At 41.7% G+C, this 70,634-nt stretch overlaps 3 protein-coding genes and 1 long non-coding RNA gene across 9 annotated transcripts in view; 3 read left to right on the top strand and 1 right to left on the bottom strand.

Moving 5' to 3' along the window:
- The first annotated feature begins 2,200 nt into the window (after window positions 1-2,200).
- Window positions 2,201-29,097, top strand: ZNF471 (zinc finger protein 471). 4 transcript variants are annotated; one of them, XM_031004556.3, is made up of 5 exons: window positions 2,201-9,566; window positions 10,112-10,199; window positions 15,178-15,304; window positions 17,384-17,479; window positions 23,207-29,097. In XM_031004556.3, the coding sequence occupies exons 2-5, from the start codon at window positions 10,167-10,169 to the stop codon at window positions 24,829-24,831; spliced, it is 1,881 nt and encodes a 626-aa protein (XP_030860416.1). In that variant the 5' UTR covers window positions 2,201-9,566; window positions 10,112-10,166; the 3' UTR covers window positions 24,832-29,097. The 4 variants fall into 4 exon arrangements, with proteins under 4 accessions (XP_030860416.1, XP_055226688.1, XP_063557744.1 ...); XM_055370713.2 differs by having other exon boundaries at window positions 2,201-9,516; XM_063701674.1 differs by having other exon boundaries at window positions 2,201-9,493.
- A 7,330-nt stretch (window positions 29,098-36,427) lies between these two features.
- Window positions 36,428-37,677, bottom strand: LOC129528735 (uncharacterized). Its single transcript, XR_008674023.2, has 2 exons — window positions 37,338-37,677; window positions 36,428-36,650 (listed from the first exon to the last, which is right to left on the bottom strand). It is a non-coding gene; the product is annotated as an uncharacterized lncRNA (long non-coding RNA).
- Window positions 37,678-37,769: 92 nt separating this feature from the next.
- ZFP28 (ZFP28 zinc finger protein) lies at window positions 37,770-55,702 on the top strand. 2 transcript variants are annotated; one of them, XM_031004462.3, is made up of 8 exons: window positions 37,770-38,136; window positions 38,535-38,626; window positions 46,414-46,540; window positions 46,701-46,796; window positions 47,853-48,013; window positions 48,964-49,078; window positions 49,407-49,502; window positions 52,578-55,702. In XM_031004462.3, exons 1-8 carry the CDS (start codon window positions 37,821-37,823, stop codon window positions 54,284-54,286), a joined length of 2,712 nt encoding a protein of 903 aa, XP_030860322.2. In that variant the 5' UTR covers window positions 37,770-37,820; the 3' UTR covers window positions 54,287-55,702. The 2 variants fall into 2 exon arrangements, with proteins under 2 accessions (XP_030860322.2, XP_055226681.1); XM_055370706.2 differs by lacking the exon at window positions 37,770-38,136 and adding an exon at window positions 46,034-46,167.
- A 10,226-nt stretch (window positions 55,703-65,928) lies between these two features.
- ZNF470 (zinc finger protein 470) overlaps window positions 65,929-70,634 on the top strand; it is a 12,830-nt gene continuing 8,124 nt past the window's right edge. The window contains exons 1-4 of one of the 2 annotated variants that reach the window (XM_055370707.2): window positions 66,416-66,955; window positions 67,675-67,800; window positions 68,141-68,380; window positions 69,192-69,283. In XM_055370707.2, coding sequence (XP_055226682.1) covers window positions 69,224-69,283 — 60 coding nt within the window. In that variant the 5' untranslated portion in view covers window positions 66,416-66,955; window positions 67,675-67,800; window positions 68,141-68,380; window positions 69,192-69,223. Of the gene's footprint in view, window positions 66,956-67,674; window positions 67,801-68,140; window positions 68,381-69,191; window positions 69,284-70,634 lie in introns of both variants that reach the window. The other variant, XM_019015570.4, reaches the window with a different exon arrangement.

Below are 70,634 nucleotides of genomic sequence, written 5' to 3' on the forward strand. Positions count from 1 at the left end.
GCAGCTATTCCTGAAAAAGGTGGAGCTCAATTCCTACATTGGATTCATTGAAAAAGCAGTGTTTTCTGTTTCCCTTTTGCTTGAATTCCTTGTCATGTCTAATGTTGTCTGCAACTCAGGGTTTGGAATAATCCAATAGGAGCTCTGATTGTGGACATGATCTGACGTTCTAATAACCAAGTGATGTGTTCAACCTGATATAGATAATAAACTCCAAGATCTTCAAAAACCAAAATGAAGACTTTTTTTCATCTTACACTGAAGATACCACATTATTTTTATGCATGGAAGGGGTCTCAGCACTATTTCAATGAATACAGTCCCAATCCCCATTTGAAAAATAAGAAAACTGAGGCTCATAGAAGTTATGTCATCTTTCTGCTGAAAAACAGCTAGTAAAAACTTGGATAGTCACTGTTTGAATGCAGACACTTGGAGCTCTGAAAGGAGAGCATTTATGCAGGAACATGCAAGATCATGGACCTTGGGGCCATGCCATGCTGCTATACCAAAATTGAAGTAGTTAAAAATATGGATACTCCATGGGTTCATAGGAGAACCTCGCAAGATGCCGGAGACTTGGATAAGCTGACAAAACTAGAACACGTTTTAAATTTGGGGGCGGGGGCATTACAGCCTTTAAAATATCTTTTATAAAAATTCCACTGCCAAAATCTGAGAGTACTTGTCAGAAACAGTATTTTTTTAAACTCGGAATACAGGTTAAAATCCAAGCTCCTTAATTCTGTATTTAAGGCTGTCCATGATATCAACCATGCAGATGTTAGTAGCTTCATGTCTTGACCACACCTGACTCCCAACCCTGACTCCAAGCTGTGCCAGCTGTGCTCTCCGTGTGCAGTCTTCCGGGTTGTCCTCTGTCTTGGTTCATTGGTAGAATAGTCACAAACTTTGTTCCATACCTTAATCTTTTTAAGTTAACAGGGGATGCTAGAGGCCACTCTGCAGTGGTGTGGCAGTATTCCTTATTCTTGTTGTAAGTTGGGTGCTGTTCCAGGATATTGCCGGTGGGAATTTTGGTTCTTTTTTGCTATTACAAATAAGAAACATTTGAATAGTTTTGTAAATCTACCTTTTTCGTGGTTTTGCTTGTATACTTTTTTCATTGGAGAAGGGGGAATTCTGCATGAAAATGTAAATTTTAAGTGTTAGAATGTGAGGATTTGCAAGCTTATCCTACACAGACTTGTGTCATTTTCCTTCTAACTGCCAACATATGAGCATACCTGTCTACCCCGGGTCTCTCCACTAGAGTGATTTGAATAATTTGAATGCTAGCTGTGTGGTAGGAAGGAGCCTCCCCACTGCTCTCAACACCAATGATGTCCATGTCTTAATCTCAAAATCTGTGCATTTGTTACTTTTCATGGCAAAAATGACTTTGCCAATGTGATTAAAGGATCTTCAAACAGGGAGAGCACCATGGACTATTCAGGTGAAGGCACTGTAATCACATGGGTCATTATAAGAGGGAGGCTGAAGTGTAAGAAGCAAAGGAGACCTGATGACAAGAGAGATGCAGCCTTGTGACAAGAAATGAGGGCAGCCTGTAGAACAGGAGTCCCCAACCCCTGGGCCGCAGACCGGTACCAGTCTGTGACCTGTTAGAAACTAGGCCACACAGAAGGAGTTGAGCAGCGAGCGAACGTCACCGCGTGAGCTCTGCTTCCTGTGAGATGAGTGGCAGCATATTCTCACCGGAGCGTGAACCCTATTGTGAACTGCGCATGTGAGGGATCTAGGTTGAACGCTTCTTATGAGAATCTAACTAATGCTTGATGACCTGAAGTGGAACAGTTTCACCTTGAAACCATTGCCCCACCCATCTTCCAGAAAACCCATCCCTGCTGCCAAAATGGTTGAGGACCACTGCTCTTGAAGCCAGCAAAGGCAAGAAGTAGATTCTCTCCTGGAGCCTCAGGAATGGCAGGCAGCTAGGCCCAGACATTAATTTTAGCTCATAAAGTATATTTTGGAATTCTGAACTACACAACATAATTTTTTTGTTTTGTTTTGCTTTAACTGCTATGTTTGTGGTAATTTGTTACAGCGGAGATAAAAAAATGAATACACTTCTCAGTATGATAGGTAAGAAATGGTATCTCAGTGTAGTGTGAATTACACTCCTCTTATTTTGAATGTCATAAGTTATCTTTTTTAATGTTCATAGTACTTAGAATAATTTGTATGGACAAAGCACGTTGACTGAGCTTCTGTTGCTAACTGGAGGTATCGGATATTTAACAACACTTAGAAGTTTAGATGGCAACATTCATTTAAACTGTGAGATTGTAATACCTGTTGAGGTGCAGAAACTCCACTACCCCTTTCAAGAATCCTTTTTTTTTTTTGAGACAGAGTTTTGCTCTTGCTGCCCAGGCTGGAGTTCAGTGGCGTGATCTCAGCTCACCACAACCTCCGCCTCCCAGATTCAAGCGATTCTCCCGCCTCAGCCTCCCATAGCTGGGATTACAGGCATGAGCCACCACGCCTGGCTAATTTTGTATTTTTAGTAGAGACAGGGTTTCTCCATGTTGGTCAGGCTGGTCTTGAACTCCCGACCTCAGGTGATTCTCCTGCCTCAGCCTCCCAAAGTGCTGGGATTACAGGCGTGAGCCACTGCACCTGGAAGAATCCATTTTTTTTTGAGACAGGGTCTTGCTCTGTTGCCCGGGCTGGAGTGCAGTGGTGTGACTATGGCTCACTGCAACCTTGAATTCCTGGGCTCTAGCAATCCTCCCACTTCAGCCACCTGAGCAGCTGGGACTGCAGGCATGGGCCAGCATGTCCAGCTAATTTTTTTGATTTTTAGAAGAGACGAGGTCTTACCATTTTGCCCAGGCCAGTCTCAAACTCCTGAGCTGAAGCAGTCCTCCCAGCTCGACCTCCCAAAGTGCTAGGATTACAGGTGTGAGCCACTGCACCTGGCCAAGAACCCATATTTAGAGTCAGACTCACCATATCCTTGAAGAAACCATTCCAAATATTATTTAAATGACTCCGTATTTTTGACCATCCTCATTATTCTCCAGAAATAATAACCAAAAGTTACTACATCTCTGGGATTTCTCACTAGGTAAACAATCTTAAATGAAAAAGAGAGATAATAAGAATAAATGTATCCATTCTTCTTGCTTCAAGATTCTTGCAAAAGGCAAAAAACATCAAACTCCCATTAAAGTTTTGGCTATAGCTTGTCCTTTAATTCATTCATTTAACAAAATGTATTGATAACCCACTATGTGCTTGACATCTACTTAGACACTGTAGAAGGAACAGAGGACAAGACACGGGTCATTTCTGCCCTGAAGAACATTATAATATAAGGCAGGGAAGAGGCTAACTAATGTTTGGACAATCAAATGATGTTACTACACTTGGGCACCACTGTTTAAGAATCCCTGGGCTGTAAATCAGGAACTGTGAGTTTGTTGGGATTCTGCCAGGGACTCCGACTCAGTGCTACTCCAGGAATTTTATCTTTCAGACCTCTCTTTATTTTTGTAGGAATTCCTACTCTATCCCATATAAGCAAATCTCAGGGACTAAGCAAGTAGATGTTAGCAGTCAACCATAAGTAAGATTCTTTTATAAAATTCAACATGATGGCGTGAATAAACTCACTATGCTACCACTGGTTGTGAAACCTGAAGAGATTAAACAAACTTTGCATTTTCTCAAAACAAACAAAAAAGAGTTTGTTTGAATTAATAAAGCTGACCCCAAGCTAGGATAAGTTGGATCCAGTGTCATACAAGGCCATTTCCAATTCTAAACAAATAACGTTGACCACATGGAGCCTGTGGGGAAAACTGGTCAGCTCTCACCTGAAGTTCCAAAAGTTGAGAATATCATATTCTGTCCTAGAAATTATTTTGTAATCCAAATTCACCTGGTCACCAGCACTGTTGTTAAATTTGATATTCTTCAGAAAGGAATTAAGCTTAAAAATAGTGCACTGTTACAGGATGGAAAGAGTTCTGAATTTGGAAAGAAGAAACTTGAATTAGAGTAATACCTTTGAAACTTATTAGATGTGTGGCTTTGGAAAAAGTCCCTTATTGTTTAAATCTTCAACTGTAAAGTTAGTTATTCAATTTTATTTTTACAAGAATTACGTGAGATAATACCTTTGATGGCCCATGAACAAAAATGTGGTATATATAAAGTAAAAATTAGATAAAACATTATATATGTAATGTAATGATAATTTAATATATAGTATGATAATGGAAATACCCCTTACTTCCTTGGTGGGATGAATGAGGACAGAAGAATCAAAATAATCTCTTGTTACTGGTTGAATTTTGTCTGCCCCAAATTTTGTATGTTGAAGTCCTAACTCCCAGTACCTCAGAATGTGACTGTATTTGGAGATAGGATTTTTACAGAGTTAATTAAGTTGAAATGAGGTCGTTAGGGTGGGTCCTAATGCAATCTGACTAGTCTCACCATGTCTCCATGGGTTTTCTCTGGGTACTCCAGATTCCTCCCACATCCCAAAGATGTGCACAGTAAGTTAACTGGTATGTCTAAGTTGTCCCAGTCTGAGTGAGTGTGGGTGTGTAGTAGGCTACACTATCTAGGTTTGTGTAAGTACACTCTATGATGTTTGCACAACAAGGTTCTTAGGAAATTGCCTAAGAACCCATTTCTCAGAATGTATCTCCATCCTTTAGCGACGTAGACTGTATTTCCATACTGTAAATAGTCCCCTTCTGGTGGATTTCAGTCTACCAATATGACATCACTGAATGTGGAGTTAGAAAGAAAGGTACAGTTCATGGCTCTCAGTTCCTACAGCCCTTTTAATTTCCTAAGTGACTACAGCAATAAAGTATCTTTTGTTAAAATATCTGGCCTTTTGTTCCTGGTTCCTGAAAAAGCTCCAGAACAGCTCCAGAGCCATAAAGGTGAAAGACAGTATTTCAACCACACATGAGTTTATGTTAATGAGGTGATTTTTGGAAACTCTCAAGATAATCCCAATATTTGGGGGGAGTGGTGGCTAGTTGCCAGAGGAACCAGCCATGTGCTCAGAGGACTGGAACTCACAGCTCCACCCTCTACTTCTGGGAAAAGAGAGAGGCTGAAAATTAAGTTGATCACCAGTGGCCAATGATTTAATCTATCACATCTACATAATGAAACCTTGAAAACCGAAAAGGCCTGAGTTCAAGCGGCTTCCAAGAAGGTAGACAAAAACGCATCCTCGTGCTGGGAGGGTGGTGCACCCCAACTCCACGGGCACAGAAGTTCCTGCACTAGGGATTCTCTCGGACCTTGCCCTACATGTCTCTTCATCTGGCTGTTTGTATCCTTTAAAATATCTTTTATAATAAACCAGTAAACATAAATGTTTCCCCGAGTTCTGTGAGCTGCTCTAGCATAAACTAATGGAACCCAAGGAGCCGGCTGTGGGAGCCCCAATTTATAGCACATCTCTCAGAAACACAGGTACAACAGTCTGGAGTTTGGAATTGGCATGGGAAGTGGGGGACAGTCTTGTGGGACTGAGCCGTCTAACCTGTAGGATCTGATGTTTTCCAGCTAGCGTCAGAATTGAATTGGAGTAGCGGTCACCTGGCTGGTGTCTGCTGCAGACAGGTTTTTTTGACATGTTAAGACATTATAAGAGACAATAGAAAAAATGTATACGATACAACCTTCTCTGAGTTATATTTCTCCATAGCCCTTTTTACTGTTCACCAGACTGTTTATCTAACTCATGAATTTGTGGCTTGTCTCTCTCCGCTTCAAAGTGAATTACACAATAAGAGGGCAGGGATTTTTTTTTTCTCTGCTGTATCCCCCTGAATTGCTTTTCCTTATTTGTCTCACCTTCCAATACTATTCTACAGTTCTCCTAGTCAGGGCTAGTCCCTTAAAACGGGGACCATTTCCATTTTGTTAAGGGGCGGAACGCGGTTCAAGCCTAGCAGATTGGTTCCAAAAACGTCGTGTTATTCACTGCCTCTGATCAGTGACATTCCCATTTGCAGCTGAAAGAGGTATTAATTTGCCAGAGTCACAACACGGTCGGGGATCCTCGTCGCTGTCTTATTCCAAAATAAGCTTAACACAGAAAGATAATGACACTCCCACAGACTGGCACAGAAGGCCGCGCTCCGAATGACATCGCGATCACAGAGGCACAGACAGCGTCACAAAGCCCCACGCGTACTCACACCGAAGGCTCAGCCGTCGCGCGTTTCCCTCCCAGGCCCCAGGAACTAGTAACTAGGGAAGCTTCTGGTCTCTAGGCGAGGAGAGGGGGAGAGCGCGCAATCTTTGCGCCTGCGCACACTCCTGCTCTTACCCGCCGGAACCCTGGGCCACGCCCGGCTCGCACAATCACGCACTGCGCAGGCACCGCCCGCTCTGCTCTAAGGTCCCTCTCACTCCCTCAGCAGCCCGAGGACAAGCCCCTCAACACTAGGCCACGCCTTGTCTCCGCCCCTCTCGTCCGACCCCTGGAGAGAGGCTGGCGCCTGCGCGATGGGGGTTCCAGCGTCGACTCACGGAGTCCTTCGGATGAGAGCGTCTGGGTGCCAGACGAGGCCGGGGGTTTGTTTTGGGTGGTTTGGGAGTCCGAGCTCGAGGGCTGGGCCAGGAAGGGCAGGCGAGGCGGGCGGCTCCGACGCGGGTCGCGAAGGCCCAGCCGCGTCCTCTGTCCCCAGGACGACTACATTTCCCAGAGGCCAGCGCGGCGCGCGTACTCGAGTCTGCGGGGCGGAGGCCGCGGCTCGGGGCTGCTGGGCGTTCGGGGCGGCTTGGGGCGGCGGGACCACTGGAGTGAGCTGTGGGAGAGATGGGGGTGTGCCTGTGTGTAAAAGATCGGTCAGAGTGTGAGGCTCCGTGAGAGGGTGCGGTTTCTGTGTGTGTGTGTGTGTGACAGACCGAGAGTCCAGTGTGAGACCAGGGTATGTTCGTGTGTGACAGAGCGAGACGGGCCAGTGTGAGAGACCAGTGAGTGTGAGAGAGATAGGGATGTGCCTGCATTTGAAAGAGAGCGTGTGAAGCTCAGTGAGAGGTTGCGAGGTGTGTGGGTGTGTAAGTGTGTAACAGACCAGGTGTCCAGAGCGTGAGACCAGGATGTATTCGTGTGAGAGAGTGAGACGGGCTGGATGAAGTGTGAGAGACCAGTGAGTGTGAGAGATGGGCGTGTGCCTGTGTGTGAAAGGCCGGTCGGTCGGTGTGTGAGGCTCAATGAGAGGCCGGTGTGTGTTCGAGAGAGAGAAGAATCACCATGTATGCGAGACAGAGTGTGAGACTGTGGTGTGTTAATGTGTGAAAGGGAGACCAGTGAGTGTGAGAAATGGGTGTTTTGGGTGAAAGACCCGTCAGTGTGTGAGGCCGTGTTATGTGTGTCTGACAGACTGAGAGAGACCAGAGTGTGAGACCAGGGTGTGTTCCTGTGTGAGAGACAACATAGCGTGAGACCAGTGAGTGTGAGAGAGATGAGCATGTGGCTGTGTGTGAAAGACCAGTCATTATGTGAGGCTCCTTGAGAGGCTGGTGTGTGTGTATGAGAGAGAGAAAGAGACTAAACTGTGAGAGTCCAAAGAGTGAGACTAGGGTATGTTGTTATGAGTTTGTGAGAGAGAGGGAGGCGATCAAAGTATAGGACAAAGTTATGTTTCCTGGCTTACGACTTCTAAGATGCTTGGAATCTCCAAAGTATTAAGTGTCTTTTTGCATGCTAATGATTGGTGGGCTGGAAGCCTGTAGGTTGATCACGGTAAGGGCTGGTCACCGGAACAATCTAGGCAGGATTAGAGGGTTGGGATTACCTGCCCCATCCTCAATCTCCAGGGAAAGGAAAGGGAGCCACAGGTTAAACTGATCATCAGTGGTCAGTGATTTAACCAGTCATGCCTACATTATGAAGCTTCCATAAAAACCCAAAAGGACTGGGTTCATCAAACTTCCAGATAGCTGAACACTGGAGGTTCCTGTAGGATGAGCCCCTTCCTATATAACCTTGTCATATGCATTTCTTCACCTGCATCCTTTATAATATCCTTTATTATTACAAACGTGTTTCCCTAAGTTCTGTGAGCTGCCCTAGCAAATTAATTGAACGCAAGGAGGGGGTCATAGGAACCCCGATTTATAGCTAGTCAGAAGCACAAGTAAAACAACCTGGGGTTTGCAACTGGCATTGGAAGTGGGGAGCAATTTTGTAGGGCTGAGCCCTCAACCTGTGGGATCTTATGCTGTCTCCAGGTAGATAGTGTCAGAATTGGGTTGCCCTAGAGGTCACCCACCTGGTATTCACTGAAGAACTTATTGCTTGCCTGGTGTGTGTGTGTGTGTGTGTGTAGACCCCCACACATCTGGTCTTAGAACTGTTTTGTGTTGTGTGAGTAGAGTAGGAGAAACAGTTTGTTTTTCCTCTTTGTCACCTGAGTGTGTTATCAGGGACTGGATTGTGAGAATCCAGAGTGTGAGACCAGGGTATATCAATGTGTGAGAGAAATAGATGTGCCTGTGTGAAAGATGAACAAGTATGAGGCTCCCTGGAGTCTGAGAAAGATCATGTGTGTGTCTGAGTAAAAGCAAGAGACTAGACTGAGAGTTCAGTGATTGGGAGAGACTGGGGTATGTTGGTGTGAGTGTGTGAGAGACCAATGGGTATGTGAGAGACGAGAGTATGTCTCTGTCTGGACTAGTAGGTTGTGAGAGGGTGTATCACAGTATGAAAAAGATTGGAGTGAGAGCGACCAGTATGTATTTTGTGTGCATGAGATAAAGCAGTTGGAATATGAGAGATCAGAGTGTGTTTGTGTATCTGTGTGAGACACTGGAGCATTTGAGTAACTGAGGCCTCTTTGAAAGATACCATTGAATGTGTATGTATGAGAGACCATCATGTTTATATGTGTGAAAGAGAGAGAGAAAGACTAGTGATGTGGTTGTGTGAGAGACCAAAATGGGTGAGAAAGAAACTATGTGAACCATGGTGTGCTATCCAAAAGGCTTTACAAATATAACCTCTGTGAGGTTGTGAAGCATGCATGTGTGAGTGAGACAGAGATAAGGGACAGTGAGCTGTGTGTGTGAGAGAAGTAAGATTGGGGGTATGTGTGAAGGTGTTGGTGAATCACCACGTGTGCTTATATTCATGTCCTCAGACAATGGAAATGTGACTGTGTATATGTGCTTGTTTTGGGGTGCTTGTGATTGTGTCCTCCGTGTGACCACGAAACCTGTGTTAGTGTTTCTATGTCACCCTGTATACCCGTAATTGTGGCCCTGTATGACTGCTGTGTATGGAGAGACTACTTGGAAGATTGATAGGATTGGATTCTTTATGAGTGTGGCTGTTTGGAATTGTGTGTTGCCGGGATAGGAAATGTGGAATAGAATTCCTGTCCCCAGTCCAAGGGTTTCAGTAAGAAGCAAAAGCTGGGGTGACTGAAGCTCCTAACTGAAGCAGGAGACACCCTCACTTCTGTGTGACAGGAGGGTAATCAAGGGGCTGGGACAGAGGTGAGAGTGAAAGTGGCAGAATTGAGTGCTAAAGGTTCCATCGTTTCAGGGTGAGGAAAGTGAAACATTGCCCGGGGGTGGGTCAGGGATGCAGTGGTGGGGATTGAGTGAAGAAGGAGGATAACCCTGGCCTCTGGTGGCGTTTGGGAGTCAGATTTTCCTTTTTTCTTTTTTTTTTTTTTTCCCAAAAACCCCATCCATCTGGCCCAGAAAGGAGCCAGATTTTCAAACAGTAGACTTTCAAAGCATGAAGCAGAGACCCAAGAAGAGAATGACTCCACCTTTACCTGTAAAATGGAGGAAATGACTATTTTATAGGATTATTTGAAAAATAAAGCGAGATAATCTAATCTATGCAGAGTACCTAATGCATCTGAATGGGAAGGTAGCTCTTTGAAAAAGATTAAATTTAGGACCTCAAGCACGAAAAAAAAAAAAAACCCGTTACGAGTTATAGCCCTTCAGTGGCCATAGTTTGCTCATACCCAGTTATGGGATCAACCAAAGCTGGGAAGAAGAAGACAGTTTTAGGCTAGTGATTCTGGGAGTGCAGCATCTCTGGCCTCATCTCTCTCTAACCTTTCCCTTCTTTCAGCCTTGCCCTCCCAAGACACTGTTCTTCAAGAGAAAGACCAGAAGAGAAGGCAAAAATGAATGTTGAAGTAGTAAAAGTCATGCCCCAGGTTAGTGGATATTTTCTTTCTCTTCATGAAAGGCAGTCTTGCTGTTTAGGACTTTGTAATGCTTCTTTTCTTTTGAAAATTCCCTGATTAACAGTCCAGGAGCCTAGTTCCCACTTCTCTCAGGGGCCACTGTCTTTAACTCTAATTACCTAATGAGTGAGTAATAGCTTAGTATAAAAAGTCTTGGAGGTCCCTCTGAGATTCCTCTTCCCACCTTGTGTACATTTTAAATTTAGTGTTGACTCTTGTGAAAAGACTTGATTTATGTTGTGTGGAATATACATGTGGATATGTTAGTACTAGTGAGTTGGGCTCCAGGTTAAATGTGCATGCAGTGCATTTCCTATATATAGAATGCATCAGGAATTATTCCTCTACCTGAAGTTTTGTCCAAATCTCTAATTATGTCCTTAAGATAAATTCTTTAAAAGTTTTTCTTTACATTTTAAGTATGAATTACCAACCTCATTCGTTCACCTGAAAAATCTTATTCTACTTAATTTTTGCAAATTTTATAAATTTAAATAGGTGAGATGTTCACATGGTACAAAATTTACAAACAAATTTCACCCTTAACTCCCAGTTATTTTAAGAAGTTATTCTCACCATGTATCTCATTCAGAGCTATGTTATGCCTTTGTGTGTATACAAAAATACTTTCTTCCCTTCAAAGTTAATGATTTTTCGTGTCTTGTTGATGAAATTTTTGTCTACCTTTAGGTCCTATTTTTCTTCTAAGATTTGTTTTATCCTTCACAGTTAAGTTTCTGGTAAGCTTAGACTTGATTTTTGTGGTTTTCTATCATGGTAGGGCTGAAATTACATTAACTTTTTATGTTAAATTTAATTTACATTAGATTTTTACATTTAATTTACATTAAATTTTTACATTAAATGTATAATTTATAATAAGTGAGGCAGAGATTTATTTTTTCAAGTTGGCACAATGGCATTAATTGAATTATTCATCTCATTCTCACTAATTTGAAATGCCACCTATATCATGCACTAAATTCCTGTGTGTATTTGGTTCTGTTGCTGTACTACACTCAGTTTTACTTGAATTTCTGCTTTTAATCTTTTAATTTTTAAATATTATATTGCACATGTATAAGAAACAATGTATAAAAAGGAATCCTTAATTCTCCCACTGTGAAATTCCCCTCCTCACATTTTTTCTAAGTGGAAAATGTGTTTTCATGACATACATGAGTGTCAGATGTCCATAATTAATGCTTAATTAATTTATATGCTTCATATGGAAAGTTACATTAAATTAATTTTGAAACACTGCTTTTTTTTCTTGAGCTGTCAGAGTTCATGAGATATTAAAAAATACTTACATGGATACTGGGCATCTGTGTCTTCCTCAGCATTAAAACCATTTTGTGAGTTACCTAACATAATTTTCCAAAGATACAGACCTTTTAGAGTTTGTGTGCCTCATGTTGTCATTAAAATTCTGCCTGAGGTCACAAGCACCATACACAACAGAATTAGTCCCCTCCAATTTGCCCTATAGAAGTAAGTTGGGATCTCCACAATACAACTTACTGTCTTTAGTTTTGATATTTAACCTCATACTCCTGAATAATGTTCCATACACTATTTCTTGATTATTTTAGTTTTAGAAATGATCCAGTAACCTACTACTATAGATGATAAAGATGCAGTCCATTAACCCCACCACCTGAAATGCACACACACATGCTTATTTGATAGACTGTAAACATTATTCACTATTTTTGTTTTAAGTCAGTGTTCAGGGTAGGTTGGTGTCTTTCATCAATTTGGAAATTTTTCAACCACAAATATTCTGAAACTTTCCTCTTTTTCTAAGATTACAATTATATACATAATTGACGCTGTTTTATATGTCACTTATGCTTTAATTCTCTCTTTAATTCTCTAATCTCCTGTTAAGCCCATAATGGAATTCTTAACTTCTGTTATTGCATACTTAGTTCTAGAATTTCTATTTAATTGTTTTATGTAATTTTCTATTTTCTTCCTGAATTCACTACCTTTCCTTTTAGCTCCTTAAAAATATTATCATAGGCCGGGCGTGGTGGCTCACGCCTGTAATCCCAGCACTTTGGGAGGCCGAGGCGGGTGGATCACGAGGTCAGGAGATCGAGACCATCCTGGCTAACACGGTGAAACCCCGTCTCTACTAAAAATACTAAAAAAATTAGCCGGGCGTGGTGGCGGGCGCCTGTAGTCCCAGCTACTCGGGAGGCTGAGGCAGGAGAATGGCGTGAACCCAGGAGGCGGAGCTTGCAGTGAGCCGAGATCGCGCCACTGCACTCCAGCCTGGGCGACAGAGCGAGACTCCGTCTCAAAAAAAAAAAAAAAAAAATTATCATAATATTTTGGTATCCTTGTTGGATAATTCCATTATCTGGATCTCTTATGTGTTTCTATTTTCTGATGTTTTGAAAATTATCTTGTTTTTTGTCTTAAATGCCTCATTTTGGGTTTAGTGCTAGACTTTATATATTTTTAAAAGATAGTTTGAAGCTTTGATGTCCTCCTCTTGAGAAGGTCTACTTAAAAAATAAATTTTATTTTTTAGAATAGTTTTAGATTTGTAGAAAAATTGCAGAGATAGTATAGAGAAATCTTACACCACACCAAGCTTCCCCTAGTAATATTTTACATTAGTGTGGTACTTTTGTTAAAATTAATGAACCAATATTGATATGTTATTAGTAACTAAAGTCCGTGCTTAGTTTAGATTTTCTTTCATTGTTTTAACTTTTTAATTTTTTTTTTTTTTTTTTTTTTGAGACAGAGTTTCACTCTGTCACCCAGGCTGGAGTGCAGTGGCAGGATCATAGCACACTATAACCTGCCTCTCCAGTTCAAGCAATTCTCGTGCCTCGGCCACTCGAGTAGCTGGGATTATAGGCATGCACCACCATGCACAGCCAATTTTTGTATTTTTAGTAGAGGTGGGGTTTTGCCGTGTTGTCCTTGCCATGCTATGTAGGCTGGTCTTGAGCTCTTGGCCTCAAGTGATCCACCGGCCTTGGCCTCCCAAAGTGCTGGGATTATAAGTGTAAGACACTGCACCCGGCCAGGCTTTCTTAGGTTTTATCTAATGTTTTTTTTCTGTGCCAGGATTCTATCTAGGAAATTACATTACATTTAATAGTCATATTTCTTAAGACTCCTCTTAGCTGTGATAGTTTTTCATACTTTGCTTATTGATGACCTTGTCAGCTTTGAGGAATACTCAGTTATTTTGTAGAATGTCTCAAATCTGATGTTTTTTCATGATTAGACTAGGGTACTGTGTTTTGGGGAGGAAGACTGCAGAGGTAAAGTTCCTTTTTCATCACATCAAATCAGGGGTGCACACTGTAAACATGATTTATTACTGTTGATGTTAATAGATGTTAACTTAATTAACTTTCAGGTAGTGTTTGTCAGGTTTCTCTATAATAAGGTTACTCTTTTTTCCCTCACTTTTCCATACTGTACTGTTTATAAGGAAGTCACTATGCACAACCTACACTCCAGAAGTGGGAAATTATGTTCTACCTCCTTAAGGGCAAACACAAATCATTTGAAAGATCTTCTAAATGAGATATTTGCCTATTTTCCTCATTTATTTATTTAGTCTTAATTTAGTCACTTACTCAGTATTAATCCTCCTGGAAATTTCATAAATTATCTGATACCTTGCAATGAATGGTTTTTTCCTTAAAAAGAAAAAAGAATTACAAGCTCTTCAGATGCTATCCATTGGGATTTACTTCATTGGTTATAGCATTATCAGTTAAAAAAATCACTACATATACATGCAAACATATATGTAAAGTTATTCTATAGATATTGGTAAAATTCTGGTAGTATATATACTAGATTATTAACCATAAGTACCAGGATCAAAAGCAGTTTTTTCTGTGGGAACAGCCAAAGCTCCTCTGTCCTTAATAGTCAGCAAAATTATCCTAAATATCGGAAAGAATGTGAGCACCTTTTGCTTGCATTGAGGAATACATCTCATTTTATAATAATATGTGAAATGATGGTTCTTAGTTCTCAACTCACTAGAAGGTGAAAACTAGAATTCAGTAAAACTGTGAGTACACAGAGAAATGTAAACAATTTTGTAATTCTTTTATGTGAAAAATATATTAAACATTTTCCTAAAGGTATGTATATCTTCTAAAGTCCCATACATTGAATATCTGTTTAAAATTTGCTTTTAAACACTAATCTTTAGAACAAAGACACGATACAGAGATTACTGTTTAAAGCGAATTAAAATGTGCTCATAACCTTGTCTTTAGTTATATTTTTGATAACTTTGCAAATCAGGCACTAAGATTAAGAAGATATTCATTTTCAACAGAAGTAAATCTGAAGGTGAAAAATGCCCACAATAACTTTTAAAATTTCTTACAAGCTGCTGGTGATTATAACTGGTCATTAATTTTTCTCTAAGAATATTTAAAAGTTATAATTTCAATTTCATTTTGTTCTGCAACTGTGGGTTCTACCAACCGTGGGTGGAAAACACAGTATTCACTGATGCAGACCTAAGAAAATTGCATTCTTAAACATGTTTTTATTATTTAAGAAAAAAAATCAGCTACATTAGTTCAATGCCTTTCTCCAGCCCCTGCCAATAAAACTTGGATCCCATGGAGTATCATTTGAAAAATATCAATTTAGATATTCCTTTTATGCTTTTGAAGATTCAACACAGGTGTGTGTTCTCCCTTGAAGCCGTCTTCACTGCCTTGTAGTTATGCACCCATATTTCCCTATGTTCGGAATCGATTGGCCCCATTGTACCCAGTGCAGTTAAACACTTCCATAAGTACTGTTTTGGCTTGGATCTTCCTATTTATGTTTTTTCTCTTCTATGAAGTATTTCTCACCTAAAGTAGAGACACTTTGGATCAACTCAGAGTTATCTTTGGACATGAGCATTGGTTGGTTAAGAATATATTTGTCACTTCAGGACTTAGTGACATTCAAGGATGTGGCAATAGATTTTTCCCAGGAAGAATGGCAATGGATGAACCCTGCTCAGAAGCGTTTATACAGGAGTATGATGTTGGAGAACTATCAGAGCCTGGTATCACTTGGTGAGGATCTTTTCCCTCCTGCATAATCTACCTTTAAGGAACTTTTTTGTCTATATATTATTAAATTTGCTTTTATTATATGTAGGTCAGAATGGAATTTGGGGATGGAATCTGAGAAACAGAGGATATTGAGGGACTGAAGAAAACTTGAGATTTAGAGTTCGTGAATTTGGAGAATATCAAATATTCCATGCATACACCCTTAAGGCAATTGGGAACACAAGACACAATGTGAATCTCACCAGTCTCCTCAGTTTCCTTGTTCTCTCTCTCCTACAGAATTACTATCACCACTAGACAACAACAAGGTTCACAAAGAATATATAGCTAGATTACTATAAATTCAGAATATCACTTTTAAAATCTGTATCTTTGTATTAAGTAACAAACTGAAGACACAAACTGAAAATGGCTTCAGATCACTTACTGTTAGGGAAATTCCTATGGACCTTTCTTCTAAGCACTGGGGCCACCCCATTGGCTAGATTAGCTTTCTGTTCTCTAGAAGCCCTTTTGATTATGCTTGTGGTTCATTGAGCTTCTTGAAACTAAATTTATATCTTAAACCAAATTTGGGAAATTTTTAGCCATTATTTCTTCAAATCTTTTTTTCTGTTCTTTTCTGTTTTGGACTTCAGTTACACCTATGTTAGATTGTTTGATATTGTGCCCTAGGTAACTAAGGATTGTTTCACTTTTAAAAATCTTTGTTCTGTTTTAATTTTAATTTTTCTCTCGCTCTCTTTTTTTTTTTTTTTTTTTTTGAGACAGTCTTGCTCTGTTGCCCAAGCTGGAGGGCAGTGGTGCAATCTTGGCCCACCACCTCCCAGGTTCAAGCAATTCTCCTGCCTTAGCCTCCCAAGTAGCTGGATTACAGGCACCCACCACCACACCCAGCTAATTTTTTTTTTTTTTTTTTGAGACGTAGTCTCGCTCTGTCGCCCAGGCTGGAGGGCAGTGGCACCATCTCGGCTCACTACAAGCTCCGCCTGCTGGGTTCACGCCATTCTCCTGCCTCAGCCTCCTGAGTAGCTGGGACTACAGGTGCCCGCCACCACACCTGCCTAATTTTTTTGTATTTTTTTAGTAGAGATGGGGTTTCACCATGTTAGCCAGGATGGTCTTGATCTCCTGACCTCGTGATCTGCCCGCCTCAGCCTCCCAAAGTGCTGGGATTACAGGTGTGAGCTACTGCGCCCGACCTAATTTTTGTATTTTTAATAGAGACAGGGTTTCACTATGTTGCTCAGGTTGGTCTTGAACTCCTGACCTCAGGTGATCTGCCTACCTCAGCATCCCAAAGTGCTGGGATTACAGGCGTAAGCCACTGTGCCCAGCTCACATTGGATAATTTCTGTTGATTCCTAGTCAAATTCCCTGACTCTATCCTTACCCTCAATGTTTGGTTAGGTGCATCTAGTGAATTTTTAAGTTTCAGATGTTATATTTGTTAAATTATATAATATTTATTTGGTTCTTCTTGTAGTTTCGTTTCTGAGATATCCTGTGTGTACATTTATTTCAAGCATATTTGCCTTTATATTCTTAAGTATTGATATAATAATAGCTGTTTTAAAATCGTGCTATTTCTTTTTCGTTATTGCAATGTGAGTGTCTATCGCTTGCTTTTTCTAATGGGCATGATTCACTTTTTCCTTTTCTTATGTCAAGTAATTTTGAATTTTATCATGTATACTGTAAATAAAACATTGTAGAGCCTCTGGATTCTGTCATATTCCCCTAAAGAGTATTGATTTTTTTCTAAAGCAGGCAATTATCTCAAAACTTCAAACTGTTTCTAGGGACCTTTTAGAATACCTCATTTACTACTGTGTGATAATATTCAGAAAATGTTGGGCTAAATTTCTGCCCTCAAGCCCCTCATAAAATAGTTCACAGAGTTAACTGTTAGCAGTCTTACTAGGCTATTCCAGAGTTTTATGTAGTCTGTCCTTCAGATGTGCTTTATCTCTTATCTAGTATTCCTACTATATCATTCCACCAGAATTAAGGTACTGGCTTTTAGTTCTGAAATAACCCAAAACATGACCAATTTTCATGTCTTTTTTTTATATGTAGGTCTTTGCATTTCTAAGCCATATGTGATCTCCTTATTGGAGCAAGGGAGAGAGCCTTGGGAGATGACGAGTGAGATGACAAGAAGCCCATTCTCAGGTGAGTGTGGAAGAACCAGAGAGGGGAATCTTTTTGACATAATGGCTCAGCCATTTTTAGAGGTGATACCTTCTCACTTATGCATCTCAGAAACTCTTCATAGGCCTTACAGGCCTGGAGAGAAAACTGAAACTTTATGCTTCACATGGGCCCCTCAAATGTCTTCTCTTCCACTTGACTGTCTTCTCTCTAAGAACTAATATTCTGTAGAGATTAGAGAATCTTAAATCTCTAAGATTTTTGTTTTGCAAAAATCATTATCCAGCTCCTTACCATCCCGTCTTTTGCTTTGCCATACAGACTTATATAAACTTCTATGTTTCTTAAATCTTTTCTTAACTCTTGAATTAGGTACTGCTTACAAATTATAATGTACCCTGCTGCTCTTTCATCCCTTTCCTGTAGCAGATAGGAAAAATCTAAACCCTGTTAGCCTCTTCCTGATCAGCTCCTTCCTACTTCTATAACCTCATTCTTTATTACTTTTTAGCTTTTTCATTATACTTTAGTCCAGAGTTTGCTAAATTATGTGAGATACCCAGGGTATGTTTCAACCGAGTTACAGGTATACCAAGCTACTGAGTCTCTCAAGAGCCTTGGGAGACTAGATGGCTCCAGAGGTAATTCCAAATCTGATTGCCTCTGAGTCACAGGCAGTATCATTCTTTTGCCTGCTCCACCTGTGTTTTACAAATGTCATATTAGGGTCAACTTTTCTGAACTCACCAAGCTTTTTACTGACTCAGGCATATGCACTTCCTGTTTCCTCTACCCAGAATGTTCCTCTCCTGGGGTCTGTCTATCCTGAATATCAAATCAGAGCTAAAAAATCATCTCATCAGAGGCCTTCCCTAACCACCTTATGTGATGAACATTTCCCCATCCCAACCCAATAACTGTCCACCAAGCCACTGTTTATTTTCTTTCTAACACTCAGGAAAGCCTACAATTAACTTGCTTATGTTTAATGCTTATATTCTGCCTCTCCCACTGAAATTAAAGTTCCAAAAGAAAAGGGCATATCAATATATGCCCTTACAATTATGGCTTAAAGCATTCTCCTTTCCCTTCTGTAACAGTGTTTGATCTTTTGGAATAATTTGGATCCTAAATTTCCCGTGTCCTCCAAATACAATAGTCCCCCTATTCAAGGTTTTGCCTTCTGCAGTTTGTTACCCACAGTCCACCACTGTCCAAAAATATTAAATGGAAAATTCCAGAAGTAAACAATTTATATGTTTTAAATTGTGCACCATTCTGAGTTGTATGACGAAGTCTTGCACCTTTCTGTTCTGTCCTGCCCAGATCATGAATCATCCCTTTGTCTAGCACATCCATGCTGTATGCCCTACCTGCCTTTTAGTCTCTTAGTCTTGTCTAGCTTTTCAGATCTGTTGTGTGTAATGAATATAGGGTTCAGTATCATTCCAGGTTTCTGGCATCCACTGGGTCTTGAAATGTATCCACTGTGGATAAGGAGGGATGACTATACCCACACATCAGAAGGGAAATAGACCCTGCTTGGATGCACTTTATACTTTGGTTTTGTATGAAGATGCCATCTGCCTCAAATAGAGAAACAGAAAAGAACTTTCCTGATAATTGGCCCTGTGAAGAACAAGTGGAAGAAGGGAAAAGGAAGAAGCTATAAGTCTGGTGGGATGCTGAGTCAATGTGTAGATATAAGTATTATTGTATGCAGAAGATATCTTAGTGTCTGTTAAAAAAGGCCAGGAAATGAGGAACAACCATGGCTCTCTGTAGGAAATTGGAGTTGAAGACAATCTTCATGTGACAAAAAAGTAAAATGTGAGGAAACAGGAGATGATGGACTCAGCTTTCTGTGTCTTTTTCTAGTATTGTTCTCTTCAGTCTGTCTACGTAGGAAAAATTATAGGTGATTAGTTCATTAACCCCACATTGCCTCAATTCTTGAAGCATGGGTGCCCTGGTCTGAATGTTTGTGTGCCTCTGAAATTCATGTTGAAATCATCTTCTCTAGAGTGCTGGTGGTAGGTGGGGACCTTGGGAGGTGATTAGGTCATGAGGGCTCATGAGTGGGATTATTACCTTTATAAAAGGCCCAAAGGAGCTTCCTTGCCCCTTCCACTGTGTGAGGAAACAGGAAGAAGGCACCATCTGTGAGAAAGCCAGCCCATGCTGTGGGCCTTGATCTTGGATTTCCCAGTCTGCAGATCTGTGAGAAATAAATTAGCCATGGCCGGCTAATTTTTTATAAGTGTATTAGTCTGTTTAGTTATAAGTGTTGTTTGTAAGTGTATTAGTCTGTTCTCAAGCTGCTAATAAAGACATACCTGAGACTGGGTAGTTTATAAAGGAAAGAGGTTTAATTGACTTTTAGTGCCACATGGCTGGGGAGCCCTGACAGTCATGGCAGAAAGCAAAGGAGGAGCAAAGTCACTTCTTACATGGTGGCAGTCAGGAGAGAGCTTGTGCAGGGGGACTCCCATTTACAAAACCATCAGATCTCGTGAGACTTATTCACTGCCAGTGAACAGTATGGGGGAAACTGCCCCCATGATTGAATTATCTCCACCTGGCCCCACCCTTGACATGTGGGTATTACTACAATTCAAGATGAGATTTGTGTGGGGACACAGCCAAACCACATCAATAAGCTACCCACTATGTGGTACAGTCATGGGCCACATAAACAATATATCTATCCATTATGGACTGCATATAAGACAGTCACACAAGATTATGATGGAGCTGCCCTATACAGGTATAACTTTAAAAAAATCTCTTCTGGCTAGGCATGGTGGCTCATGCCCATAATCCCAGCACTTTGGGGGGCCGAGGCAGGCAGATCACGAGGTCAGGAGATTGAGACCATCCTGGCTAACATGGTGAAACCCCGTCTCTATTAAAAATACAAAAAAATTAGCTGGGCGTGGTGGCATGTGCCTGTAGTCCCAGCTACTCGAGAGGCTGAGGCAGGAGAATGGCATGAACCCGGGAGGCAGAACTTGCAGTGAGCCGAGATTGCGCCACTGCACTCCAGCCTGGGCAACAGAGCGAGACTCTCTCTCAAAAAAAAAAAAAAAACTCTTCTATTGCTCGGCATGGTAGCTCACACCTATAATCGCAGCACTTTGAGAGGCTGAGGTGGGAGGATTGCTTCAGGAGGAGTTCCAGACCAGCCTGGGCAACAGCAAGACCTCATCCCTACTAAAAATAAAAAATTAGCTGGGCATGGTGGCATGCACTTAGTACTCCCAGCTACTCAGGAAGCTAAGGCAGGAGGATCACTTGAGCCCAGGAGTTTGAGGATGCAGTGAGCCGTGATCATGCCATTGTACTCCAGCCTGATGACAGAGGGGACCCTGTCTCAAAAAATATATATAAAATGTCCTCATAGCATACTTTACTGTACCTTCTTTATGTTTGTATACGTTTAGATACAAAAATACCATTGTGCTTCAGTTGCCTATAGTATTCAGTGGTAACATGTCATACAGGCTTGTAGACCAGGAGCAGTAGGCCATATAGCCTAAGTGTGCAGTAGGCTACACCGTCGAGGTTTGTATAAGTACGCTCTGTAATTGCCCATCCGTAATGATGCATTTCTCAGAGCATTTCTCCATCATTAAGTGACACAAGACTATTTTGTTATAGCAACCCAAGTTATTCAAGACACTGGATATTCCTGATACCATGAAGACCTGGACTACAAAGCATGTTAATACCTCAAAACCTTTCTTGACTGCTCTAGTGGATTTGATCTCTCCCATCTCTGAACTTTTATAACAATTTAATCTTTATCTCACACTTGATTATGTTTTGTATTATCTTCTCAAAACTTTTTTTGTTGGTCTTGTCTTCCTAAATTACTCTCTAAACTTTTCAAGAACAATTCCTTCATTACTTTGATATCACAAATCTTAGTGCATAATGTATAATTGCTTAGGAAATATTGGATTAGTCGATGATTTGCTATGGATGACATAGAAAAGGAAAGCACTTCCTTTGCCTTTTCTTGAAACCACCTTTTCCCTCAGGTTTTCCCTCAGTATCATCTCTTCAATACAAATTTCTTTATATTTTACTGATAACTTTGTATATATGCCCAGATTTCTTCTATCTATGGTAAGTGATGTAGCAATATATTTTTTCTTTTTGTCTTTTTTTTTTTTTTGAGATGGAGTTTCATTCTTGTCACCCAGGCTGGAGTGCAATGGCACAGTCTTGGCTCACTGCAACCTATGCCTCCTGAGTTCAAGCAGTTCTCCTGCTTTAGCCTCCCAGGTAGCTGGGATTACAGGCAGGTGACACCATGCCCCGCTAATTTTGTGTTTTTAGTAGAGACAGGGTTACACCACATTGGCCAGGCTGGTCTCTAACTTCTGACCTCAGGTGACATACCCGCCTTGGCCTCCCAAAGTGCTGGGATTACAGGCATGAGCCATTGCACCTGGCTGATGTTGCAATAATTTTTAAAGCACATTTATTCCTTCTGTAAACTTATATTCTAGGTCAGGAGTTAAGAAAGTTACTCGTGGTAGTAAATAAGAATGTGATTAATAGTAGTTATATCAACCTACATATCATTATAAAATTCATTTCTTCAAAAGGGGAAATGGTAAAACCCTGTTAAGCAGTGGCTTAAGGTGCTGGGTGCAGTGGCTCACACCTGTAATCCTAGCTACTCAAGACAAGGTGGGAAGATTGCTTAAGCCCAGGAGTTAGTGAGCCATGATCATGCCACTGCACTCCAGCCCGGACAACTGAGTGAAACCCTCTTTTTTTTTTTTTTAATAAAAAGATGGTCTAAGAGGTGATAATTTTACCAGGCTGTTGAAAGTAAGATGAAAGGTAAAATCTCTTAATATGCAGATTAAAGTTCAGGGAACTCTGAGAATTGAAGAGTTTGCTGTATTGAAACATGTGGATGACTTCATAGGAACACCATTTTCACATTATGAAAAGATAACCGTAGGATTTCACCTAAATCCTAAGATAATCACAAGCCATAGGGTATATGGTTACTGGAGATCTCTAGAGACTTTTCAGCAGCAGTAGTGATACGATATTGGTATTTAAACAAAGTTAACATAACTGTATATGAAAACCAATTACAAGTGGAAGAGAGTAGATGAAGAGAGCTTAATTTATAGTCTGTTAGGTCAACACAGGCATGAAATATTACCATTGCAGACTACTTCTCTAGGATTTCATCCTACATTGAGGTTTTTGTTTTTGTTTTTTGTTTTTGTTTTTGTTTTGAGACAGGGTCTTGCTCTGTTGCCTAAGCTGGAGTGCAGTAGGGCAATCATGGCTCACTGCAGTCTCAACCTCCTGGGCTCAAGTGATCCTCTGACCTCAGCCTCCTGAGTAACTGGGACTATAGGCATGTACCACCATGCTTGACTAATTTTTGTGTTTTTTGCAGAGATGGTGTTTTGCCATGTTGCCCAGGCTGGTCTTGAACTCCTGGGCTCAAGCAATCCACCTCAGCCTCCTAAAGTGCTGGGATTATAGGCCTAAACCACTACACTTTGCCCATTTCGCTTTCTTAGTCACCTCTCCCATGTTCCTTCATGAGCTGTCTTTCTTGGGGTCTCCCTGCATGTTTTCCAGTTGACATGCCTGTACATAACAGGTTTTGTGAGATTTATTAAATATTTTTAAATTACCTTTTTCACAATGTCTCCTTTGTTGTAGCCCATGATAAAGGGAACATTCACTTTTTTTTATATCTTTCAGATTGGGAATCTATATATGTGACACAGGAATTACCTCTGAAGCAGTTCATGTATGATGATGCATGCATGGAGGGAATTACAGGCTATGGACTTGAGTGTTCCACTTTTGAAGAAAATTGGAAATGGGAAGACCTTTTTGAGAAGCAGATGGGAAGTCATGAGATGTTTAGCAAGAAAGAAATAATCACTCATAAAGAAACCATCACTAAGGAAACAGAATTCAAATATACTAAATTTGGGAAATGTATCCATCTGGAAAACATAGAAGAGAATATTTATAATCACACATCAGATAAAAAAAGCTTCTCCAAAAACTCTATGGTAATAAAACACAAGAAAGTCTATGTAGGAAAGAAGCTTTTTAAATGTAATGAATGTGACAAAACCTTCACCCATAGCTCATCCCTTACTGTTCATTTTAGAATTCATACTGGTGAAAAACCATATGCATGTGAGGAATGTGGAAAAGCCTTCAAGCAAAGGCAACACCTTGCTCAACATCACAGAACACATACTGGAGAGAAACTCTTTGAATGTAAAGAATGTAGGAAAGCCTTCAAACAAAGTGAACACCTTATTCAGCATCAAAGAATTCATACTGGAGAAAAACCATATAAATGTAAGGAATGCAGAAAAGCCTTCAGACAGCCTGCACACCTTGCTCAGCATCAGAGAATTCATACTGGAGAGAAACCCTATGAATGTAAAGAATGTGGCAAAGCCTTCAGTGATGGCTCGTCTTTTGCTCGACATCAGAGATGTCACACTGGCAAAAGACCCTATGAATGTATTGAGTGTGGGAAGGCTTTTAGGTATAACACATCTTTTATTCGTCACTGGAGGAGTTATCATACTGGAGAGAAGCCTTTTAATTGCATTGATTGTGGGAAAGCCTTCAGTGTTCACATAGGACTTATTCTGCATAGGAGAATTCATACAGGAGAGAAACCTTACAAATGTGATGTGTGTGGAAAAACCTTCAGCTCTGGTTCATCCCGTACTGTACATCAGAGAATTCATACAGGAGAGAAACCTTATGAATGTGATATATGTGGGAAAGATTTTAGCCATCATGCATCACTCACTCAGCATCAAAGAGTACATTCTGGAGAGAAACCGTATGAATGCAAGGAATGTGGGAAAGCCTTTAGGCAGAATGTACACCTTGTTAGTCATTTGAGAATTCATACTGGTGAAAAACCCTATGAATGTAAAGAATGTGGAAAAGCTTTTAGAATCAGTTCACAGCTGGCTACTCATCAGAGAATTCATACTGGAGAGAAGCCTTATGAATGTATTGAATGTGGAAATGCTTTCAAACAGAGATCACACCTTGCCCAACATCAGAAAACTCATACAGGAGAGAAACCTTATGAGTGTAATGAATGCGGGAAAGCCTTCAGCCAAACTTCCAATCTTACTCAACATCAAAGAATTCATACTGGAGAGAAACCCTATAAATGTACTGAATGTGGAAAGGCTTTTAGTGATAGCTCATCCTGTGCTCAGCATCAAAGACTCCACACTGGCCAAAGGCCCTATCAGTGTTTTGAATGTGGGAAGGCGTTCAGAAGAAAGTTATCCTTAATTTGTCATCAAAGAAGTCATACTGGAGAAGAACCTTAAGAATGTAGTGCATGTGGCCAAGCCTTTAGTTATCATCAATCCCCTACTGTTAATCAGAGATGTCCCACTGGATAAAAAACATAAATATAAGAAATGTAGAAAAACCTTCAGCCAGGAGGCTGGCAAGATAGCCGAATAGGAACAGCTCTGATCTGCAGTTCCCAGTGAGATCAACGCAGAAGGTGGGTGCTTTCTGTATTTCCAGCTGAGGTATCTGGCTCATCTCATTGGGACTGGTTAGACAGTGGGTGCAGCCCACGGAGGGTGAGCTAAAGCAGGGTGGGGCATAACCTCACCTGGGAAGTGCAAGGAGTCGGGGATCTCCCTCCCCTAGCCAAGGGAAGCCATGAGGGACTGTGCCATGAGGAATGGTGCACTCCGGTGCAGATACTACGCTTTTCCCATGGTCTTCGCAACCCACAGACCAGGAGATTCCCTTGGGTGCCTATGCCACCAAGGCCCTGGGTTTCAAGCACAAAACTGGGTGGCCATTCGGGCAGGCACCGAGCTAGCTGTAGGAGTTTTTTTGATAGCCCAGTGGCACCTGGAATGCCAGTGAAACAGAACCGCTTACTCCCTTGTTAAGGGGCTGAAGCCGGAGAGCCAAGTGGTTCCCATGCCCCCTGAGCCCAGCAAGCTAAGATCCACTGGCTTGGAATTCTCGCTGCCAGCACAGCAGTCTAAAGTCAACCTGGGATGATCAAGCTTGGTGGGGGGAAGGGCGCCAACCATTACCAAAGCTTGAATGGGTGGTTTTCCCCTCACAGCATAAACAAAGCCATGGGGAAGTTCCAGCTGAGCAGAGCCCTCCATAGCTCAGCAAAGCCTCTGTAGCCAGACTGCCTCTCTAGATTCCTCCTCTCTGGGCAGCGCATCTTTGAAAAAAGTGCAGATAAAACCCTCATCTCCCTGGGACAAAGCACGTGGGGGAAAGGGGTGGCTGTGGGCACAGCTTCAGCAGACTTAAACATTCCTGCCTGCCAGCTCTGAAGAGAGCAGCAGTTCTTCCAGCACAGCGCTTGAGCTCTGCTAAGGGACAGACTGCCTCCTCAAGTGGGTCCCTGACCCCCATGCCTCCTGACGGGGAGACACCTCCCAGCAGGGGTCCACAGACACCTCATACAAGAGAGCTCTGGCTGGCATCTGGTGGGTGCCCCTCTGGGACAAAGCTTCCAGAGGAAGGAACAGGCAGCAATCTTTGCTGTTCTGCAGCCTCCACTGGTGATACCCAGGCAGACAGGGTCTGGAGTGGACCTCCAGCAAACTCCAGCAGACCTGCAGCCGAGGGACCTCACTGTTAGAAGGAAAACTAACAGGAATATAATCAACATCAACAAAGGACATCCACACAGAAACCCCATCTGAAGGTCACCAGCATCAAAGACCAAAGGTAGATAAATTCACGAAGATGAGGAGAAACCAGTGCAAAAAGCCTGAAAATTCCAGAAACCAGAATGCCTCTTCTCCTCCAAAGGATCACAACTCCTTGCCGGCAAGGGAACAAAACTGGATAGAGAATGAGTTTGACAAATTGAGAGAAGTAGGCTTCAGAAGGTGGGAAATAACAAACTCCTCTGAGCTAAAGGAGCATGTTCTAACCCAATGCAAGGACGCTAAGAACCTTGAAAAAAGGTTAGAGGAATTGCTAACTAGAATAACCAGTTTAGAGAAGAACATAAATGACCTGATGGAGCTGAAAAACACAGCATGAGAACTTCGTGAAGCATACAGAAGAAAAACCTTCAGCCAGATTGAATGCTTTACATGGAAGAATTCATACTGCAGAGAGGTCTTAACAATGTAAAGAATGTGCAAATGTCCTCAGACAAGATGCACACCTTGCTCATCAGTGAGTTCATTTCAGGCAGCCAGCTCTTCCTCACCCACTACATCACCAAGTCCTGTGGATATATCTGCTAAATATTTTTGGAATTTATCCACTTCTTTTGGTTCCCCAGTCCAAAACACAGTCATTTCACCTGGACTATTTCAATCATTACACAGATGTCCAACCTTTTGTCTTCCCTGGGCCACATTGGAAGAAGAAAAATTGTCTTGTGCCACACATACAATACACTAACATTAACAATAGCTGATGAGCTAAGAAAAAAAAAGTCCGTGCATAGTTTTAGTGATACACCACCTCTGATAAGCAAAAAAGTCCTCACATTCAATGGGTTGCATACCTGTGAATTCTAAAACTTCATCCTCTTTTGTCCCTTTCGAGTTAACATTACAGCCACAGTGACCTTTCAAAAATGCAAATTAAGTTACTCTTAAAACTCTAGTTAAAATACTTGATGTACATAAAGTGCTTAGCAAAATGACCAACTCATACTAAGTGCTTAGTAAATGTTAGATAAGTATTCTTCAGAGTTGATGTAAATTATTTTTAAACAGTGTATTCTTGAAAGCAGTATGGCAGTCATAAAAATTTTGGAACCAAAACAGTATCTTTTTTTAAGCTAAAAAAAGTTTTAAATGGTGTCTTTCTATGTTGCCCAGGGTGGTCTCAAACTCCTGTGCTCAAGTGACCCTCCCATGTCATTCTCAAGTGGCTGCAATTACAGGCAACCAGCCTGACTTAAAACAGTATCTTAAGGTAGATGGTGATTAGCACATGTAGTATGCTTAACATTTAATATTATAATAAAACATCACAGCGGCTGTCTCATGATTAAGGCTGTGTTCCCTTGTTGGTGAGGAAATTAATTATGACTTGATACATAGAACATGTTTTAAGAAGTGGCTATATAGCTCTGGATAAAACGAACAAAAGAATTAGAATTCCTGTGGAGAATATATACAAAACTTTATTTAGTCAAGTAAAAAAAAATCACTAATGTTTAACTGAAGAAAGAGAAATTGAATAATATAGTTCTATTTCAACATGTGGGTTCACAGATTTATTCTAACCTTCCAAGTAAACTTGTTCCACCAGTAAAGTTGTTCTGGAGTATATTTTTAAATAAAACCACTTAAAATGTTCCACTTCTTTCATGAGGCTAAGTCAACTCTGATATCAAACCAAGGGGAAAGAAATGAAATTATAGGTGAGTTTACTTAGTTATATACAAAAGGAAATTATTAGCCTCTGCTGATGGAGAACAGAGGCTGTGAATAAATGGAGATCCATAACATGATCCTATATGAATGTTTCAATATTGTAATCCTGTAAGTTACTTTTACATTGACAGTTCTGAAATTCATGTTGAGTGTTAATTAGGCAGGAATCAGAAGGGAGGTTTTGTAGAAGGTCGTATCCATGGGTGTTTTGTATTTGAAAAGCATTTTCGATGTATCATTGGGGGAAATTAAATGTCTTTGACAGTTGTCCAACTAGAAGTAAAGTCAGCATCCCATTTGACTCCTTACACAGAAGTTCATTCTATACTCATTACAGACGTAAGAGGAAATACTGTTAAGATGGTAGAGGAGAATGTAGAGTATTTCTGTGCCTTAAGGTTCAGGAAGTCTTTGGTAAGCAGGACAGGGTCCAGAAGCCATGAAGAGAGAATGACAGGACTGTGTAGAAGATTTAAACCTTTTTCATGGTGTAAGATACTGTATGCAAAGTTAAAAGGCATATGACAGGCTGAGAGATATCTTAAACATACATTAGAAAGGATATAGCCCTTGAAAAAGGGCTGTTGGAAAGCAGCAAGGATAAGGTGCACAGTCTTGCAGAGCATGTCAACAAAATTTATTGGATGAAGAAATGAAAATGGTTAAATAGAAGAATTTCTCAACCTCACTAATAATCAGATAAGTGCAGATTGTAAAAGTCCTCATCCCCACCAACACAAACCAGCAGAAATTTTATGTGAATGTGAAGTTAGGATAATATCCAGTATTGTCGCAGATGTGAGAAACCGTATTTTCATATATTGAGAGGGTAAATTAGAGGAAAGCCATTTTAGAGGGCAATGTGGTGTTACCTGTCAGCATTTTGAATATAATTACCCTTTGCCACAATTCTACACCTAGTCAGTTATGTTCTTAAAAAGCACAAGTGCAGAAATATAGATGCATAAGCAAATGTGTTGCAGAATTGTGAAAAATTTGGAAAAAATGTTTAGTACTAGTAAAGTTATGGGTTACTTAAGTTACAGAAAATCAGTTTAGTAGATCACTGTGTAGTTATGGAAAATGAGATGGATCTCTACTCAAAGATGTCTTGCAGTTTATGAACTGAGATGTAATTTCATGACTAACATGATGACATCGTTATTGACTACATAAACTTTATAAAGTTTAAAAAATGCATTCATAGTATGTTATTTGTTGTTTTTGTTTACAATACAAATAGAAACCATGCACACAGATACAAGAACTCCTTCCCTGTTGTTTGTTTGTTTGTTTTTGTTTTGTTTTGTTTTTGGTAGCGGGTGGGGTGAGCTGCTCTCATGTTATTCCATGAGTTTTTTTGTGTGTTGCTTGTTGTGCATGGTTCATTTTTTGTTTTTATTTTTTGAGACGGAGTCTCGCTCTGTCACCAGGCTGGAGTGCAGTGGTGCGATCTCGGCTCACTGCAACCTCCACCTCCCGGGTTCAAGCGATTCTCCTGCCTCACCCTCCTGAGTAGCTGGGACTACAGGATAGTCTCGATCTCTTGACTCATGATCTGCCCACCTTGGCCTCCCAAAGTGCTGGGATTACAGGCATAAGCCACCGCTTCCAACCTGTATATGGTTCATTTAAATCAAATGAGATACTCCTTGAGACATGGGGGAAGTTGAATGTGAGTTATCCTTTGGCCAAGACTTAAAGATGGTATATGAGTTTGTCTGCTGTGCTCCCTAGACCTGACCCGATTCATGCTTCTGCCAGGTTGTAAACATGTTTTGTCCTGCTGAATTGGCAGAGTAGTCCCAAAAGAACTGTAACTAAGGTATGCACATACTGAAGAAAGGGATACAGTATTTCTGGGAGAGCTCTAAGGAAGGTAGACTTCTGTTGCAGTCATTCTGAAGAATTATGGGTGGTGATTCTTGCACAACCCCAGCTCATACATCTAGGCTAGATGATGCTTAGATATCTTTATCAGTGCCTGGGGATGTTTTAAGGCCTCTGGTTGGGTTTAAGCCTGCTGGGAAAAACCTCGGCTAAAAACAGCTGAAAAGCTTTTCCTGAACCTGTGCTTGAGAGCAGCATTTTACCTCTAGGGAGTGCTTTACTTGCCATCCATAGGATGCTAGGCACATTTCAAAGAAGGACTGTTTTAGGAAAGTGGTTTCTTATCTCTTAAATTTATTGAGGCTCGTTTTATGGCCTATCATATGGTCTATCTTGGAGAAAGTCCCATGCGCTGTTGAATAGAATGTGTATTCTGTGGTTGTTGGATGAAATGTTCTGTATATATCTGTTAAGTCTATTTGTTCCAAGGTATAGTTTAATTCCATTGTTTCTTTGTTGACTTTCTTTTTTTAAAAATTTGAGATGGAGTTTCACTCTTGTCACCCAAGCTGGAGTACAATGGCATGATCTCAGCTCACTGCAACCTCTGCCTCCCAGGTTCAAGTGATTCTTCTGCCTCACCCTCCCGAGTAGCTGGGATTACAGGTGCCTGCCACCACACCCAGCTAATTTTTGTACTTTTATTAGAGACAGGGTTTCGCCATGTTGGCCAGGCTGGTCTTGAACTCCTCACCTCAGGTGATCTGCCTGCCTCAGCCTACCGAAGTGCTGGGATTACAGGCATGAGCCACTGTGCCAGACCTCTTTGTTGGCTTTCTGTCTTGATGACCTATCTACTGCTGTCAATGGAGTATTGAAGTCCCCCACTATTATTGTGTTGATCTCTATCTCATTTCTTAGGTCTATTGGTAATTGTTTTGCAAATTTGGGAGCTCCAGTGTTAGGTGCATATATGTTTAGGGTTGTGATATTTTCCTGCTGGACAAGGCCTTTTACCATTATATAATATCCCTCTGTCTCTTTTAACTGCTGTTGCTTTAAAGTTTGGTTTGTCTGATATAAGAGTAGTTACCCCTGCTTCTTTTTGGTGTCCATTTGCATGAAATGCCTTTTTCTACCCTTTAAGTTTATGTGAAGTCCTTATGGGTTAGGTGAGTCTCATAAAGGCAGCAGATAGCTGGTTAGTGAGTTCTTATCCATTCTACAGTTCTGTGTCTTTTAAGTGGAGCATTTAAGCCATTTACATTCAATGTTAGTATTGAGATGTGAGGTACCAGTGCATTCATCATGCTCTTTGTTGCCTGTGTACCTTGGTTTTTTTTTTTTTTTTTTTTGCTTTTTAACTTTTTTTTTGTATTATAGGTCCTGTGTGATTTATGCTTTAAAGAGGTTCTGTTTTGATATGTTTCCAGGATTTGTTTCAAGATTTAGAGCTCCTTTTAGCAGTTCTTATAGTGGTGCCTTGGTAGTGGTAAATTCTCTCAGCATTTGTTTGTCTGCAAAAGACTGTATCTTTCCTTCATATATAATGCTTAGTTTCACTAGATACAAAATTCTTGGGTGATAATTGTTTTGTTTGAGGAGGCTGAAGATAGGGACTCAATCCCTTCTAGCTTGTAGGGTTTCTGCTGAGAAATCTGCTGTTAATCTGATAGGTTTTCCTTTATAGGTTGCTTGTTGGCTTCTGTATCACAGCTCTTAACATTATTTCCTTTGTCTTAACTTTAGATAACCTGATGACAATGTGCCTAGTGATGATCTTTTTGCAGTTAATTTCCCAGGTATTCTTTGTGCTTCTTGTATTTGGATGTCTAGATCTTTAGCAAGGCTGGGGATGTTTTCCTTGATTATTTCCCCAAATATATTTTCCAAACTTTTAGATTTCTTTTCTTCCTCAGGAACACTGATTATTCTTGGGTTTGGTCATGTAACATAATCCCTGACTGCTTGGAGGCTTTGTTCATATTTTCTTATTCCTTTTTCTTTGTCTTTGTTGGATTGGGTTAATTTAAGACCTTGTCTTCAAGCTCTGAATTTCTTTCTTCTACTTGTTCAATTCTACTGCTGAGACTTTCCAGAGCATTTTGCATTTCTGTAAGTGTCCAATGTTTCTTGCATTTTTTATTTTTTTTCTTTATGCTATCTATTTCCTTGAATATTTTCCCCCTCACTTCTTGTATCACTTTTTGGATTTCCTTGCACTGGGCTTCACCTTCTCTGGTGCCTCCCTGATTAGCTTAATAACTAACCTTTTTCAGGTAAATCAGGGATTTCTTCTTGGTTTGGATCCATTGCTGGTGAACTAGTGTGATTTTGGGGGGTGTTAAAGAGCCTTGTTTTGTCATATTACCAGAGTTGGTTTTCTGATTCCTTCTCATTTGGATATGCTTTGTCATAGGGAAGGTCTAGGGCTGAAGGCTGTTGTTCAGATTCTTTTCTACCATTCTTTTTCTATTCCCTTGATGTAGTACTCTCCCCACTTTTCCTATAGATGTGGCTTCATGTGAGCCAAACTGCAGTGACTGTTGTCTCTCTTCTGGGTCTGGCCACCCAGCAAGTCTGCCTGGCTCTGGGCTGGTACTGGCTATTGTCTGCACAGAGTCCTGTGATGTGAACCACCTATGGGTCGCTCAGCCGTCGATATCAACACCTGTTTTGGTGGAGGTGGCAGTGGTATAAAATGGACTCTGTGACAGTTCTTAGCTTTGGTGGTTTAATGCTCTATTTTTGTGCTGGTTTGCCTCCTGCTGGGAGGTGGCACTTTCCAAAGAGCATCAGCTGTGGCAGTTTGGAGAGGAACCATTGGTGGGTGGGGCCGTAGAACTCCCAAGATTATAAGCCCTTTGTCTTCAGCTACCAGGGTGGGCAGGGAAGGAACATCAGGTGGGGGCAGGTCTAGGTATGTCTGAGCTCAGTATGTCTGAGCTGACACTCTCCTTGGGCAGGTCTTGCTATGGCTGCTGTGGGGGATGTGGGTGAGGTTCCCAGATGAATGGAGTTGGGTACCTAAGAGCACTATGGCTGCCTCTGCTGAGTCATGCTGGTTGTCAGGGCAGTGGGGGAAAGCTGGCAGTGACAGGCCTCACCCAGCTCCCACACAAACGAAAGAACCGGTCTCACTCCCACTGTGACCCCCCAACAGAACTGAGTCTGTTTCCAGCCAGTGGATGAACCAGGCTTGAGCACTTGTCCCAGGCTACGAGCCTCCAAACTGCAAAAGAAAAGGGCTTCGTTCTTTCCCTGCCTGCAGAGTCTGCACACCTGATCTGTGCCCTGCCTCAAGTTCTGACCAGGAGGCTTCTCACCCAGTTCAAAGTGTCACAAAGTGCAGCTGGAGATTTCCTTCTCCCTTTGGTGTTTTCCCCCTCTCACCTGAGTGCCCTCCCAGTGGATCCCTGTGGTGCCAGGCAGGAATGGCCTGCCTGGGGTCCAGCAAGCTCCCAGGGTCTTTCCCGCTGCTTCCTCTACCCCTGTATTTTGCTCAGCTCTCTAAATTGACTCAGCTCCAGGAAATGTCAGAAACTTCTCCCACAAACAGACCTTCAGTTTCTCCAGTTGGGGTGGGGTATGTTTGGAAGGGGAGGATCTCTCTTTCCCATTTCTGAAGTTGGGGCACTCACAGTATTTGGGGTGTCTCCTGCCTCCTTCAGAGGGTCTGTGGGTACTCTTGGGATTTCTGGTTTGTTCTTGCAGCTGATCTGGAGCTAAAATTCATAATCGGAAATGGTATTGTATTTTGAATTTTAGTTACTGCCTGTTCGTTGTTCTGAAGCAGTGTTTTTTTCCCCCCAACTTTTTTTCCTCTGTGCTTCAGATTGGATAATTGCCATCAATCTCTCTTCAAGTTCACTTAATCTTACTTCTTTTGTTTCCATTCTGCTTTTAAGCCCAGTGAATTTTTTATTTCACATGCTGTGTATCTCAGTTTGATGAAGGCCAATTTATCACTCTACTGCTTTTAAAGTAGGCTCACAATATCTAACCTAAGTGAGGTTTCACCTCTTGGTCTGAGGCTTTTTTTTTTCCATTTTCCAATTAATAATAAGTTATGAGTAAATATTATTTACAATAAAAGACAAAGTCTATGCCACTGCTTTCCATTTTCAGGACTACCTATGGAAACCTTTGCTTTCCAGTCTGATGTTGACAGACCATTTTAACCAAAGCTGAATGAAAGTATTTGGGGTTTATAATAATTTTATTCCATCTTCTCATCCAAGTAAGGAAGCTCTCCACCATTCCTAGTTTGCTAAGGCTTTTTCTTTTTAAAATCACAGGTGTGAGCTGCATTTTATCTCAATCAGCTATTGAGATGATTCCAGGAACTGTTTCATCCTTATGTATGAATAGTGGTGAATGATATTAACAGGCTCCCCACCGTGGCACTCCTGTGATAAATTCTTGGCAGTAGGTACTGTTGGTTACCTGCTTGGCATTCAGTCTCCTTTTTGTCTTTTCTAACAAAACTCAACTCATGCTCAGGTGTCTCTTCCACCCTCAGATGATTCATCGAAAGCTGACCGAATTCCCAGTGACAGGATTAGACTGCCCTTCATCTTAGCCAGATATCACAAGGCTTTTCCTGAGTGACTAAGGAAAGACTTATGTCCCATGATGTGGTAAGGCCCTATGGACGTAAAACATAAAATACCTCTCCAGAGAAAAATATAGAATCAGAAATTATGATTTTATACAAAATTCATATTTTTAATCAGCAGATTCCTTGGATAACTAAATTCATTGGACTAAGTATTATTTCCCAAATCAAGTGTCATTATGTTGTACATTCTGTTTGTTAAACATCTGACACCTAAGCATATGACATCCTTTCTTTGTGCTATAAATTTTATTTTTGCCTATTGTGAGTATATATTATTCTTTATACTGAATTTTTAAGAAATTAATAAAACAATTTATAAATATGGCAAATGTGAAGATTGGCAGTAGTTCATAAGTTGTATCAGCTTAATCTAAATGATTCAGCCGGGAGATTATTCATCTTTCTTGTTGGTTTTTGTTTTTCAAAAAGCTATAGTTTTAGGTTTATAAAAAAAGCACACAGTGTAACTCCTGGTGGTTAAGGTGAGATATTTTGTCATCTTCCTGCTGCAGGAGAACTTAATAATGAAATTATTCTTGTAGCTCTCTAAAAATTTGGATATATTGAAATATTTTTCTTCATAATTCTTTAGTGTGCTTCTGTTGCTTCTCTGCTAAATATGAACAAGGACGCATATAGCCCCATATAATAGGAAAATAGGATATAGCAGTCATTTGAGGATAAGTGACTGCTACAATAAGATAAAAAAGGTTTTGTCAACTCTGTCAATAAAGAAGATAGATTTTATTGCCTTCTCAAGTAACAGCTTCCCATGTAGGTAGGTAGCAGGTCAAGGCAAGAAGACAGCTTTGCTCCATGATGTCATCAAAGGACCTGGTTCCTTCTATGCCATTTCTCCATCAACTCAGGATGCTGTCTTTATCCACATAGGTGATGCCTCTACATTCCAGAACATGAAAGTATTCTGACATATCTTCCTTGGACATGACATATTTTTCTAGGTATTGCTGGACTTTGTTTATTGTCACTTTAGGTAGGATTTTAATGTGTATGTTGTCACTGAAGATTGGAATTCTTTCCCTACTTAAATTCTTTCCCTACTGTCCTTGTCCAGTTTTGGTATCAAGGGTGTCTAGTTTTAAATTCTCCAGTATAGTTTTATAGGATAGGGATTATTTATTGCTTTGGTATTCATGGAAAAGCCTGAGAACTTATTTAATGATTTTCCATTTCTTCTTGAGTCAGTTTTGGTACTTATAATTTTCTCTACGGTAAGCCCCTGCATATGTTTTAAATATATTGAGATAAGGTGATCATAGTATTTGCAAAATTCTAAAAATTTCTGTGATTATGTCCACTTTTTCATTTCTAATACCATTTCTTTGATTGTTTATTTCTCTTTTTTTCTGCTAAGCCATCTTTAGCATAACTTTCATCCTCATGATGCCAAGGTGGCTGTTTGCAGCGGACCCTATCCCTGTTGGACTGAACAAAGGATGACAAACATGGGAATAAAGACAAAGACAAAAGAGTATATTTGGAAGAAGAGGTCTGGGGGCTCCTTGCTTCCAGTGAACACGGGCCCTGAGCCTTCACAGTCCTTCTTATTTATTAGAGTGAATAGGGAGAAGGGGGGGTGGTTGTCGGTCAGTAGCTTGATTTACAGCAGGCTTGCAAGACTGCATTCGTCAACCAATAGGCTCTAGATGTCCCATTAGATAACCTCAAGGAGCATGGCACCAGGGAGTGATTGCCTTCAGCAAACCTTCTGGTGGCTGGAGCAGAAGCGACTTTGCCCACATTCTGCATTCATGATAAACAGTTTGCTGTTTGATCATATAGCCTCCAGTGGAATGTTGAGTTGGTCACGATCCCTTTGCCAGCTCTCTACAGCTGTTCTACCTGTTGACGTCCTGTGTCATACCCAAGCAGGAAGAAGGTTGTGTGAGATGACAAAAGGCCAGAGTTACATGCCAGCTGTGTCTCTTTCCACACATCCACCAAACCCCCACCAAATCTGTACTTAAAATTCATTGGTTACAGAGCCACTACTCCTTACAAGGAGACTGGGGAGGTATTATAAGCTGGGTAGATGGCCACTTGAAGAGCATCAATGTTCTGCTGTGGAAGGAGTGCAAAATAGACACCAGAGAGACCATTAGCAGTGTCTGCCACAGCTATTACATGGCTAGGTCCACCTGACTGAAACTAAGCCTTTTCTATGAGACTGAAGTGCTTTGAGAGAAATGCTAACCTTGTCTTTTCTGCAGCTTGCGGCTTTCAGTCACCCTTGGATTCAGAGATAGAAGTCATCTTAATTCCATCACTGAGGCCAGGAGACCTGACAGAAATCAATTCAAGAGTAAGGAGACCAGGCGTGCAGTGTGACTGGGCGTGCAGAGGTCAGTGCATCTGTGATGACTGGTGTAACAGCATCACTGCCTGTGAGCCAGCAAGGCCCTTGGCTCCCAGGATGAAGCTCTCCAGTTCTGATAAGGCCCCTGGGGGAGAGACCGGTCCTAAACATGTTCAAGAATAAATCCATCAGCTAACTTCAGACCGTGATTCACACAGGAAGGGAACTTTAAGAGGTCGCCAGGGCTGGTATTTTTGAGACGTTAGGCAGCCCTCTCTGAGGCGATGACAAGTGAATGGCATAAAGGAGCCAGCCCAGACGAAAATTTGGGGTTAGACTATTTCGACCTAGGACGTGCAAATACATAGGTTACAAAATGGAAAATGGTATTTTGGAGGATGGGAGGCCCGTGTAGCCAGAGAGAATGGGAGAAGGTGAGGGGGCACCCAAAACAATCCCACAAGCTCTCTACATCCCCCTTCCTAGCCCACACACATCACCCATCAGAGTGATCCTCCGGACTCCGGAGGCCCCCAAGATTGCCTTTCCCTTCCCGGTCGGCAGTGACGCTCCCGCAAGGAGCTGACGCCCAGGCCCTTAGCACCTGTCACAGCCAAGCACCCTTTTACTCCGGCCCTGCGGTCCCACCCCTCGCCGCAAGCCCCGCCTCACCCGGCCTGCCGCTGCGCCTGCGCGACTCCCAGAAGCCTTTGGGGGGGGTGGGTGTGTAGTCAGAGAGGCCTCTGCTTCCGGCCACACCCAGGCCCAGCGTTGGCCACCACTTATGCGGCGGCTGCGGTCCAGGGACAAGTGAGAGCGACCCGCAGAGGGCAGGACGGGCGGGCGTTGCATAGGCCCGGGGCCAAACCGTATCTTGCAACCTGAGCTCCGAGGGCCGCCGCATCCGTCCCTGCTTGGGACTACGCTTCCCAGCGGGCATTGCGCGGAGGCCACGCCCGGTTCCGGCGGCGCTGCCTGCGCACTGGAAGTGGGAAGCGCCGGGCTTCTCTTGGCTGCGGGGAGGGGCGGGGAGGGGCGGGGCGGGGCGGGGCGGGGAGGGGCGGGGCGGGGCGGGGCAGCGGGGAGGGGTGGGGAGGGGCGGGGCGCGGCCGGGGGCGGGGCGGCTCCGCGGCGCGGCCCAGTGGATGCCGGGCCATGGGGGAGCGCGCGCGGGGCTGTTCGCTGGGCGTGGCGGGCGGGTGTGGCCAGGGGTGTGGGTCTGTGAGGGACCGGTCGGCAGGGCGTCGCGCGGCCTGGGGTGACATGCGGGGGGCGTCGAGTGCGAGTGCCCGCGAGCCGACGCCGCTCCCTGGTAGAGGCGCCCCCCGCACAAAGCCCCGGGCGGGCCGAGGCCCGACTGTAGGGACCCCAGCCACCTTGGCCCTCCCTGCCCGGGGAAGGCCGCGCTCAAGGAATGGCCTCGCATCCAAAGGCCAGCGAGGAGCGGCCACTACGGGGCCTGGGCACAGAGGTGAGAGTGACAGGTGTTTGGGGCCGGGCGGACCGGGACGAATTCATCTCGGGATGAGATCTGGGAGGGGGTTGGGCTCTCGGGGACCAATTGCTGGAGAACTGTGCCCCTGGTCTTTGAAGCTGGTGGAGTGGGAGAATCTGAAGATCTGGAAGCTCAACTGATTCAGAGCACCAAGCCGCGGTAAAAGGGTGTTGACTTTCCCAGGGTGACTCTAACTAGACACTTTTCCTGTTTTCGTGCTCCCAGGGAGGAAAAAAACCTATCTCCACGTTGTGGCAGTCCCTAGGCAGGGTAATGATCTTATCCCACCTGCTCATGCAGGAAGGGACGTTTCTAGGCTGGTGATTTGGGACTGTGGTGTAGACCTGGTCTCTAGCTACTCCTTTCTCTTCCAGCTCTGCCTTCCAGGGACACTGCTCTTCCCCAGGAGAGAAACAAGAAGCTGGAGGCTGTGGGGACAGGAATTGGACCTAAAACCATGTCCCAGGTGAGTTGGCATTTCATCTCTTGTCTCTGAAATGCAGTCTTGCTTTTCGGGACTTAATGTTGCTTATTTTCTTGAAAGTTTTCAGTTTAAGAGACCTGTTTGGGCGCGGGTTTCTATTTCTTCACGTTCTAGTGAAGTGATGGGCTACGGGGAAAAGTTTAAACTGCCCGGGGCCTCGATGCCTGCTTCTTCTTCATCCCAGTCAGCCTTCATTCTTGATTGATGAAACGATTCAGCCTCTCCCTTGTACCACTTTTCTCAGAGGGACTCTGATGGAGGAATTGTGCCCCTTGAGGAACACGGCAGACCCTTCTGCTATACATGGTTTGTTTGGTGACCACTTTGTGCCAGCCACTGAACAAACCAATAGCTAAGCCCTATTCCCTGCTCTGGAGCTCACAGCCTGTTGACCCAATGTCAAGGAAACAAGCAAGATTCTAGAATGTGATCATCCTTGGGCCAAGTATTATGAGCGAGGACTACAAGGTGCTCCTGGCTTCCAGCCTCCTGTAGCGGAAGGGTAGGCCTATTTACCAAGGTGATTTTTGAGCCTTGCCTTGAAGGGAGAGAAGATGTTTGGGAGGCACAGTAAAGAAAGACAACATTTTAGGGAGAGGAGGCGCAATATGAAAGGCTTTCCCACTTGATTTTGTGGCTTTAAATAAAAAATGCCAGTAAATAGTTGTGTTTGTTTCTGTTGGCTGTGTCCTATAAATATCATAGCTAGCTCATTAATAGATGAACCATTTCGCTTCCACTGAGGCCTCAAAAAATATATGTACAGATGAACCAGCTTCCAGTTGTCCTACCCAAACTGCTCTTGAGTGGGTTACTGTGATCTTCACACTACCAGATGCAGTGCTCAATTCTTAGTCTTTTTTGACTATCATTGGTATTTGAAATAGCTCAGAGGCTGGCAAACTTGTGCTGGGATGAGGCCACAGCAGAAAATATGTTAGGCTTTGAAAGTCCTGCTGCATCTACTCCTTTCTGCTCTTATAGAGCTAAAGTAGCCAAAGACAATATGTAAATGAATGGATGGGCTGTGTTCCAGTAAAACTTTATTTACAAAACAGGTGGCTACCTATCCCTCAAATAGCTCATCCCTGTCCTTCAATAGGCCCCCTTTTTTCCCTTGGCTACTGGGACCTCACACTCATCTGACTTTCATCTTCCTGACTGCTCAGTTTTTGCCACAGTTCTTACTCACCTCCCTGACTTGAACAGAGTGTGCCTCAGCACTCTGCTCATGGCCCTTCTTTTTTTGTCTGCATGCTGTCTCCTGGGGATAGTAGCCTGTTCCTTGTCTGTAAAACCTACCCACATGGTGGCTCCTCCCAGATTCACATTGTGAGCCCACACCTCTCCTCTGAGCCGCCGGCCTGTGTATCCTGCTCCACTCCTCTGCCTGAGTGTCTGATAGGTAACTCAAGACAGCCTGTCCAGACCCGAAGTCCTGAGAGTCTCCCATAAACCGGCTCCTCCCACAGTTTGAGTCTTAGTCAGTGGCCGTTTCATCCTCTCAGTTACTCAGTCCGAAAGCCTTGTCATTATTGTCTCATTTCTTTCCTTCTCCTTCCATATTTGGTCCTGATGCAAATCCTGTCAGTTCTATTTGCAAATTATGTGCAGAATCTGGCAGTTTTCATCACATCTATCACCAGCAGCAGGTCCAAGTCCTCCTTTTACTGTTGGCTTCTTGACTGTGCTTCTGTGACCTCCTGCTTCTGCTCACGCTCCCCACAGCCCCTTCTCGATGAGCAGCCAGAGGGGTCTATTCAAACATGTCACCTTGTGTCACGCTGTGCTCAGGACCCTCCAGTGGTTTCTCTGAATAAAAGCCAAAACTCTTCCTGTTACTGACCAGGCCCTACATGACCTGGCTCCTTGTTACCCCTGACATCTACATCACTCTCTTCTTTCTGAAAAATCGCCTTCTCATTTTCCTGCTCACCCTGTCTAGAATTTCAGAGCCTCCTACCTGTTCTTCACATCCCTCTTCCCTGCTTTGCTTTTTTCTTTTAGTACTTTTCTTTTGAGACAGAGTTTTGCTCTGTCACTCAGGCTGGAGTACAGTGGCGTGATCTCGGCTCACTGCAACCTCCGCCTCCTGAGTTCAAGTGATTCTCCTTCCTCAGCCTTCCGAGTAGCCACCACACCCGGCTAATTTTTTTTTTTTTTTTTTTTTTAGAGACAGGGTTTCACCATGTTGGCCAGGCTGGTCTCGATTTCCTGACCTCAAGTGATCCGCCCGCCTCAGCCTCCCAAAGTGCTGGGATTACAGCCATGAGCCACTGTGCCTGGCCCTTGTAGTACTTTTCAACATACTATATATAGAAATCCCACGTATACCAAAATTTGCACTTATTCATCAGCCATGTGGAGCCTGCAGATATGAGAAGTCAGCCCTCGGTGGACACAGGTTTTCCATACCACAAATAATCTTTTTTGAGACAAGGTCTCACTCTGTCACCCAGGCTGGAGTGCAGTGGTGCCATCACGGCTCACTGCAGCCTTGACCTCCCCAGGCTCAAGCAGTGCTCCCACCTCAGCCTCCGAAGTAGCTGGAATTACAGGCATGTGCCACCATGCCCAGCTAATTTTTGTATTTTTTGTAGAGATGGTGTTTTGCCATGTTTCCCAGGCTGGTCTCGAACTCCTGGCCTCAGGCAACCGCCTGCCTTGGGCTACCAAATTGCTGCAATTAGAGGTGTGATTCCCCGCGCCCAGACAATAATTGTATTTTCAGTCTGCATTTGGTTGAAAAAATTTGCATATAGGTGGACCCTTGCAGCCCAGATCCATGTTGTTTGAAGGTCAAATGTATTTTACTTAATTTATCTCGGTTTCTCTTGTCTCATTTCCTTACTTCATAGGCAAGGATTTGGGGCAGTTTTGCCTAATGTCTGATACAGAAAATATTTGGTGGATGAATGTTTGAATATACTCTTAAAGTTCTCTTGTGGCCAGTGTTTTGATATTTAGTATAGTGTTAGAATAGTCATTTTTATACCTGAAAATGTGCCTCATCCCTAATTTTTTTGTTTTGTTTTGTTTTTTTGCTTTTAGAGACAGGGTCTCACTCTGTCACCTGGGCTGGAGTACAGTGGCACAGTCATAGCTAATTGCAGCCTCAAACTCCGGGCCTCAAGCAATCCTCCCACCTTGGCTTCCCAAGGAGCTGGAATTGTAGGTGTGAGCCACCATGCCCAGCCCCTGATTATTTTGTATGAATACATTCCTAGAAGTTTTTCTTTCCTCATGGATTAAGGTTTCCTAAGCTTATATGAAATCGGAATACTTCTAAAATTATTTTTGGATAGAACAGCAGTAGTGCCTCAAAAGCTAGAATTCATGTTTTGAAAAAAATGTACACTTCATCAGGAATAATAGTTATTACCAAATAAATGTTTATTTGTATGCTTTAAAAATTAACTGAATTGAATTTAAACAAATCTTGTTAGTGTATTTTTTCTATAAAGTACTTCATATTCATTCTTTTCTATGAAATTTCAACAGAAAGATTTTTCTGTAAGTATAAAGTTGCTTTTATTTTTTGTTGGTGTTCTTTTAATGTCTCTATCTTTGTGTGTGTGCGTGTGTTTATATATTATATAGAATATATTATATATGTATATGTATGTTTTATATATATTAATATATGTATATTATATATATATGTATATATAATTTTTTTTAAGAGATGGGAGTCTCACTGGTTTGCCCAGACTGGAGTATATTGGCTATTTTCAGGTACAGTTATGGTGTACTACAGCCTCAAACTCCTGGGCTTAAGGAATTCTCCTGCCTCAGCTTTCTGAGTAGCTGGGCCTATAGGCGTGTGCCACCATACCCAGTTCATATGTATATTAAGATGAGTTAACTTACATCAGATGCCTATATCAGGAGTAGATTCTGTGCCTGTATAATGTTTTCTCTGTGGTATAGTGTAAAAATGTGAAACCCATTTTGAAGTCTGCATATTTATGTTGCAGCAACAGGAATAAGAACAGGACCTGCACATTTGACAATGTTTTGTCTCCACCTAAATTAAGTAGGTTGATCCAGACATCAGTTAGGGAAAGTTCATTTTATTTTTATCTGAAAACATGTTTTCTACTGGAACTTGTTTCACTGTCAGGGTGAATGGATACTAAGTATTACTACTATTATCAAAGTAGAACCTTTTAATAGAAGTAGAATGGCAAAGTGGTCAAAGGTCATGGACTAGGTTCACATGCTAGCCCTAGCATCTAAGCACTGCGTAACCTTCAGGCAACTCAAGTGACCACATTTTCTTCATCTGTAAAATGAGGAAAATAATTGGACCTGCCTCAAGCAGTTCTTGTAAGGATTAAGTTAAGATGTGTATAGTGCCTGGATTGAGGTACCTGGCACATAGTAAGGACTTACTAGTGTTAGCTGGCAGCATCCTCATGTCATCATGACGGTTTTAGAAATTTACAGGCAAGACACTTAGATGGCGTACTTCCTAAAAAGTGTTTAATATAGGACAGAACTGGGCAAATTATGGCCTATAGGCAAAATCCAGCCCACCACCACCTCCTTTTGTGTGGCCCACCAGCTACAAATGAGTTCTACATTTTTCAGTGGTTGAAAAAAATCAAAAGAAGAAGAATACGTGAAAATTAAATGAAAGTCACATTTTGGTGTCCATAAAAAAAATTTCATTGTAGCACAACATACTTGTTTGTTTATGTATTATCTATGTGCTACAGTGGCAAAATTGAAGAGGTGTGGCCAAGGCTATTTGGCCCACAAAGCCTAAAATATTACTTTCTGGCTCTTTACAGAAAAACTTTGCTGACACCTGAAGTGGAGGTTAAGAGCATGGACTGTGGAGTCAGACTCCTGGGTTCAAAACCCAGCTCTACAGCTGACTGTCTGTGATCCTGGGCACATTACAGCTCAGTATTTTCTCATCTGTAAAATGGGAATAGTAATAGTACTGACTATTAGGATCGTTGTGAAGATTAAATAAGCTAATATATAAGTATATAGAATTGTGTCTGAAGTGTTGTAAGTGCTTTCAGCTATTGTTATTGCTGTTATTTACAGTAAAAGACATTTTTAAAACAAGTCATTGATTCTATACATAAAGAGCTGTCCGAATAAACAGAAAATGTCTTAGGAGGATATATGTATATTGCTAACGTTGGGTCCCTCTACATGATTACATTGAAGGCATTTAACAAACCACTGGTACAAAAGCAGATCACTAATGCATAAGCATGATCAACCTGGGAAACTAGGGTTGATTCTTCTTGGCAAGCAAATAAGTTCCTCTTCTTTTATGCCAAGATGCTTCAACTTGCAAAATTATTGCTGAGAGGTGACCAGCATTTGTTTTAGACTAGCTTGCTCAGGTAGCCATATTAGTGTGTCTTTTGCTCAAGGACATTAAGCAGTTCTTGGCTGTTTCCTGCAAGTATTACCTCATGGTTTACACTGCAGGGGGCCTTTCAGTCCCCAGCTTAGGAGACTTCTCCATGATGAGTTTACCATCAAGAGTGTAGCTCTGCAGTTGACTGATTCAACTCCCTCTGCAGTTGATATTCACTCAAATTGGGATATCACTTACAAAACCCTTTTGACCTATCTTTACACAATTCAGTTACAAATGTCCTTAAAGTTTGGTAGCAGGTTAAAGAACAAGTGATTGTATATTATTCAGCAGATATCAAACCTCAAAGGGACTTTTGTTTCTAGTAGAATAATGTGAATCTTTAAAAGGTTCAGCTCTTGGTTGGTGTTGTGGTTTGTTAAGTGAGGTATTTAAATTAGGTTTTGTGTAGTCAGATGCAGCACGGTGAGGGACACTCAGAGCAGAATGGCAAAAAGATTGTTTATTACTCACAGATTCCAGAGAACAGTGGCCAGCACACCTTGCAGGGCTTACTGGAAGGGCTTGGGAGACATTGAGGACACACATGCCCAGCCAAAGGGTGGGGACCAAGAGAGAGGGAGGGACCTGTGGGCTGGAGCCTTTATTGGGGTTCAGGGCATTATCTAGGTGAGTTTCCCAAGACAGGGTTGGCTTGGATACTTTGAAGGGAGCTCAAGGCTCAGTAAGGGAACTTGAAGGTTACATTATCAGGTTCACCAGGCTTCATGCAGAAGGACAGTGGTCATTTCATAGTATGGGGACTTTTCTATCTAGAACACACAAATGGGGACTGGGTGAGGACTGCCTGAAAATATATAGGTCAAGGGTGACAAGCAGAGGCAGCATCCCTATGAATGAGAGTTATGACAGTCAGCATCATTACAAGTCATGTTCACTGCATGCTTCCATTGTGCCTTGCACGTTCTAAGTGCTGTGTATGTGTTGCCTCATTTAATCCAAAACATAATCTACAAGGTTGGTATTGTTGCCTTTTCCATTTTATAGCTGGGGAACTGAGGCACAGAGGCGTTAGGTAACCAAGTGAGGTTTCAGAGCTGGTGAGTGCTGGAATTGTAATTCAGCTTTTGGGGTAGTCCAACTGTTTCGCATGTTCATTTTAGTTTAGACTTTGAAAATCCCACAGCTGCTAGTCAGTTAAATCTGCCTTCTGTTAGCCACAGGTTCCTGGGATTAGAGTTGCAACTGAATAGATGTTTAAAATACATTGGAACGTATCAGAGTTGTAGGCTGAATTTGTAAAACTATGCTCCATAAAAATCTGCCAGCAGGAGCTGAGCAGCCCCATCTTGCCAGTTGGTCAAGAAAATCCTGCTCATGCCAAGCTGTTAGCAAATGTGCTCCTGATAGCTCCTCATAATGCCTAGCTTCTCCAAGATGGCACCTTGGTTCGTAAAGGCATTTCATTAATTAAAAACATTATAGTGCTTTTTGTTTTTCATTCTTATTACATATTCATTTTAGAAAAAAAAATTGCTAGGTTTTTTTTTAATGACCTCTACTGAACACTGAGAGTAAAAATAGAAATTCTTAGAACCCAGTTTAGTCATGAATAATACTGATGGCTTTGAGGTTCATCTCAAGTTTATTGCCCCGTTCTTGTGCTGCTTCAGGCCACTCAAATGTCCCCATGTTGGACAGTGCTGTAGTACCTGTTGTGCATAGAACAAGTTAGTCTTTGTTATTTATAGTTTTGAATTGATGTCAGGGGTTTTTCTTGTGGCTGCCTCCTTTCACCTCCACAAAACTGCAAGTTCTCCAAAGTCAGGGGCTGTCTCCATATTTTTCTCTTTTACCTGGAGTTTAAGACAGAATGAGGCTAGCTGTACAATACCTAACTAGATCTCCACAGTTCTGAGTTTATAGTCTCTTACTCAAAATGAAGACAAGGAATCTTTAGATCCCTATATTAGTTTGTTAGGGCTGCCAGAACAAATACCACAGAATGGGTGTCTTAAACAACAGAAATTTCTTTTCTCAAGGTTCTGGAGGCTGGAAGTCCAAGATCAAGGTGCCTGCAGGTTTGGTTTCTCCTGAGGCCTCTCTCCTTGGCTTGCAGACGGCCGTCTTCTCTCTGTGTCCTCACGTGGCCTTTTCCCTGTGCCTGCACACCGTGGTATCTCTTCCTCTTTTAATAAGGACACCAGACAGACTGGGTTAGGGCCCCACCCATATGACCTCATTTAACCCTAATTACCTCTTTGTAGGCCCTGTCTCTAAATACAGTCACATTCAAAAGTACTGGGGATTAGGACTTTAATGTAGGAGTTTTGTCAGGGGACACATTTCTTTCTATAACAAACCCCCAGTCATGTGGGGGCATGAGCACTGGTTGAGCAAGAACATGGTTATATCATTTCAGGGCTTGGTGACATTTGGGGATGTGGCTGTAGATTTCTCCCAAGAGGAGTGGGAGTGGCTGAACCCCATTCAGAGGAACTTGTACAGGAAGGTGATGTTGGAGAACTACAGGAACCTGGCATCGCTGGGTAAGGGCTCCCACCCCTCACCCTACCCACGTCCTGGACTAAGAAGCCTTTCATGCCTTTATCACCAAGACCTGCACTGCCCTCTTGCGTCAAGCCAAGGGGACTGCATCTCAGTCTGGACAGCCACACAGTATGACCAGGTTGTTTTTTATGTGTCTAGGACTTTGTGTTTCTAAGCCCGATGTGATCTCCTCGTTGGAACAAGGAAAAGAGCCTTGGACAGTGAAGCGAAAGATGACAAGAGCCTGGTGCCCAGGTGAGTTGTGGGAGAACCAGGTAGGGTGAGGCCACTGCTGGTCATAGTTCAGCTGACTCAGACACGGAACATCTTCAGCAGACTCTTCCTAAGCCTCTTGCTTAGGAATATCTGTTATTTTTACTATTTGGGAATACAGAAATTTCAACTACAGTATTATTTCCAGAACAGCAAATTATTAAGACAAGGAATTAGAATTATAGATTTCTTTCAGAGGTTTTATCCTAACAGGAAATGGTTACAGTTTCTAAAGCATTGAGAATCTTACAAGGTTTCTTTGTTCAATTCACACTTCAAAGGAAACGCTTGCATTGACAACAGGACAAGTTACTGACAGTTATAAATTAAAGTGACTCACATGGGTCATCATATAGCATAAGAGAACAAGAATGTGTGAAAGTTTCCAATTTAACATCATATGAAATCACATACTTTGAGCTAGTTTAATGAGATAGAACTGTTTTTTCTTCCTGCAGATCATTCATCTCTTGTTGAGACTAGTTAATTGTGAAGACTTACATTTTTAAGGCCAGGATCTGGACTTTTATTAGTTAGCATCGTAATAAAAAAAAAGGAGGTATGTAGAGATAGAGATGAAATTTTTTCTAGATGAAATGGACAAGGAGTGAAAAAGAGTTGACTTAAAGCTGAAATAAGGATCATATGGCAGTTTTCTTCTATAGCCTCCACTTTCTCTTTATATTAGACATTTTATTTTACATTTAAGTCTTTGTGAGCTCCCTTATCTCTTGATTTTTAATTGCTTTTTCCAGTCTTCTGCTAAAAACAAAATGTGAACTCTTGTTCAACTTTTAGGTGGGAAAGGTCTTATTGTGGCCTTTAGGACTATGGCTACACAAATTTAGGAATGTAGGGTTGGTTGAATATTGCTAGTAATATAAGAAAGCTTTCAAAATGATATGCTTTTCATTTTCTTCCATAAAAATAAATGACTATATGCTTTTTTGTGGCTTTTAATTTAACGGTTGCATTTTGGAATTTTTCTTCATACTAACACATGATAAAAGATACATTTGCCTTCTTTACGTCTTTCAGACTTGAAGGCTGTGTGGAAGATCAAGGAGTTACCTCTCAAGGACTTCTGCGAAGGAAAGCTATCCCAGGCAGTGATAACACAGAGACTCACAAGCTATAATCTGGAGTACTCTCTGTTAGGGGAACACTGGGATTATGATGCTCTGTTTGAGACACAGCCGGTAAGTCACAAGACAAATTTCAGGCAAGAAGAAGGATTCTTCATGAGGAAACTCTTCTTGAGGGAAGAGACCATGACTACAATAACTATAGAAGTTTTCATTTGAATACAATACTTCTTGTAGACAGATTATCCCCTCAGAACAGAGAGTGCCTAATCTCGATACACATAACAACAGTGGAGGGGGAAATTGAGTTGTAATGAATTACAAACAAATCTGTCAAGGTCAGAAATGTTTGACTTGTGATGAATGTAAGAAAGCTTTGAGCAGAGGCCAGGCGCGGTGGCTCACGCCTGTAATCCCAGCACTTTGGGAGGCCGAGGCGGGTGGATCACAAGGTCAGGAGATCGAGACCATCCTAGCTAACATTGTGAAACCCTGTCTCTACTAAAAATACAAAAAATTAGCCGGGCGTGGTGGCGGGCACCTGTAGTCCCAGCTACTCAGGAGGCTGAGGCAGGAGAATGGCATGAACCTGGGAGGCGGAGCTTGCAGTGAGCCGAGATCGCGCCACTGCACTCCAGCCTGGGTGACAGAGCAAGACTCCGTCTCAAAAAAAAAAAAAGAAAGCTTTGAGCAGAATGTCAACCCCTCCTTTTCATCAAAGATTTCATATAAGAGAAAAACTCTGTGGACTTGTTGAATAATTTGTATGAATATGGGAAAGCCTTCCATCTGTGTTAAAAGGTTCATACTGTGTGTAAGTTCATACTGTGTGTAAGTATGACAAACTCTCCATAGCAGAAAGTTTCTCCTATTTTTCTATGTTTTTCCCCAAACATATATGCTATAACTAAGCCCTGTCATTATTTGACCTGGTGTACCAGAACTTAAGTTGCAGTTCTTGGTACGGAGTGCCTTTTTTGCAGTGTGGACACAGTCCATCCCACTGAGACCAGGTGAGTTCACGAACATGGTTTGATTTAAAAAACGTGCTTTTACCATTGCAGGGCTTGGTGACTATCAAAAACCTGGCTGTTGACTTCCCCCAGCAGCTACACCCAGCTCAGAAGAATTTCTGTAAGAATCGGATATGGGAGAACAACAGTGACCTGGGATCAGCAGGTAAGGATGTCCCTCTCCCATATTTGAATCTATCGTCGGGTACCTCCATTTTGAAACTTCAGTTTTGAATTATGGAGGAGGGAGGGGGTGTCTTCTGACATGCTGGCCTGAATTTTGTGGATTCCTAAGATAAGAATTTGGCATTTGTAGAGGTGAAAGTTGGTGTCTTTGTTAGGCTTGAAGCGTTATCTTCTTGTGTCTTTCAGATCCTACTCACCTGTTTTTCTGTTTCTTTCAGCAGTAACACTTTTCTATCAACAAGGAAGTGGTTCTCAATTTTAGGATGCCAAGACTGTTGGCCAAACCTCATCTCTTTTCACTTTTTCAGGACATTGTGTGGCTAAGCCAGATTTAGTCTCTTTACTAGAGCAAGAGAAGGAGCCCTGGATGGTGAAGCGAGAGCTGACAGGAAGCCTGTTCTCAGGTGAGTGCAGGAGAGCCTGGTGTGGAAAATCTACTGCAAGAGAGAGCGGAGCTTTTACCAAAAAGGCTGCATCCTCACTAATATACAGTAGGAAACTTCACCCAGGCTCTCTGGGTCTGGAAAGAAAATTGAACTCTGGGAGTTCCAAATAATTCTTTTCTCCTCCTTTGCCCCCTTCTCTCCAGTAACTCCCATTTCCCTGAAGTTCCTTCTTTTCTTGGCCACTGGGATGTGTATCATCCACTCACTTCCTTAAATGATCTTTTCCGGACCCTGATGCACTTTTGAGCTGACTTCCAAAGGTTTTCTCTTCTATGGTTAAATGGCCTATTGTTTTCATCATGCATCCATTCCTGTGAGAACCACAAATTGAAAGTTATGGGATTGAGCCACTCTGCTGAGTATTGGCAGGCGATTGGAAAAAGGGAGAATTACACATAAATGTAAGCCATCAGTGAATTACTCTAATGGAAAGGATAAGACATGTTTATGGATAGCTTGCATGAAGTAGAGTTTGCAGAATTTCAAATAGGGCATTATAGAGACAAAGGAGATGTTGTTCCCAGTGGTGTCTATGTTTTAGTAGGACAGGTGGGTAGAAGTTGAATTGCAAGAAGGTGGAAGTAAAGGATCTTTTCCTCTTGATACACAAGGGAAAGAAAGGAAATTTCCATAGAAAATAATGGTTTGTAGAAAATGTAATTGTTTACTGTTTGGCAAAAGAATAGAAAACCGTGATGTTATCACAACATACACCTTAGACCCATTTAAGTTAGGATAAACACACATTTTTTCACATAGTAGAAATTACAGTGTATATTCAGTTACGCATACACGTTTTTCATGTGGATTCCACGCTGTATATACCATTGCTCACTTAGGTTGCTTTACATTTCTTAGTATTAAAGATACAATTATAATAGATTTTTTTCAAGTTAAGTGAAAACTACACATTTTGGGGATTGCTGTATTCCTGGATATGAGCACCTGCTAGGCTCTGAAAGTTTTTTTGTTTTTGGTGACTAGCAACAATTAGATGTATGAGTTTAATTGCATCTTGAAAGTATTGGTTATTTACATGAAAACTTTTGCTCATTATTTGTTGAAAGATTATACACTACAATTATTCTTTTTTTATGAAAGAAGTTGAACATTTTTTCGTAAATTTGGTTTTTCTCTTATCTTCTTGTAAAATGTCTGTCATTTGTACCCAGTTCTCTCATGTGTTAAATATTTTCTTAACAGTCTCAGTGATTGCTATGTATATAAGCATACTAATTCTGTGATATATTGTCTCAAACTATTTTCACATATGGCAATAAGAGTTTTAATTTTAATTAGGTCTTTTAAAATTATGACATGTAAAAATTTTCAATTTTTATATAGTCCAGTATATTATTTCTAATGTGATTTCTCCTATTTGTGTGGCTAACAACTTGACACATATAGTTCTATTTCATTTTTAATGACTATTTAGTATTATATGAATATACATAATTTATTTAAATTATTTACTGTTGAGTATATTTAAACATTTAGGAGGTCTTCTCCAGTTTTCACCTATAATCAACAGTGGTCCAGTTTGTACATATCTTCTTGCTTACATGTCAGAATATTTCTTGAAGATATATGCTTGGAAATGAATTTGCATGGTCGAAGTATACGTATTTTTAAAGTGTCATGGATATTTTGCTGTACCATTGGTAGAGAATATATGAGAATACTGTTTCTAGACATCATCACCAATATGGGTATTTTGTAGTTTAAAAAAAATTTTGCCAAGCTGCTAGACGAAAAATGTTTTATTTAATTTGCATTTCCCCAACTACTTACGATGTTGAGAATATGTGCTCTTAAATCTGTTTAGAGTTTGTATTCTATTCATAGTGTGTTTATACTCATTAGTCACATTTCTATTGGGTTGTATATTTTCCTGTATTTATGCAACATTGATATGAATGCTATTTTTTAATAAGTTTGATAAAATTTTTCCCTAATTTTGTGTGGTCTAGAAGTTTGCATATGGTATTTCTTACTATATAGTAGCTTAACTTGGGAATTATCTTCATTTATAGAAGCATGTACTTTGTTGATTTTTTCATTTGTTTCACTCCTATCTTTTAAAAAATGAATAGATGTATAGTCCCATTTGAATCATATAATACATTTGTTTGACCTTCTGTAACTTAATTATTTCTCTCTCCTTTATCCCCTTCCTTCCTTTTCTTTCTTTCCTTCTCATTTTTCCCTTCTTTCCTTACCTTTCTCTTCTGTATTTTGCTGTGTGGTCTGTTTTTTGTTTGTTTTATTTACATATTTTTATTATAGAAAAGTACACATAAAATTTAACCATTTTGAAGTGTACAATTCAGTGACAGTATATTATGTGAGGTGATATGGTAATTAGCTTGATTGTGGCAAACATTTCACCATGTGTAAGCATATCAAAACACTTTATACCTTAAATATATACAATTTTTATTTGTCAACTATGCCTCAATAAAGCTGGAAAAATATTGCCAAAAAGAGAGAAATTGCAAGGCTTCATTATGGAATGGCCAGAGAATTGAGGATGTTTTCAGGCTTGTGGAAGTAACCAGGAAAATGTGAAAATAATTGTTTTTTTTTGAGTCAGAGTCTGGCTCTGTTCCCCAGGCTGGAGTGCAATGGCTTGATCATAGTTTACTGCCACATCAACCTCCTAGGCTCAAGCAATCCCCCTGCCTTTGCCTCCTGAGTAGCTGGAACTACAGGCACATACTACCATGCCTGGCTAATTTTAAAAAAAGTTTTTTAGAGATAGGATCTTGCTATGTTGTGCAGGCTATGTTGTCCTGGCCTCAAGTGATCCGCCTCAAGTGATCTGCCTCAAGTGATCCACCTCAGCCTCCCAAAGCACTCGGATTACAGGTGTAAGCCACTGTGCCTAGCCCTAAATGTAATAGTTTTTAGAGCTGTAAAATGTATGTTGATGAATTCACCAATTAGTGAATTAATTCACTAGTTTTCCTTTTGGCAGATTCCTTTTTCCTAGCACACGAAAAAGGAAATATGTGTTTTCTTGGTATCTTTCAGGCCAGCGATCTGTACATGAGACCCAGGAATTATTTCCAAAGCAAGATTCATATGCTGAAGGGGTAACAGACAGAACCTCAAACACTAAACTTGAGTGTTCCAGTTTCAGAGAAAATTGGGATTCTGACTATGTGTTTGGAAGGAAGCTTGCAGTAGGTCAAGAGACACAATTCAGGCAAGAGCCAATTACTCATAACAAAACCCTCTCTAAGGAAAGAGAACGTACATATAACAAATCTGGAAGATGGTTCTGTTTGGACGATTCAGAAGAGAAAGTTCATAATCGTGATTCAATTAAAAATTTTCAAAAAAGTTCAGTGGTAATAAAACAAACAGGCATCTATGCAGGAAAAAAGCTTTTCAAGTGTAATGAATGTAAGAAAACTTTTACCCAGAGCTCATCTCTTACTGTTCATCAGAGAATTCACACTGGAGAGAAACCTTATAAATGTAATGAATGTGGGAAGGCCTTTAGTGACGGCTCATCCTTTGCCCGACACCAGAGATGTCACACTGGCAAGAAGCCCTATGAGTGCATTGAGTGTGGGAAAGCTTTCATACAGAACACATCCCTTATCCGTCACTGGAGATACTATCATACTGGGGAGAAACCCTTTGATTGCATCGATTGTGGGAAAGCCTTCAGTGACCACATAGGGCTTAATCAACACAGGAGAATTCATACTGGAGAGAAACCTTACAAATGTGATGTATGTCACAAATCCTTCAGGTATGGTTCCTCCCTTACTGTACATCAAAGGATTCATACCGGAGAAAAACCATATGAATGTGATGTTTGCAGAAAAGCCTTCAGCCATCATGCATCACTCACTCAACATCAAAGAGTACATTCTGGAGAAAAGCCTTTTAAGTGTAAAGAGTGCGGAAAAGCTTTTAGGCAGAATATACACCTTGCCAGTCATTTAAGGATTCATACTGGGGAGAAGCCTTTTGAATGTGCGGAGTGTGGAAAATCTTTCAGCATCAGTTCTCAGCTTGCCACTCATCAGAGAATCCATACTGGAGAGAAGCCCTATGAATGTAAGGTTTGTAGTAAAGCGTTCACCCAGAAGGCTCACCTTGCACAGCATCAGAAAACCCATACAGGAGAGAAACCATATGAGTGCAAGGAATGCGGTAAAGCCTTCAGCCAGACCACACACCTCATTCAACATCAGAGAGTTCACACTGGTGAGAAACCCTATAAATGTATGGAATGTGGGAAGGCCTTTGGTGATAACTCATCCTGTACTCAACATCAAAGACTGCACACTGGCCAAAGACCTTATGAATGTATTGAGTGTGGAAAGGCATTCAAGACAAAATCCTCCCTTATTTGTCATCGCAGAAGTCATACTGGAGAAAAACCTTATGAATGTAGTGTGTGTGGCAAAGCCTTTAGTCATCGTCAATCCCTTAGTGTACATCAGAGAATCCATTCTGGAAAGAAACCATATGAATGTAAGGAATGTAGGAAAACCTTCATCCAAATTGGACACCTTAATCAACATAAGAGAGTTCATACTGGAGAGAGATCTTATAACTATAAGAAAAGCAGAAAAGTCTTCAGGCAAACTGCTCACTTAGCTCATCATCAGCGAATTCATACTGGAGAGTCGTCAACATGCCCCTCTTTACCTTCCACGTCAAATCCTGTGGATCTGTTTCCCAAATTTCTCTGGAATCCATCCTCCCTCCCATCACCATAGCCTCGAGACGTCATTTCTGTTTGACTACTCCAGCAGTTTAAAACCCCATCTCCCTGCCCTTTTGTTTTCTTTTTGTCCCTTATTCGTTTGTTCTTCACATAAGTGTAAATGTAACTTATTCACTCCTCTTGTAAAACTTATAGTTTCTTTAAATTGGTTAATGTGTGAGATGTGCTCAGCACAGTGCCTGGTCCATAGTAAGTGCTCAGTAAACTTAGTTGTTTTAAAAACTTCGTATTTGAACATTGAAAAGTTACAGTAGTCAGCTCTGATAAAAAAATGATGCAGTAGGATGAGGGTAGGAAAAAGCACATTTTCGATCAGGAACAGCATTCTCCAGTAGTGGGTGAGGTTTTGCCTTTGTTGGTTTTAAAACTTGATTCTATAATGCCAAGTTAGTTTTGTGGCTTTCCATCTGACCCTATGTGAATGTAAGGTGATGTGACCTTGTTGGTGAGAAAATTAAACTTTACATTTGACTTGATTTGTTTTAGAAAGTCTAGGGACCATGAATGAATAGGTCACCTGGGACAAATGAATTTAAAAAATCAGAAAAATGCAAGATTTATATGCATGAAGTTAAAACAACTGACGTTACTCAAGAATTAGAAAACTTTGCAAGATTTGACCTGTTTAAAAATCACATTTATAAATGAACCGTATTAAAACTTTTAAGGAACCATTCATTGTGAGGTAAACTGATCCAGAATAGGGGTCAGCAAACTATGACTCATGGCCACAGTCTCACTGACTGTTTTTGTATGGTCCATGATCTAGAATTTAAAAAAATTTTAAAGGGTTGAAAAAAGTGAAAAGAATATTTTCAACATGAAAATTATATGAAATTTAAGTTTTGGTGTCTGTAAATAAAGTTTTGTTGGCTTCAGCCACACAGTGATTTACACCTTGATTGTGCTGCTTCCAGGCTGTAGCAGCAGAGTTGAGCAGTTGTGAAGGGAGACCATGTGGCCTGCAGAGCCCAAATATCTACTGTCTGATCCTACACAGAAAATGTGTGTGTTCCCTGCTGTGGAGCAGAGGTTATCAAACTAAAGCCCATGGACCAAATCCTATCTGCTGCTTGTTTTTGTAAATAGAGTTTTATCAAACCACAGCCATGCTTACTTGTTTAGCTATTGACTATGGCTGCTTTAGACAACTGTGACAGACTATATGGCTCGCAAAACTGCAAATATTTCCTATCCTTTAACAGAAAGTTTGCCAACCTCTGCTCTAGAGTAGAGAAAAATGTATAAAAGATTCTAATTTTATGAGGGCAATACAACTGTCACATCAGAAACAAGAAAACAAATGATAAAGGAACTCATTTATCAATAGAGGTGAAAGGAAATTATTAAACTATATTGAAAAATAAAGATGTCAATAAAAGGAGAAATGATATTTTTCTAGATGAAATACTCAATATTGTTCAAATGTTTGTAAATTATAATTCAGTCCCAGTAAGATATATTTATTTTGACGGTAACAGGGAAGCATAATTAGGCAAAAATTGCAAGAAGTTTTTTGTTTTTTTTTTTGAGATGGAGTCTCACTCTGTTGCCCAGGCTGAAGTGCAGTGGTGTGATCCCGGCTCACTGCAACCTCCGCCTCCCAGGTTCAAGCAATTCTCTGCCTCAGCCTCCCGAGTAGCTGGAATTACAGGCACCTGCCACCACGCCTGGCTAATTTTTGTATTTTTAGTAGAGTTGGGGTTTCACCATCTTGGCCAGGCTGGTCTTGAACTCCTGACCTCGTGATCCACCCACCTTGGCCTCCCAAAGTGCTGGGATTACAGGCATGAGCCACCACGCCCGGCCAATAATTTTTTTTTTTTTTAAGAGATGGAGGCCTCACTCTATCATCCAGGCTGGAGTGCAGTGCTAAGATCCTAGCTCACTGTAACCTTAAAATATTTTTTTTGTAGAGACTGTGTTTCGCTTTGTTGCCCAGGCTGGTCTTGGGCTCCTTGCCTCAAGTGATTCTCCTGCCTCACCCTTCCCCAAAATTTTTGAAATAGATTTCTTTGCCTATGAGATTTTAGTATATAATGGCACTATTATTTCAATATCTGGGAAATTATGTTTTGACAATTGGTTATCCAGCCTCTCCAAGAAAAAAGTTAGAAGCACATTTACACCTTACAGAGAAATATGACTATCATATTTGACATATCTAATCATAAAATAACATGTTAGAGGCAAATGTAGAAAAAAGGAACCTATTATCAAGTAGGACATGGAGTCCTAGAAGCCATAAAGAAATCAAGAACAAGTTGGGCTATGCAACGATCTAAAACTTCAGCATGGTGAAAGGCACCAAAAACTTGTAAAAGACAGTTGAAGAGAAATGTATACAACTTATAGAAAATAACAGAATGCTGTTACATATACAGAGCAGTGGGGAACAACTGGCCAAGCAGACTGATAGGCAAATCACCCTGAAGAATCCAAATGGATAAAGAAAATTCTTTAAATTCTTAACCTCATTAATCAGAAGAATATGAATGAAACCACATTTTCCTGGCTCTTAGGTAGATTACAATATAAAATTTGGATAATATCCAGTAATGGTATTAGTGTGGGAAAACAGGTACTTGATCATTATTAGCAGTGTAACTTCGTCCCCTATCTCCTTGGATGGCATGACCTATCAACATTATAAACGTGAATTTTTTTCAAACAGTAATTCCAGATCTAGGAATTTTATCCCATTGGAATAAATAGGTAGATATAAATATTGTTTTCCTGTAGAATTGTTTCAGTTATGACAAATAAGAATTCAGCGCCCTGCCAAGTGGATTGATTAAATTGTAGTTATTCAGTACTGTGTTGTACGATTAGTAGAAAGCAGTTAAGCTCTGCATATACTTCTATGGAGTGGCGTCTACAACATATTTAATGAAATATGTGGTTTACAGAACCTTACAGGTAAAATGACCTAGTCATAGAGTCAAAATTAATACTGAATATATATGTGTGTATGTACATACAAACACATGCAGCCTCAGTATATATGTTGAAATCTGGTTTTGTCTTTAACACAGACTTTTCCTAGCATTTTGCAGGCACTTTCCCTTTCTTCATTCTGTATTGTTCTGATGAACTGTCAGTGACACATGCTCCAATTAAGCCAACCAGATTCATTCTCTGTATTTTGATTAGAGACACAGGGATAGGAACAGGGCCAATATTCAGCTTTATGAACCAGTATGGCCAGAATGGATGTTTTGTTTTAGTCAATATTCATTTTGATTGGTGGGACCTTTATTATACCTGCTGTGAAGTATGTGGCATATGACTCCTAGGCTGGAATTCGTTTGAATTAAGTCATCCTTTGGCAGCAACCTAAGGATTCCTCCACCTGTCACTGAGATCCATTGAGATGATTCCTGCTTTCTCACATCTTGGTTTTGAGTTAAATTCTTTGAATCCGTGAACTACCTGGTATTCTAATATTTCTCATTTTAAGACAGAGTCAAGTTCTTTGGTTCTCAAGCAAAGAGAGCTAGCCAATACAGAAATTTATACTACAGAACGATTACTAGACTGTAGAGAAGCAGAGTATTCAAAATGGATGTCCAGTGAGACAGATCAAAGCACAGATGAATTCCTAATCCTATTTTGTGCTGTGAAAGGATATTCATGATATAGCAGGATCCTAAGCCCATTGTGCACTAGGGGCTGGATAGCTCCTACCAAAAACAAAGGTATTGAGGAATACTACTCCCAAAAGTATATATGATACCTGTTTATAATGAAATTGGGTAATTAAAATTTCAAGGCTACTTGAAATTCTGGCCTTAAGGAATTGAATCAGTACCTGTATGTCTGTGTTGGGAAGAATCTCATACTCCTTTTAAGCATGGGGCTGTATTTTTTAAGCATGGGGCTGTATTTGCTAAAAATCAAAGGCAGCAGTAGATGCAGTTATTTGCTCAACAATGATGCTTACTGAATGAAGGGGTGGCCTGCCCCTCCACACCTGTGGGCGTTTTTCCTTGGGTGGGACGAGAGACTGAGAAAAGAAAGAGACACAGAGACAAAGTATAGAGAAAGAAAAGTGGGCCCAGGGGACCAGCGCTCAGCATACGGAGGACCCATGCCTGCACCGGTCTCTGAGTTCCCTCAGTATTTATTGATCATTATCTCTACCATCTCAGAGAGGGGGATGTGGCAGGACAATAGGGTAATAGTGGGGAGAGGGTCAGCAGGAAAACGTGAACAAATGTCTCTGTGTCATAAACAAGGTTAGAAAATGTGCTGTGCTTTGATATGCACATACACAAACATATCTGGTGCATTAAACAGCAGTATTGCCGCCAGCATGTCTCACCCCCAGCCTTAAGGCTGTTTTCTCCTATCTCAGTAGATGGAACATACAATTGGGTTTTACACGGAGACATTCCATTCCCCAGGGAGGAGCAGGAGACAGATGCCTTCCTCTTATCTCAACTACAAAGAGGTCTTCCTCTTTTACTAATCCTCCTCAGCACAGACCCTTTACCGGTGTCGGGCTCGGGGACGGTCAGGTCTTTCCCTTCCCACAAGGCCATATTTCAGACTATCACATGGGGAGAAACCTTGGACAATACCTGGCTTTCCTAGGCAGAGGTCCCTGCAGCCTTCTGCAGTGTTTTGTGTCCCTGGGCACTTGAGATTAGGGAGTGGTGATGACTTTTAACAAGCATGCTGCCTTCAAGCACTTGTTTAACAAAGCATATCCTGCATAGCCCTAAATCCATTAAACCTTGAGTCGACACAGCACGTGTATCTGGCAGCACAGGGTTGGGGGTAGAGTTACAGATTAACAGCATCTCAAGGCAGAATTTTTCTTAGTACAGAACAAAATGGAGTCTCTTATGTCTACTTCTTTCTACATAGACACAGTAACAGTCTGATCTCTCTTTTCCCCACACTGAATTCACAACCTTGTCACTTCTGTTAAGCAATTAGGGAAATACTGGAATTTGGATTATTGGAATGAGACTAACAAGAAGGATTCAAGGATCTTAGAAAACTTTGACTCTCCCTATCAACCCTTAAGCAACCTCCCCACTGATTCTACTCTCCATGCTTCCCCTGTGACTGGAAACAAACCTTCCTTCCTTCCTTCTTCTTTCCCTTTCCTTTCCCCTGCCTTTCTTCTTTTCTTTTCTTTTCTTTCTCAGAGTCTTGCTATCCCCCAAGCTGGAGAGCAGTGATGTAATCATGGCTTGCTGCCGCCTTGATCTCCTGGCCTCCAGCGTTCCTCCCACCTCAGCCTCTTCGAGTAGCTGGGACTACAGGCGTGTGCCACCACACCCAGAATTTTTAAATTTTTTGTGGATAGTTGTGCCATGTTGCCCAGGCTGGTCTTGAACTCCTGGACTCAAGTGATCTGCCTGCCTCGGCCTTCTGAAGTGCTGGGATTACAGGTGTGAGACACCATACCCAGCCTGTGACTGAAAACTTGATTGTCCCTTTTCTCACATGGTCACCATTATTGCTTGGCTGGTAACCAAAATCAGAGCTTAGTATGACCTGTAGTTTGAAATACAGAAAGTTAGGAAAGAGATTAATCTCACCCAGAAATATTTAATTTCCTTCATTAATTGTAACATCAAAAATCTAGGGAACATTGTTGCAAATGTATTTTCAGGGTTAGAAATTACTTTGCGTAATATATATGGACTGAAAGAATTCAGAAGTTTATAATGCTGGATTGGATCATTTATGTCCATGCCCTTCACTCATCTGCAAGTTCCCATCAGGGCCCAATAGCCTTTCCATATTCCTTTGACATGAAAGAAGCACTGAAAAATGTCCCTATATCTCCACCTTTAGGTGCAGAGACTTTTCATGAGTGATTACATTTGAAAAGGGTATCCGATTTGTGTAGAACTGTGGCATGTGTAGTGGCTGGATTATAAGGCAATCATTAACTATGAGAAGAAAGTAAAAAGGTTCTAACAAACCTCAGAACTCTAAGAGTGTTCTGATTTCTGATATTTCCACTGTAATTAATAATTGATCCCCAGCATTGAAACTGCACTAAGGTTTTATTTTAATTAAAAACACTCCATGGCATGGCATCCAAATCTCACATTGACTTAAATCAGTGGCACAGGACTGGGTCATTCAGGAGTCTGAATGACTGTGTACTCCTGAATGACTGTAATTAAAATTTCTATGAACAATTCCATGGGAATTCGAAAAAGACTTGCATTTATGCAGAGTGAGGGCTTATGGAAGAATTCTTATACAAGCGTAGCTTAGAACAAGGTCTATTGAGACCACAAATGCATACTGTGGCTATTTTTCCAGGTCCTGGGTGTGCATTTATTAATGATATCTATGATATGAGATGTGACTAGATGACCACCAAAAGTTTGTGTTCTTTTCTATTGTCTGGAATTGATCCTGGGATGTGTCTGCCCAGGCACCTTTGCTTCCAGTTTTGTCTATCAGATGAATTTTCTTCAGTGTGGTGTGAACAGAAGCAATATGCCACTCAGGGCTTGGTTTTTAAGAAAAGGATGTTCTGTCCAGACGGAAGTAGAATCTTAATCATATGGAATGGCAAAGCTGAAAGATAGAACTCTGTGTCCCTAAACCACTATTTGGAGGAAAGCTCCCCAGTCATCAAGGAACACCAGCAATGGATTATTATATGAGTGAGAAATAAACTTATATTGTGTTAAGGTAATGATATTTGGATTTCAATTGTAATAGCAGCTACTATAATTGTAATCAATATAATACTTTTGACTAATGATAGAATTCCTATTTTCCCTGAGTCATAGAGTAGGAACTGTGATGGCCTGTTAGTTGCCTGTTGTTGTAACAAATTATCCCCAAACCTTAGTGGCTGAAAACAGATAGACGCTCATTACCTCAATTTCTTTGGGGAAGGAATCTAGGCACAGCTTAGTTGGGTGCCTCTGGCTCAAGGTCTCTCAGATGGCTACAGTCTTAGCTGTTGGCCAGTGCTGCAGTCATCTGAAGATTTTGTTAGAGGATAATCAGCTTTCAAGCTCAAGTAAGTGGGCAGGACTCAGTTCCCTACAGGCTGTGGCTGGACATGTTGGTTCCTTTCCATGTGGGCCTCTCTGTAGGGCAGCTTACAGTATGGCAAGTGGCTTCCTTGAAAAGTGAGTGAGCAGGAGAGGATGTCCAAGATAGAAGATGAAGTCCTTTTGTAACCTAATATTAGAAGTGATATCCCCTCATCTTTGTATTTGGTTAATTAGGAGTCACTAGGTTTAGCCTACCTTCAAGGGGAGGGGATTACAAAATAGTTTGAGTAAGAGGAGGTGGGGAACTTTGAGAGACATCGTAATGGCTGTCCACTACAGTCTTCCTCCGTCCCCACCTCCCAGTGATTCATGTACCTTCCAGATGCAGAATACACTCACCCCTTCCAAGGCCCCTCTCAGAGTCTCACCTCATTACAGGATCACCTCAAAGTCAATAATCTTGTCATCTAACACAGGTACAGGTGCTAATGAAGCCCATAAGATATGCTTTCTTAAGTATGGGTATTGATCTGCAGACCTTTAGACTTAAAGAAAATAAAGAACAAGTTATCTGTCTCCCCTCCTCCACCACCCCTAACCAATACAGTGGAATCACTGCTCCATAGCAATTCTGAAATCTAACCAGACAAATGTTTGGAAATTCCTTTATTAGGTCACATGGCCTGGGATAATTATCCACCATCTGAACTCTTGGTTCTGCCCTCTGAATACTTTTTTCCTGCAATGCATTTGCAGTTCAATAGCTTTTTTTTTTTTTTATTACACTTTAAGTTTTAGGGTATATGTGCACAACGTGCAGGTTAGTTACATATGTATACATGTGCCATATTGGTGTGCTGCACCCAGTAACTCGTCATTTAACATTAGGTATCTCTCCAAATGCTATCAATAGCTTTCTTAGCTTGCTTACTAGAGTTTTAGGAATCTAGTGGTGTCTCTTCATTTTGTGCTGTCTCTGTCCCTCTCACTCCAGTTGGCAGAGTTTCTGCTGAATCTTCTGAAAATGTTGTGGGCTTCATGAGAACCTCATTGGGGTTCACTGCACAAGACAAAAGCCACAGCCACAAATCTCTTTGAGATAAGCTTCTTAGAGGCCTAATTATTTGAATAAGAGTGTCTGTCAGGTCGCCTTAATCTCTTTATAGAGCTTTTGGGTGGTTAAATAGTACTCTGAGATACCAGCTTTGGTCTTTCTGAGGTTCTGGATTTTACAGCCATGCCCTTAGTTTTTATCTAGACCAGTTTTCCTAGCAGTAACTTGGATTTCATTTTTGCTTGGAAGCCCTTTCTTGTTTTTGGCATTGTTTGCCACCTACAGAGGCTAAGAATTTTCAAAATCCTCATGTCCTCTTTGTTAACAGTTATTCCCTCAATTTATATCTCTTCTTTTGTATGTTTCTGTAAGCAGCAAGAAAACAACAGCAACAGGACATTCAGCACATTCCTTGAAAATCTTAGCTACGTCACCCAGTTCTTCTTCCTGCATTAGCTGCAAATAACAGGCTGCTAAACTTTCTGCCATTACATAACAAGGACCCTCTTTCCTCCAGTTTTTAATGGAGTATTTCTCACTATCCTTTTAGCCTTCACCAGCACTTAAGACCCAAAATTTCTGGACAGTCCCTTTTCTATACAAGTATTGGACAAACTCCAAGCATCCCAACAAAGGCTTTAGCATTACCTGTCTCAGTGAGACAAGAGTTGGAGATTGAGTTCAACACAGTGAACTGCCTACTAAAAACAAAATTCAGACAGACTTTTTGTCTGTAGAGACAACAGTCTCTACAGTGTGTTACTCATAGAGTAAGAATTATTAGATATGTGAAAACATAAGCCACATTCAAGAGAAGAAAGCAATACAAATCCTTAAACACTGGAATTAGCAAACAAGAATGATAAAGCCCCTATTATAATTATTCTGAATGACATAAAGGAAAATGCTATTAATGGCTGAGCAGATGGGAATTTCAGCAAATGAGTAAATCAATTTGAAAATGGGAATTCTAAAACTAAGAAATACAATGTTTGAAAGTAAAAATCCACTGGATAGGTTTAACAGGAAATTTGAGGTGGCAGAATAGTTAATGAAGTTGAATATAGATAGAAATTATTTAATCTGAAACAAAAAGGATTGAAAGAAATTAAAAGGACTGAATAGTGCTGGTGATAATGTCAAAAGGTGACTTGTGATAATGCTTTGTGTTCTCTGATCTTTCTAGATCTGTGGTTTGGTGTTTGTTTTCTTGCTTTTAGAGACAAGGTCTTGCTTTGTTGCCCAGGAGGGAGTGCAGTGGCAGGATAATGGCTTGCTCAAGCGATCCTCCCACCTCAGCTTCTCGAGTAGCTGGGACTACAATTACACAGCACCACACCCCGCTAATTTTTGTATTTTTTTAAAGATGGGGTCTCACTATGTTGCCCAGGCTGGTCTCAATCTCCTGGGCTCAAGCAATCCTCCCACTTTGGCCCCCCAAAGTGCTGGTATGTATCACAGGCATGAGCCACCACACTGGCCTGGTGTCCTGTCATTAATTTTAGAAAATTCTCAGTCATTATTCAAATATTTTCTCTCCTTTCTCTCTTCCCCTCCTGGTATTCCAGTTACGCATATATTTCACCTTCTGTAATTGTCCCATGGTTCTTGGATATTCTGTTCTTTTTCTTTTTTCATTCTTTTTTTTTTCCTCTTTGTATTTCAGTTTGGGAAATTTCTATTAACATATCTTCAAGCTCACCCATTCATTTCTCAGAGTGTCTTAGTCTACTGAGGGGCTCACTAAAGGTAATCTTCATGTCTGTTACAATCGTTTTCAATTGCTAGGATTTCCTTTTGATTCCTTCTTACAGTTTGCATCTCTCTGCTTACATTACCCATCTGTTCTTGCATGTTGTCTACTTTTTCCAAGATGTGTCTCCTTCTGTGGGCTTCCCTAAAAACTCCTTCTTAAATAGAGTCTGTGCCTTGCAGTTTTCTCTGTTGTAATCTACTGTTATTGACCAGAGCCCCATTAGTGTGGCAGTGAGGTACAGTGGGGAGGGAAGCATTCTATAATCTTATTATTAAATACTATTTTTCTAGTGGGCTTGAGGCCTTGGACTGTGATCTTCAGAAGCACTTCTTAGCCTTTCAAAAATCCTGCCTTACTGAGACAGACAGGCTATAGAGGGACTGGAGCTGGCCAATTGCCTCTCCCCAAGGTCCAACAAGACTCTAGTAAGTAGTTTTTCTTGGAGTGAAGGTGTTTATTATGGAGAATGCGGTGCTTACTTTTCTCCTCCCCTTGCCCAAAAACCTGAGATTTTTCCCCATTCTTCACTGAGAGAATTTGATAGGGTTTCTGGAGGTAAAATTCATGAAAGTGTGGGGGCCCATCTAAGATTAGGTCCCTAGGAGTTTTTAACTCACAAGTTAGCCCACACTAAGCCTCCAGCAATTCATCAAAATTATAAAAAATAAAAGTTTTTACCAGTTTATAGCGCCAGTGGCTTCTGCTTCAAGTAAGCTAATCTTGGCTGTAATTTTATGTATTTTTCTTTCTCAGGATTTTGGGGTGTCAGTTACCTTTCTATCTTCAGTTCTCTGATGGATCTAAGAAAAGTTGATTTTCAGTTTGTTGAATGATTTTGTTGTGAGGATGGGAATGAAGGCTTCCGGGCTCTTTATATGCCAGAGCTAAAATGAGAATATTATCATTTTTATCCAACTCAAATAACCACAAACGTTACAAGCTCTAAGATGATATTTGCTGTTTCATAGTTAAAGTATCTTCACAGCTAGACTTGGCTTTATTATGTTGTTTATGATGTCTGACATAAATTGGATCCAGGAGAGTCCAGTCTGGATGTCACTGTGTGGCCTTGAGTGATTGAGTGTGACTGGGAGGGTGAGTTAATTTCTGGTGAGCCAGTATCTATGATGCTGTGTCTTGGTCAGCTGGGGCTGCTATAACAAAACATCATAGACTAAGTGACTTGACTAAGAGACTTTATTTTTCACAATTCTGGAGGCTGGGAAGTTAAAGTGCTGGCACATTCAGTTCTTGGTGAGGGCCCTGTTGGCTTGCAAATGGGTTACATCCTGCTGTGTCCTCACATGGCCTTTTCTTGGTGGTTGTGTAAACATGGAGACCCCTCCTTCCTCTTTTGTAATAAGTGCACTGACCCCATCATAAGGGTATCACCCTTATGACCTAATCTAAAACCAGTTACCTCCCCAAAGTCCCACCTCCTAACGTCATCACACTAGGGGTTAGGGTTTCACCATATTAATTTTGGGAGGACATATTCAGCCCATAACATGTTGTGTCATGGTGAGACTGGCAATGCTAGATTTCGTGATTTCCTAAAAGATAAAATAAAAATAAAAAACTAAGCACCTACTATGTGCTGTTTTAGTCACTGAGAATATAACCCTGAACAGGACGGAAGCTGTGTGCCTTCTTGGAACCCTCCTTCTAGCAGGGAGAGATAAAATGGGGTGTGGGGAGGTGAGGGGCGTACCGTATATCAGAGAGCAGTAACTAGTAGGCATGAAATAAAACAGGTTCTACACGCGCACCATCAGAAAGTCACAAGTGTGCAAAGCAGACAAATCCCAATCTCCTCACTTTTCTATCGCGTAGGCCCCGCCCGCGCCCCAAGCCCCGCCCTGTCATGGTTTTCCTCTCCAGAGGGTAGCCGCTACGCCTTACCGACTGCGTTTCAGTGCTGTCCCACTGCTCCTGCACACCCCACGCCTGCGACCCTACCCACCACGGACAGCCGCTCCTGCGAGCTGGAAGCCAGTTCTCTGCGTCCTGAGCCTGGCAGCTGCATCTGAACACTCGGAGCCTGGCGATGGCTTCCAGAAACCCCTGCGCCGTGGGTCGCTTCAGTGAAGGGGCCTGTACTTCGGCGACCCAGACTCCGGGCTGAGAGGCCTCCTAATCCAACCAGGAGGACCAGGAGAGTCCCCAAAGGGGACACAGCGCAGTGATCGCCAGGCTTGGAGAGGAGCCGCTCCTGGCAAAGCCAGCGCCCAATTTCTGAACGCCGCCTCCGTTCGGGACTACACTTCCCAGGGGCTATTGCGGCGGAGGACACGCCCACTTCCGGAAAGGACCCAAAGCCGGGCGAGTGCACGCCCCGCCGGTTGCTGAGGAGAAGGGAGGTCTGGGCGGGGCAGCGGCAGAGGCTGGATTGGGGAGCGGCGGGGGCGGTGTCCTGGTTCCTGTGTGGGCGGCGGGCGTGAGCGTGCGCGTGTGGCCTGGTGGCTGTGAGTGCCCATACGTGGTGAGCGTGCGGTGCTGCGCTGAGGGGCGAGCGCGCGAGGGGATGGCGGCCCGGTATGTGACTGTCCGGTGCGTGGCCGCGAATCTGCGCCTGCGTGCATGTCCCGGCGGCGTGCGGAAGGCGGTGTGTGTTGGAATGAGTGAAGCACTTTAAGTGGCCAAGAGCAGGAAACCCGGCCGGAGGAGGCTTACCCCGTTCTCTCCTGTATCGACTGCATAGAGCCCAGTGTGGGCAAAGTCCTAGAGCCCGGGGAAGTTGCCCGGGCGGGGCAGCCTCGGCTGAAGCATTTCCTGTCAGCCCTATCTGGAAGGGGCAGAGCCCAGGACAGGGCTCCATGTCCACAGGACAGCGAGGAGCGAAGACCATGGGGACTGAGTACACAGGTAAGAGTGACAGATGACGGATGCGGCTGCCGGAGTGGACATTGAGGTTTTGGGTGCTGTCTTTCGGGGTTCAGGTGCTGGAGGAGGATGTCCCCCGTTTCTAAGGCTAGTGGACCTGGAAGTCGAAAGATTTGGAGGGTCACCTTGGGTCAGAGTGGAGCTGGGTTTAGTTTGGGAGGGACCTTGACTTGGCCAGAGACACCTAACCAGATAACCTGACTCAGGTCCTTGGTATATCACTAAGGGCCCAGGGGAGAGAACACTACCCGTAATATTACCCATTATAGCATTACTTCTGGCTACTCTGCTGCTGTTGAAGGAATAGCTCAGCATTTAGATTTTTACCCGTCAGAGCCTTGTCCCCTCTTCACTGTAGGATTTGGGAAGAAGGCGAGATTCACAGCTTCACCCAGAAATGCCGAGGCATTCCAGCCTTTCTATGGCGTAATCACGTTCTAGTCAATAATGGAAGATATCCCCATTCCTTGGGCTTCTCTCCCTCCCCTCTGGCCTCCCACTCCAATAAAGAGAAAGGGGGAAGAAGGGCTATTTTTAGCCATATTGTTCTGTGCTTGTTTAGCTTCCTGCATGCTATAGTAATAGCTAATGTTTAATGAGTGTTTATTATGTGCCAGACACAGTTCTAAGACCTTTTGGGAGTATCAGCACCAAACTTCACAACATTATGAAGTAGGAACTACCTTACCTCTTTTTTACAGATGAAGACACAGAAGCATAGAGAGGATAAGTAATCACTAGCAAGTGGAAGAACCGGGATTCAGATCCAGAACAGGCTGACTCCAGAGTCACTGGCTGTCATGTAGTCTCCTCAACTACTGCCTCAGGTAGGTTTCTTAGCCACTTTTGACAATTAAAGAAACTGACTCTGAAAGGGTTAAATAACTAAATAGTTCATATCCCAGAACCTCCACTGAGCAGGTTTGGGGTTTTTTTCTTAAAAAGTTTATGACTCTAAGTTCTTAGGTAAAATGGAGATGGTAATATTATATACCTCACAATACTGTCATAAGGATTAAATGACCTCATACATGTAAAGCACTTGGTATAGTCCCTGCCATGTAATGTGTTCATTTTTATCATCATTATGATAATTTGAGAAGGCAGTGGAATTTAGATGAAAGAAACTAGAATTAATTCAGATACTTTATCCTCTTCCTAATTAAGGAAACGTGGCTCAGTGGAGTCAAGGGACTGCTTCAACACTGTAGTTTGTCACAAAACAAAATGAGATCCTGGGCCTCATGAGGATTTTTTCATTTGGTTGTCTGCAAGTCACATGGACTCTGTTGTAATGAAAGGAATGCCTCTCTCTGGAAAAGATGGAATTCTCCACGGAATTTGTCTTATAGAATCTTCACAAATCCTGGCCAACTGCACAGAGGACTTATTTTCTGTTATTTTCTGGTATATGAGCAAATAACTTTTGTGATAGAGTCAGCCAGACCTAGGTTGGTGACTAGGTTATTTACAAATTTGTGTGACTTATGAAAAAGACTTGACTTCCCAGAGCTTTCTTGTGTAAAATGGTGACAATATACCCGATTCTGTTTGAAGATTTTGGAGATTTAAAGACAGTATTAATATATGCAGCACAGACATGGTGGCTCATGCTTGTAATCCCAGCACTGTGGGAAGCCAAGGCAGGAGGATTGCTTGAGGCCAGGAGGTTGACCAGATACCTAACTCCAGGAGGTTGACACCTCCTGGCCTCAAGCAATATAGTGAGCAATTGGGCAATATAGTGAGACCCCCATCTCTATCAAAAGTAAAAAAACTAGCTGGGCATGGTGGCACATGCCTGTAGTCTTAGCTACTTAGGAGGCCTAAGCAGGAGGATCCCTTGAGCCCAGAGTTTGAAGATACAGTGAGTTATGATCACGTCACTGTACTCCAACCTGGGCAACAGAGTGAGACCCTGTCTTAGAAAAAAAAAATGTACACACACACACAGGCTAGTATTAATAAATCTGTTGTTAATGAATTGGTGGCTGATGGGGAGAGGGGGTCAAGAGATATTATGCTCATCCTGAAAACCCAGAGCAGAGGGGAACCCCAGCTATACATTTCAAGTCTCCCAAAGAGCATCAGGACTGTGGGGTGGGGGAGTTGGAGTGAGGATTGTGAGTGAGGACAGAAGAAGCTGAAGGGAAGAAAGCATTTTCAGACTTTGATTATTAGTGCTACTTGGTTTCTCACTACCTCTTTTTCTCCCCAGCTCTACAATCCCAGAGTAAAGCTCTTCTCCAAATGAAGAGCCAGGAAGAGGTAGAGGTGGCAGGAATTAAACTTTGTAAAGCCATGTCCCTGGTGAGTTAGTATTCCCCCTCTCCCCACTAAAATAGTTTTGCTTTTCTGGATTTGGTAATACTTGTTTTCTTCTGAAAATATTGTGCTTAAGAGTTCCACCCTGAGGCCTGTTTCCTGTTTCTTCCCTTTCTGAAATGTGATGGGGTTGTGAGTGAGGGATAGACTCACACAACCCAGTGCCCTCTCAGAGGTTCCTTCTCTTCTTCCTGCTCATTGTTTATTTTTCATTCAGGAAATGACCCAGTCTGAGCCCTTCCCTTGTGCTCAGTCTTTTCATAGGCATCTGACAAAGCAGAAGTACAATCCTCAGAGTAAATTTCCATGCCTGGTTCCTAAGTCTCAGTCCTGATTCTCAGAGAGGTTATAATCTGCTGGAGAAATGAAAAGGCAGCAAACACTTATGCAGTGTGAGAAGTGCTGCAAGCAGAGAGTAGACTCACAGTGGAATACTTGGGAAGGGCCATTAATAGCCCATATGATGTCTTTGGGTGAATTAGAAAAAAAAGTGCCCCTTCCTCTCTACTGATGAAGCTCTGTAACAGGCCGCACAATATGGCAAGAGGAAGTCTACCGTATTTTAGCTCCTTCCTGCCTCCTTGGTGAGGGATCCTTGAGCAGGCTATAGCCTGCACCATCCTACTCACGGCTGAGGGCAGGAAGGGTTGGGGTGACTTCACAGAGGAAGTGATTCCTGAGTTACGCCTTGAATGAAATGGAGGAAGTGCAGGCACAGGTGGGATTGATGGCATTCTGAACAGAGTATGCAAAGGTTTGTTCTCCCCATTTGACCATGGAGCCGTGAACATCTTAAAATGCCAAGGAATGTTTTACATCCTTTCTTCTTTCTAGGTTGAATACCATAATCTGTTTAGTCAGTCCCTTGTTGTTCCGTAGGTAAATTGTTGACAATTATCTGCTATTAATAGAGTGTTGCAGTAATTATTCTTGTAGTTGAATTTTTGCCCTCATCTCTGATTATTTTCTTCGACTAAATTCCTAGTTTTTCATTCCTTGTGGATTAAAGTTTCTCAAACTGACCCTACCCTAGAACATTTTAAATTTTATTATTTTTATGGCCAACAATAGAAGCTTCAGAGCTACAGTTCATGTTCTGATTAAGATAAACTGCTAATCTAGTTTTCACCAGCAAATTGCTTATTGTAAGAAAGTATTGAATTGGTTTACAAACTTAGAAAATTAAAATTTTTAAAATGGAGTAGTTAAGTTTGTTTTTTTTTTTTTTGTCTTTTTTTTTTTTGAGATGGAGTCTCACTCTGTTGCCCAGGCCAGAGTGCAGTAGTGCAATCTTGGCTCACTGCAACCTCCACCTCCCAGGTTCAAATGATTCTTC

Source organism: Gorilla gorilla, chromosome 20, assembly GCF_029281585.2.
Source record: "Gorilla gorilla gorilla isolate KB3781 chromosome 20, NHGRI_mGorGor1-v2.1_pri, whole genome shotgun sequence".
NCBI lineage: Eukaryota > Metazoa > Chordata > Mammalia > Primates > Hominidae > Gorilla > Gorilla gorilla.

What these genes read in the sequence shown, in the direction of transcription:
- ZNF471 (XM_031004556.3), top strand. Translation starts at nt 10,167, where the DNA reads ATGAATGTTGAAGTAGTAAAAGTCATGCCCCAG. An exon ending in TAGTAAAAGTCATGCCCCAG is followed by an intron (nt 10,200 to 15,177) that starts GTTAGTGGATAT and finishes TTGTCACTTCAG; the next exon opens with GACTTAGTGACATTCAAGGA. An exon ending in GACAAGAAGCCCATTCTCAG is followed by an intron (nt 17,480 to 23,206) that starts GTGAGTGTGGAA and finishes TATATCTTTCAG; the next exon opens with ATTGGGAATCTATATATGTG.
- ZFP28 (XM_031004462.3), top strand. Translation starts at nt 37,821, where the DNA reads ATGGGGGAGCGCGCGCGGGGCTGTTCGCTGGGCGTGGCGGGCGGGTGT. An exon ending in GACCTAAAACCATGTCCCAG is followed by an intron (nt 38,627 to 46,413) that starts GTGAGTTGGCAT and finishes ATATCATTTCAG; the next exon opens with GGCTTGGTGACATTTGGGGA. An exon ending in GACAGGAAGCCTGTTCTCAG is followed by an intron (nt 49,503 to 52,577) that starts GTGAGTGCAGGA and finishes GGTATCTTTCAG; the next exon opens with GCCAGCGATCTGTACATGAG.